At 42.0% G+C, this 72,089-nt stretch overlaps 1 protein-coding gene and 3 pseudogenes across 1 annotated transcript; all 4 read left to right on the top strand.

Annotated features, from left to right (window-relative positions):
- The first annotated feature begins 5,494 nt into the window (after nucleotides 1-5,494).
- On the top strand, nucleotides 5,495-8,458 carry LOC131518057 (immunoglobulin heavy variable 3-74-like; annotated as a pseudogene).
- Nucleotides 8,459-8,568: 110 nt separating this feature from the next.
- On the top strand, nucleotides 8,569-10,974 carry LOC131517886 (disintegrin and metalloproteinase domain-containing protein 21-like). Its single transcript, XM_058740545.1, is given in 2 exon segments — nucleotides 8,569-9,998; nucleotides 10,000-10,974. Coding segments are annotated over 2 exon segments (2,205 nt in total). The 3' UTR covers nucleotides 10,775-10,974.
- A 17,567-nt stretch (nucleotides 10,975-28,541) lies between these two features.
- On the top strand, nucleotides 28,542-29,021 carry LOC131517889 (immunoglobulin heavy variable 1-46-like; annotated as a pseudogene).
- A 28,407-nt stretch (nucleotides 29,022-57,428) lies between these two features.
- LOC131518056 (immunoglobulin heavy variable 3-74-like) lies at nucleotides 57,429-66,311 on the top strand (annotated as a pseudogene).
- Nucleotides 66,312-72,089: the final 5,778 nt, after the last annotated feature.

Below are 72,089 nucleotides of genomic sequence, written 5' to 3'. Positions count from 1 at the left end.
AAAATGGAATGTATTTAAAGACTTGATTTGGAAAGTTTTCTGGAGAAAATATGGATCCCTTCAAATATCTTTCGGACAGATAGAGTATAGTGAATTGTGATCCACTCATTTGTTCACTATCTGATCAGAAAGGTGAGGCGATCACTTGACCTGCCTCCAATACAATTCATAGACCAAGTGTTGCCTTGACCGAGGACCAACAAGCCTGCAGATCCACAAAGAGATGCCCACAGGTGGACCTGGAAAGACAAGGGGAGCCTGACTCAAGTTTTGTCCACTTATCAGGACGTGCTCCCTCCCACACAGGCAAACTTCTCAAGATCTAGAGTAAACTCCAATCTCAGGGTGTGGGAACCCACAGCTCTCTCCTCAGACAGGGCTGAAGTCCCTAAGGAAGGCAGAACTGTATTCGAGAAACAGAAGAGACTGTAGGGCCTTCCTTGTGCCTGGTGAGAGGTCCCAAAGCTGAAGGTTTCAGATGTCAGATGTGGGATGATGGGAATGGTTGTGACTGCTGGTGACTGGCCCAGGCTGAGTCTCCTTGTCCCCAGGGGTCCTGTCCCAGGTGCAGCTGCAGGGGTTGTGCCCAACTGGTGAGTGCCTTGCACACTCTGCACCTCACTAGCAGCATCTTGGGGTTCTCCATCTCAACCAGTAATTTCTGGTGGAATTGGATCCACCGACCCGAGCAGAGTGGATGCAGTGGATGGTTCACATACTATCATATATTCTATATCACATACTAGGGTCCAGACCACAAGAGCCACATGTCCATCAGTTAGGCAGTTTGTTAGCCAAGAGGAAGAGGGATAAAGCAGGTGCTGGCCACACCCTTGGAGGTTCCCTCAGGATTAACAGCCACACAATCAGAACCGCCTCTAAGGGTGAACAGGACAGGATAGGCCTAGCCACAGAGCTGGCTCAAACACCACAAAGGACTTCTGAGAGCTGAGCATCGTCCCAAAAATTGCGATTTGCCCTGAGGTTACCTAAAAGTCACAAGGGGGCATTCAGGACAGCAGAGGTAACTGAGATCTGCTGGGGTGCTCAGGTTACCAGGGGGAGCTGAGGACACCAGGGTCGCTCAGTTCTGCATGGAGCACTCAGACCTCCAGGGGGATGCTCAGGTCTCCATGGGGCGTTGAGGTCACTAGTTGCCACTCAGTTCACCTGGGGGCACTCAGGTCATCAGGAACACACAGGACACCAGGAGCCACGTAGGGAACCTGGAGGTTCACAGCTCTCCAGGGGGCACCCAAGATCTCAGAATTCATATCCGGAACCAGTGTTTCAGGGTCAGGTTTCCTGTCAAGCATCTTTCTCATCAGGCCCTACAAACTTCAACCTGACCAGTAAACAGTACACACTGTTTCCTAAACCATTTACAAACACAGATGTCTTCTAACATTTAGAGTGAACGGTCATATAGTAGTGCCGACCTTGACAGAGACCAAGCTCGGGGATAAATTAACTCTCATATGATCAGACCTGTGCCTCACAAGTACACGGGCCACCATTTAAGATACATGCAAGTGATTTTCAAACAGAGGAGACTGACTCATTCAAGTGATCTAAATTTAATATATATGATCAGGCTCTGGGCCGATGGCTCGGAGCCTGGAGCCTGTTTCCGATTCTGTGTCTCCCTCTCTCTCTGCCCCTCCCCCGTTCATGCTCTGTCTCTCTCTGTCCCAAAAATAAATAAAAAACGTTGAAAAAAAATTAAAAAAAAATAAATTTAATATATATGAGCAGCTCCTCTCTCCTTTTTTTTTTCCTTAAGGTTTTCCTTTGATGCCCATGAAGAGAGACCATGAGTAAAGACCCTTGTGGTTGTCAAAACCCCACAGCGTCTTCACCAACTCCACGACTTTCTCTCAAGGATTCTCAGTATATACACATTCCTGTGAGAGAAAAGAGTAGTTTCTACCCTTCACTCCTTTTGTTCTCCATCCAGTTCAGGAAGCCTGAGACAACCAGTGGGGAGGCACATTGAGTCAAGTCTTACAAAACGGTCAGCCAGGGGTCCGTTCTACTTAAGTAGTTAAGGAATCATCCACTGGATCCACCTGTCTCTGCACCTGCCTCTCCACAGAACATGAGGCCCAGAACTTCCTCACACTCAGCTGGACATGAAGTCAACTGTATGGGAGCAGATTAGGAACTCAGTTTAGTGGGTTATTTCACCGCAGTTTTCCACAGTAGCTACACTATGTTGCACTCCCATCAAATGAATTCTAGGATTCCCTGTTCTCCACATCCTCAGCAACACTTGAGATGTTCTCGTTGTGTTTGCCTAATTTTATAATAGCCTTGCTATCAGTTGTGAGGTGATATCTCAGTGGATCGGGGGTGGAATTCTCTGATGATTAGTGATGATGAACAGCAAGTCATATGCTGGATGGACATGTTTTCAACCTTAATAGCAAAATGGATATTTACATGTTTGACCCAAATTTTAATCAGGTGTTGTGTTTATTATTATGATTATAATTGTGATTTTGCTATTGATGTGAAGGAGTCCCTCCTGTATTTTGGATATTGATTCCTTTTCAATATTTTTAATGTAATGTCTCCCATTTCATAGACTGCCTTCTCACCCTGCTACTGTTTCATTTGCCCCCTTTCTAGTTTGATGCAGTCCCCCTTGTCTGCCATGGTTCTCTATGATTTTGCTTTTGTATCAAATAAATCATTGTCAAGAGAATGTCATGATGGTTATCCTGTGTGGTTTCTTCGAAGGCATTTTGGGTCAGCTGTTCTACTTAATCTTTAATCCATTTTGAGATTTTTTTGTGTTGACGTATATGTATGATGCAAGAATACGGCAAAATGTCATTATTTTGCACGTGTATATCAACACCATTTTTTAATGTTTCCTTTATTTTCGAGGGAGAGAGACAGATCATGATCAAGGGAGACACAGGGATAGAGGCAGACACAGAACCCAGGCTCTGAGCTGTCAGCACAGAGCCTGAGGTGGGGCTCAAACCCACAAATCATGACAACAATACGTGACTGGAAGTTGGATGCTTAACTGATTGAGCCACCCAGGCGCCCCTAGTAAAACACCATTTTAAGAGACACAATCCTTTCCCCACTGTGTATTGTTGGAAAACTCATGGAGGATTTGCTGACTGCATCTGCACAATTCTACATCTTGGCTCCGTAATGAGCTCCACTGGTCTATATGATTCATTTCATGCCAGCAGTACACTGTTGGAGCTAATGTATGTCTGCAATATATTTAGAAGGAAGAAGTGTTCTCCTTCTTTCAGGTTCTCTCCTCTTCATGATTTTTTTTTTACTTCCATGTGTTTTGTGGTTCCCTATGAAATAGTATATTTTTCACATTCCTTTAAAAAAAAGGCATTGGTATTTTCATTGAGATAAAAAATAAATATAAAATTAACATAAAAAGATACAGCAGAGAAAAAAAGACTATCACAAATACAGAAAACAAATCAACTTCATTAAAATTTGAATTTGGAAAGATAAGTGAAATTTAAAAAACATAGGTAGCCTAGGGAAATAGGTAAGATTCAAACAAAAGCAATCAGAACTGAAAAAGGAGACATAACTGAACTAAACACATGAAAAGGATCATAAAGGAAAAACTTGGATATTTATAGGTCAACAATTAGATCACCAAGAACAAATTACACATTTTCTAGCATTACATGATCCACCAATACTCCTTCATGCAAAATACAGAGGAACAAAACAAAAATTAGTAAGAAGATATCCTTAATATAAACCTTCATCCTCCAAAAAAAACAAGGCTTTATTAAAATTCTACAATATTTAAAGAATAATTAATGCCAATACTTCTCAAACTATTACAAATTGCTGATGAAAAAGACCACTCCCTGATGCACTTTATGAGGATACTTTTACTCTCACAACAAAGCCAGAGAAACACACCACAAGAAGGGAAACTACAGGCCAGTGTCTCAGATACACATACATGCAAAATTCCTTGATTAAGTCCGAGCCTACTGAATTCAACAGCACACTGAAAGGATCACACATGATAATCCAGTGTGATGCATCCCTGAGATGCAAGTTTCCTTCAACATACACAAATGCAAAAATGTGATGTCCTCCATTAACAGAGGGAATGATTGAATCAAAGCCATCCTTAATTTATTCATAAAATCATTAGACACAGTTTTTTCATGAACAAAAAACACATGTTCATCATTTAAAAATAACTCAATTAAAAAGGGAAGGAAATTACCTCCACATGATCATGGCCACTATGAAAGCCCACACCTGACAGCATATTGAACATAAAATACTAAAACCATTTCTGCCATATCAGGAGCCAGGAAATGATGCTCATCCCCAACATAAGTATTCCACATGATAACATGAAGAATAACTATGCTGCCTCAAACCATATCATCGTGTCACAGTCCTTATTTGGATGAAAGTCACGGGAGAAACAGCCAGTCCAAGGACACATAGCCCCTCCTGTGTCCCTTGACAGCAGGATATAAATCTCCCTTGGGAAAACTCCCTTCCCTGTACCAGGAGGGGAGAACCATCCTTAGCACCAGAATAAGGAACTCAGGGACAAGAAGGTTGTGCAAACAAACCTAGTTACTTGTTGACTAATTAAATACCCCAAAACCACACCTTTGCCTTGACTCTTGCCAAATCCAGTATTTCGTTGTCTGAAAGTCACAAGTGCCACCTTTGTTCATTCTCTGGGTGTCATATTATTAGCATGCCCAGGCACTTGCAAAATTAAATTTATTCTTCCCTTTAGATCAGTCTTATGTCAATTGAATCCTTATACCGGGTGAAAACCCAGAAGAAAAGAAGGGAAAGGCATTCTTCTCCTACAACTGGAAGAAGTACCCACAAACTTTGGCAATAAAAAGAAATAAAAGACATTTAAATCAGTAAGGAGGAAGGAAAATTATTTGTTTGCAGATGACATGATCTTAAACATAACAAAACCCTAGAGATACCAGAAAAAATATTAGAACCAGTTTTTTAAAATGAAGAAAAGTGCAGAATGCACAATGAGCACAATGAACAAAGAAAATAAATACAAATAAACCACCTATGATTCTACACACCAGCATGGAAATATATGCAAAACAAATAACAAAATTATACAACTGAAAATGGCACAGAATAAAGTACTTGGGATTAAACTTCATAAAGTATGTAAAATAATTGTAGAGCGAAAATGTACTTTGTTGATGAAAGACATGTAAAAATGCATGAGTTCCGCAAACATACCTGTGCTCACTGATTAGAATCATTCATATTGTCACAGCACCATCCACACAAACTAATGTAGAAGTGCATCCCTAAACCTGCCATTCATTTTTAAAGAATCAAATCTAAGTCTGCAGTGTGATATATTTGTAAGAGGACATGCAAATAGGGCCTTCTCTGTGCTGATAAAACCAGCCCAGCCCGACCGTGCAGCTGGGAGAGGAGCCCCAGCTCCAGGGGTCCCAGGTATTCCCATTCTGTGATCAGGACAGAACACAGAAACCTCACCATGGAGTATGTGCTTGGCTTGGTTTTCCTTGTTGCTTTTTGAAAAGGTAATTCATGGTGAACGAGAGACACTGAGTATGTGAGTGGATATGAGTGAGAACCAGTGGATGTGTGACACTTTCCTGACCAAGTTATCTTGCGTCTGCAGGTGTCCAGTGTGACGTGCAGCTGGGGGAGTCTGGGGGACACCTGGTGCAACCTGTGGGGTCCCTGAGACTCACCGTTGTAGCCTCTGGATTCACCTTCAGTAATTCCAGCATGAACTGGGTCCGCCAGGCTCCAGGGAAGGGGCTGCAGTGGGTCTGACGGATTGATACTGATGGAAGTGGCACATACTACGCAAATTCCGTGAAGGGCCGATTCACCATCTCCAGAGACAACGCCAAGAACACGCTGTATCTGCAGATGAACCTGAGGGCCGAAGACATGGCCACATATTACTGTGCAAGAGACTGGGTGAGGGGACATCACTGGGAGCCCACACGCAAACCTCCCTGCAGGAGGGGATCGGCACCACCAGGGGGCGCACACTATGAACAATTCTGCGTTGTGTTGCCAGGAGCAGGTGCAGTTGGAGGTTACAGGCAGGTTTCCTGTCAGGGTCTGGGGCTTCCTGTCCACACAGCAGTTTCCCCAGGGAGCCTCTCTGGACACAGGATTCTCTGCTTACCTATTAACTCTCTGAATTAGATACCTGTTGTCATAGGAAAACTGCACTAACATGCACAAAAGACACAGATGTTTCCATTGCTTACTGCTGTCCCTCAACATGAGTGAATTACAGATTTCCTGAGGCACAACAGCTGAACCATTAGAGGAGTCCCAAATGCACTCCCTGTGCAGCCAGGACCACAGGATCCCACAGCTCCCCATTAACTTCACCCAGCCCTTGTCCCAATCAAACAACGTGAGACTTCCCTCCTGGCACTTGCTACTCAGGACGTTAAATGAGCTACAGCTTTATTCAATTCCTCTAAAGAAGAGATAAATCATCTCCATGTATTAGTCTGGATTCTTCTGAGGAACAGAACCCAAAGCACATTTGTTTCCATGACTAAAGAGGTTGGGAAGTCCCATGATCTACTGTCACAAGCTGGAGACCCAGGAAAACCAGTGGTGTAATATGTCTGATTCTGAACTAGGGTCTAGTCTCAGAATGTAGAGATCTGATGATATAACTCTCATAAAAGGGCCAGAGGGGACCACTGTTCCAGTTCAAACAAGCACATGGGAAGTAAAAATGAGGGAATTCTTCCTCCCTCTGCATCAGATTGTATTCACAACCTTAATGGAATGGGTGATGCCCAGACAGAAACCATGGAAGGAAATGCCAGTCTCTTCTGGAAACACATCACAGACATCCACAGAAACAGTGGTGAATCTGGGCACCCATGACTCAGTCAAGATAACCCATAAAGTTAATCATGACAAGACAACTTCCTGTAAATGTGGAGCTCAAAGACTGAAGACTTGAATTTAAATTAAAAAATAAAACAAGAAAATTAAATACATACATATATGAACTATTGGGACTACATCAAAATAGCACGCTTCTGCACAGTGAGGGAAAAAATCAACAAAAGTAAAAGGCAACCTATGGAATGGAAGAAGATATTTGTAAATGACATATTCTCAGGGTTAGTATTCAAACTATGTAAATGCTTTTAAATTATTTTCACATTATCAGTAGAGAGTGTGTCCATGCAGTTCAGCATACTGTCATGTGAGAAGCAAAATTCGTGTCTTCCACTTTTGTTTTGTGTTAGGATCTCACTGAACATGAGACCAACATTCTTCACAACATTTGAACCATACAGTACAGTACTGTTAATTATAGGGGTAATGTTGTGGAGACCCCTCTAGAACCTAATCATCTTGCATAACAGAAAATCATAGCCCTTGAGATCTACTCCTCATTGCCCCTCCCTGCCAGACCCTGGCAACTGCCATTCCACTCTCCATTTTATTGTTATCAAATCCCAAATTCAGCTGAGTATTTCTGGAAAGGTCAATGTTCAAAGTTTTGGTTTTGGTGGGAAAAGAAGTTGAGCTTTATCTAGGAGGCCAGCCACCCGGAGCTAAGGGAGACTCTTCTCCAAAAGCCAACTCTGAGGGTTTCTGCCCAACTCAGGGGATTTTAAAGGACTAGACGGTACTTAAACAAGGGAGTTCCATGGTGGATACCATTTTCGATCATGTGCAGCCTCCATGGTGCAAGCTGCCAGGGTAACCTCAACTCCCCTGCATCTATCTCCACCTGAGGAGAGAAACTCACAGGCATGGGAGAAGACTGCCAGAGGCCAGGAAAGAACCACAATAAGGGATTAGAGGGGAAATCCCCTGGGGCTCACACATGTTCAGCAGTACCTTCTGTTCTCACCAGACGGCATAAGAAAAAACTAAAATACAACCTTGTACTTCACCAGTCATGACACAGAATACTGGGAAATGTTTCCTCAGTAAACTCAGAGGAAGCTTCAAAGCAACTACCAAAAGGATCAAATGACTTGCAAACTAATAGCCAACCAGAATAAGACATGTAAAATTACAAATCAATGTTTTTCAACACGTACAAAGGTAAAATTGACAATGTCTACCTCTATATCCCAAGGAAGTAGGAAGCAGTGGTCTCCATAATGAGGAAAAGCAGTCATCCAAAGAAAGTGACCCAGCAGTAACATAGGACATGGAATTGGTAGAGAAGTTCAGTGTGTTATAATTGCATATCCCGTATCCAAGTAGAAGGAGAAAAGATGGAATGTGTTGAATAGAACCGTGTTTCTGGGTCCAAGTCCCTACCCATGTCCATGTGAGCACTGTTGACCATGGCCCACCTGACTCTCCCACATCCACCCCAGGTGAACTAATGAGCAGGGTCACCCAATGCCACACCCTGTGACTGTTACCTAACCCCACAGGTGGCTCCGAGGTGTAGGGTTTTGTCCACCAGGTAAAGCCCTCTGTTCTGTCTGATGGTCTAGACCTGGCTTTGCTGACGATCCTCCATTTATCCATTCTCACTGGCAGATGTCCCTGAGCAGGCGCATGAGGCTGGCAGAGGACCAGGTGACCCTGAGGGCACCCCTCTTGCTGTTTGCGCTCTGGGCATTGCAGGCTCCTGTCCAAGGTTCTCAAGGTCGTTCCTCATGGCGCTACATCTCTTCTGAGGTGGTAATTCCCAAGAAGGAGTTGCACCACGGCAAAGGTGTTCAGATGCCTGGCTGGCTGTCCTATAGCCTGCATTTTGGGGGCAAGAGCCATGTTATCCACATGAGGCACAAGAAATTCTTTTGGTCCAGACATTTGCTAATGATGACTCAGGATGATCAGGGAGCCTTGCAGACGGACTACCCCTTCATCCCTCCAGACTGTTACTACCTCGGCTACCTGGAGGAGTTTCCTCTTTCCATGGTCACCATGGACACGTGCTATGGGGGCCTTGAAGGTATCATGAAGTTGGATGACCTTGCCTATGAAATCAGACCCCTCAGCAATTCCCAACGGTTTGAACACGTTGTTTCTCAGATAGTGGCAGACACCAATGCAACGGGACCTACTTATAACCTGGGATATAAGGAGGATAGGAACCCCCTGTTCTCTCAAGCAAATATCAGTGCAGCCCCCAGGATCTCTAGTAAGTTGTATTCATCCCATCATGGGATTTTGAAAGGACTTGTTCTCGGTTCCAAAACAATGTATAGTGTGTTCAACAACGTGTCAAAATGTGCCCGATTCCTCATAAGGCTTGTTAGATTGACTGACTCAATGCTTCAAGGGATTGATGTAAGGCACTATATTTCCTCCATGGTCATTTATAATCTGGAAGATCCAGTTGTCTTGAACAATTTTCAGGTGCCAGGGAGTCCGATTCATATCTACTTTCAAAGACACTTGTTTGTTGCTTTTAAACCACATACAGCTTTACTTATGAACAAAGATGCACCACATGAACTTCAGTTTCAGCCAGCCACATATGCGGTATGCGGATCAAAATCCATCATCTCACTTGCTTCTCTAGGCAGACATTTTTTATTGTTGTCTGTGTTAGTAGCCCAAAAAATTGCATTATCTATTGGTATTTTTTATGACAATCAGTTTTGTGCATGCCAGAGGAGGTCTACCTGCATTATGAATCAATACCCTATTATGACAGATTCTTTCAGTAACTGTTCCTTCATTCATATGCAGCATGTAGTGGTGAATAATTTTTGTGAGTGCATATTTGACTCAGGACTTTCCTATTTCAATAAAAGCCTGACTCACGATCGTTGTGGAAACTATGTAGTGGAGCCAGGTGAGCAGTGTGACTGTGGCTCCTTCAAGCAGTGCTACAACAATCCCTGTTGTACGACTGATTGTATTCTAAACCCTGGCAGCAAATGTAATACAGGCAGATGCTGTACAAACTGCACCCATTCCGATGCTGGGACACTCTGCAGGCCAATCCAAAATATATGTGATCTTCCAGAATACTGCCGGGGGTTCTGTGGAGTGCCCTGATGACTTCTATATGCAAGATGGAACCCCATGCACTGAAGAGGGCTACTGCTATCATGGAAACTGCACTGACCGCACTATGCACTGCCAAGAAATCTTTGGCAGAAATGCTGTGAAGGGTGAAAATGTCTGCTATACCATAAATCAAAAAGGCAGCCGATATGGACACTGCAGAAGAGACCCAGGGGTATTCAAATCTAAACCCTGTTCCCCTACAGACATGCAGTGTGGAAGGCTGCAGTGAAGTAACGTCACACATCTCCCTCAGCTGCAAGAGCATGTTGGATTTCATCAGTCTGAGATCTCAGGGTTCTGGTGTTTTGGGCTGGATTCGCATCATAGCACAGGAACAAACGATATTGGTCATGTGAGAACTGGTACCCCCTGTGCTCCTGGAAAGTTCTGTCAGGATACCTACTGCAATGGCAGTGTGGCTCAGCTGAACTATGACTGTATCCCGGAGAAATGCAGTCACAGAGGGATATGCAACAATAACAGGAACAGCCATTTCCACGTAGGCTGGGATCCTCCACGGTGCACTGAACGAGGCACTGGTGGGAGCACAGACAGTGGACCCCCTCCAAGAAGAATGCGGTCAGTCAGGCAAAGTCGTGAATCTGTGGTATATCTCAGAGTGATCTTTGGTAGAATCTATGTCTTAATTGCTGCATTCCTCTTTGCTGTTGCCGGAAATGTCAGAACTATCAACAGACAGAAAGTTACGGAAGAGACTGTTGATCAAGACAATGCATAATTCAGCCTCCAGACCCCTAAACAACTATAGACAATCCACGTGGATCATCTGTGAAAATACAGTAATGAGGCAGCACAGCTAACATCCATGTTTCCAGGGGTCTGCGGGAGACACAGGGGTCCACAGGCACATCATGGACCTGACACCAGGTCTCTGATGCGTCACTGAGCAGAACTCCGAAATAAAACTTGAAAACTGCATGCTTGTGGCCTCTATGTATTTGTGTAAGCCTGTAAGAGCCCAAACGGTGCCTAAGACTCTGTGCAGAAGACCTGAGTCAGCAGCTGTGTCTTGGGCTGAGGTTTCTGGTTCCAGAAATAAGAGAAGTTGCCACAAGCTCCTTTAGGGACAAATTCATGAATTTTCCCCAAAACTGTGCTCGTGCACTCTGAGCTTTTTCTCATTCTTCAGGTAATCTCTCATTTCCTGGTCCCAATATGGGTTCAGGGTGATGGAGGGCTCCCACCCACCCATACTGCCTGTCCCACACTGGGGTGTCTGTGGGCTGTCAGGGAAAGGGACATGGATTGGATCCCAGCCAGTGCAAGCTGTGCCTCCCTGGAGAGCAAATTTCCGAATGTGGGAGACTGAGACTATGAGGCTGAAAGTAGCCCCCAGTGAAATCAATCAGAAAGGTAGGCACAAGTGCCTATGGATGTCTCTGGCATTCTGAGGGAGCCCGATGAATATGAACCCCTTTTCTCCTTCTTTTCTCTATTTTTCAGTGAGTTCATCCTTAGATGAGGGTCTGCCTAGGATTTCCACTTTGGTTCTCCCAAGAAACTTCTAGAAATCCTGCAGAGTTGAGCCTGTGGAAAGTTAGGGACCCTTTTACTAAATATTTTTTTACTATTTTTACAGTTGTCTAGCATACATTTCAAATCATAATAGTGATATTAAAGTCTGTTTATTTTCTTCTGAATTGAAAATATACAACTTTTTAATAGTAATTCATTAGGAAATTTTCAGAACTAAACAGTAACTGTTTCAGAAATTACTTTGGAATAAGAATGTATCCCATAATTCACCAATAGATGTAAAACACATGAAGCACATAACAGGATTTTCACTTCAGTTCATACCTAGAATCCTTTTGTTGTTGCAGATAGTCTTGTAAGTTGTACCAATGTGTCCCCATGCATGCACTTTGTCTCAAAGACACATGGTTACACAAAGTATTAGACTGCCATGTGTACACATGTTCTCCATGTTCCAGGGCAACCAGGTAATCATACTTTCCCAGCACCTCCTGAAATTCCCGTGCAGCCACACTGCATGTTCCCAGCAAGAATGCATCCAGGAATGTTTGGGAAGGAGGGCCAAACAGATGCCCTGGCCACCTGCTCAGTAAACTACAGAAGGATGCTAAGTGAACTGTGGAGTAACATCAGCCCTTTTGTCTGTTTGGACACACGTGTTACAGATGCAGACCTATTCAGTTAACACCATACATGTGCTGGAAACGTGAGTTTACCTTCAGGATAAAGTAAGAATGGGTCCTGTGGAGGATCTAGCACCCACAGGCCACACCCACTAATTGATGGGAGTCTACACACCAGCACACAGCGATGTGGGCTTCAAGTATAGTGCTGGGTCTGAGCTGACAAGCAGAATGTGGCTGAACCTAGAGCCTAGAAAGGTGAAGGGGAGGAAGAAATTCTCCACCAAATGTTCTTGTGGACCAAGAACTAAGTTCACATGACCTGGATTAACAGGGGAAAGAAACCAAAGTTCATTGTGTGTGCACAGAGGTCCCCCTAGATACACATTAACTAGATCAGAGAAGTGAGGGTCCCCTAAAATTACATTAATGAGCTAAGCAAAGTGAGTGCCCCCTAGAGTAATATTAACTAGATAAGTGAACTGTAGTGTGCCCCCTAGATTTACTAACTAGATACAGTGAGTGCCCCCTCAGATATACACAAATCAGATAAGGTAAGCAGGTGCCCATTAGATTTATATTGACTAAATAAGTAAAGTGTAGCATGCCCCCTAGATTTACATTAACTAGATAAGCTAAGTGAGTGTCCCCTAAATTTACATTAACTGTATAAGCAAGGTGAGTGCCCCTTAGATTTATATTACTTAGGTAAGTGAAGTGTAGCTTGCCCCCTACATATACATTAACTCCATAAACTGAGTGCCCCCTAGATATACATTAACCAAATAAGCAAAGTGGAGTACCCCCTAGATACCCATTAACTAGACTGGCAAAGTGACTTTCCTCTAGAGGTATGTTAACAAGAGAAGCAAAGTGAGTGCCCCCTAGATGAATAACTAGACAAGTGAAGTTAGTGACCACTAGATTTACATAACTAGATAAGCAAAGTTTAACCTGCCCCCTAGATTTATATTAACTACAAAAGTGAAGTGAGTGCCACCTACATACACATTAACTCCATAAGGGAAATGAGTGCCCCCTATATATACAAGAAGGAGGTAAGTGAGGTGAGTGCCCCTAGAATTATATTAACTACAAAAGGAAGAGAGTGCCCCATAGATATACAAAAACTGGATAAGCAAAGTGAGGTTTCCCCAGATTTATATTAACTATCTAGGGGAAGTGTAGCTTGCCCCCAAGATTTGCATTTACTAGATAAGCAAAGTGAGTGCCCCCTAAACATACATTAACCAGATAATTAAAGTGAGTTCCCCCTATGTTGACATTAACTAGATAAGCAAATTGAATGCGCCCTAGATATACATTAATTAGATAAGCAAAGTGTGCTTACCTAATGTGTCCCGTAGATTTTCATTAACAAGATAAGGAAATGAGTGCCCCCTAGATTTACATTAATTAGATAACTGAAATGAGTGCCCCATAAATTCACATTAACTAGGTGAGTTAAATGAGTGCCCCCTACATAAAAATTTACTGGATAAGTGAATGATCCCTAGATTTACATTAATTGCATAAGGGAACTGAGTGCCCCCTAGATTTACATTAACTAGATAATCACAGTGAGTTCCCCTAAATTAATTTCAACTAAATCAGCGCAGTGCCCCCTAGATTTATATGAACTAGTTGCACTAGATCAAAACTAACTAAATAAGTGAACTTTAGTGTTCCCACTAGAATTACATTAACTGCATAAGGGAACTGAGTGTCCCCTAGATTTACATTAAATCGATAAGCAAAGCAAGTGCCCCCTAGGTATATATGAACTAGATAAGGGTTATGAGTGCTCCCTAGATATACTTTAACGAGATAAGGGAAGTTAGTGACTCTTGGATACACATTAACCACACAAGCAAAGCATTACCTGCTGTTTTCAGCAAAGCCAGAAAGCAGTGTTCTGCTTTGCAATGTGTTCCCTGTAATGTCCTACACCAGGACATACGTATTTGATTTCCCACATGTCTGACTTACTTCAATTATCCTGATGCCCTCAGGATCCACCCATGTTGTCTCAAAAGGCAAATTTTCATTCTTTCTTAAGGACGAATCATAGAATTCCACTGTACATACAGGCCACACTTATTTTTACTCATTCTTCTGTCTGCGGACACATAGGGTGTTTTGGTTCTTGTAAATAATGCTACAATGCACAAGGATGGGGGGAATGAAGATATCATTTAAAGTTAGAGTTTTCACTTTCTTTGGAAACTTGGACTTCCACAAAGTCTCCAGTCCATGTGTGATCAACTAAGACTGTTTCCCAGAACCTCGGAGACCACAGACAAGAAAGGTGGAGCAGGTTCAGGGGTCACTGTAGAGTCCAAAGCCACACTCAGGTATGTTCACCTATGCATGTGTAGGGAAGACTATTCAGGGGTCCATTGGCATATGGAGCTGGAACCCACAGGGCCCAAAAATGCACATTTGTTTGTGGATGGATGCCAAGTTTTGGAGGGGTGTGAGAGACAACACAGGGACATCTTAGGCTGCTATGAGGCTGACATTACCCCTCTACTACACTTCCAATTCTTTAGTGAGATTCAAAAGACAAAAGCATCAAGTGTGACTATAAATCAATGCTCATGGGTACACAATACATACAGATGTGACCTGTGACATCAGTAGACTGGGGAGTGGTGTGGAGCCGTTAAAGTGTACATGTCCATGGGATTGAATTTAAGTATTTATCAGTTGACAATAGACTCTTACGGCTTTAGAGTGTTTTGTGTAAGGGCATGGTAAACCCAAAGGATCTATCTAAAGAATGTGCACAAAAGGAACAAAGAAGCAAATGAAAATGTGTCACTGCAAAATATCATCTAAGCACAAAGGAAGCCATTCATATGGGAAATGGAGTACAAAAGCTGTGAGATGTGGAAAGAAAACACAGATCTCATGTTATGTTCCAATCACAATAAGGAAAAGTGTTCACCGCTCTTGTTTTGTTTTGTTTTGTTTTGTTTTGTTTTGTTTTGTTTTACATCCCAAATTGTCATGATCTATCCCCTGGACATAATGCCTTTAATTTTCTTCAAAAATGCTACGATCTCTACTTAGCACCGGGGTCCTAACACCTGTTGTTATGGCTGTTGTTTCTATGAGTGTACAGAATCACATGAAATTATTCCCACCAACACAGACACATGCACACTTGTATGAAATCTTCTCTGTGCATAAAACATCTTTAGGGTTAATATCACATATTGTATGATTTGCAGTCATGTCCATGCATAGTTAAATTATTACTAGCCAAATGTGTATAGGAATGTCTTCTAGGAATACCTTTTTTTTTTTTTGGCCCCAGATTTATTGAGATACAATCGACATATCACATTATGTAAGTTTAAGGTGTACAATGTGATGCCTTGATACATGTATATAATGCGAAATGTTTACCAAGTAGAAGTTAGTTAATACATTCTTCAGCTAATTATGGTAAGAACATAAAGCAACTTTCAATATACAATATGTATATTAATTATTGTCATCTTACTATACATTAGACCCATGGAAGCTTTTTGTCTATCTTCTAACTGGAAGTTTGGACACACTGAGCAATGCCCCCCCATTTTCCCTGCCCCTCAGTCCCTGGAACCCACCATTGCACACTCTGTTTCTGTGAATTTGATGTTTCTAGACTCCACATGTAAGTGTGATTTTACAGAATGTGTCTTTCTCTGACTAATTTAACTTAGCATAATGTCTTCAAGCTTCATCCATGTAGTCACAAATGGCACGATTAACTTTTATATGGATGAAATCTATCATCTATCTACCTATGTATCTATTTCTGTATCCATCCATCTATGTATCTAATCTCACATCTTATTTATTAATCCCTTGATGAGGAGTTAGGTCTCTTCAGTGTCTCAGCTGTGGAGAATGATACAGCAATGAACATGGGGTGCACATATCTCTGATGTAGTGACTTCATCCCCTGTATATATCACTCAGAAATGGGATCGCTGGGTGCAATCATACATTTGTTTCTAATTTTTTGAGAATTCTCCATACTGCTTTCAGTAGTAACCTCACCAGTTTACATTCCTAGGGACAGTGTACCAGGTTTGCTTATTTCCACATGCTCACAAGCATTTGTCATCTCTTGTCTGATGGTAACAGCCATGATAACAGGTGTGAAGTGTTATGGGATTGTGGCTTTGATTTGCATGTCTCTGGTGATGAGTGATGTTGAGCACCTTTTAATGCACTTGCTGGACGTTTGTACATGGACTTTGGAAACATGCCCTTTCAAGTCCTCTACTCCCCAATTTTTTTAAAATTGGGTTGCTTGTTATAATGTTCAGCAAAATAAGCTTTTTTAAATTTTGGATATGAACCTCATATCACACGTTTTACAATTTTTTTCCATCCCTGTAAAATGTCTTTTCCTTTGGTGAATGTGTCTTTTCCTAAGCAGAAGATTTTTAGTTTGATGTGTTCTCTCTCACTGATTTTTGTCTTCATTGACTGTGCATTTGGAGTCATATCCGAAACATCATTTCTAAGGCCAAGGTCAAGGAGATTTTTGCCCATGTAGTTTTTAGGTGTGTTATGGTATCCCTATCTGGTTTTTGTGTAAAAGGAAGGCGGGCATTTTAAAACTAGTGGGGACATTCACTCTTCCTCTCAAATTGGGCACCAGCAGACAGCCCCTTTGTGTCTCCAGCTGAGGAGGGAACCCCACATGCATAGGTGGAAACTGCCAGAATCCAGGAAAGAATCACAATAAAGGATTAGAGGGAAAAAATCCTGGAGCTCACACATGGTCACCAGTACTTTCTGTTCTCACCAGCTGCCATAGGAAAATACTAAAATACAACCTGTACTTCACCAATCATGACACAGAATACTGGGAAATGTTTCCTCAGTAAACTCAGAGGAAGCTTCAAAGTAACAAACAAAATGATCAAATGGCTTGCAAACTAATAGCCAACCAGAATAAGACACGTAAAATTACAAAGCAATGTTTTTCAACATGTACAAAGGTAAAATTGACATCTACCTCCACATCCCAAGGAAGTAGGAAGCAGTGGTCTCCATAATGAGGAAAAGTAGTCATCCATAGAAAGTGAACCAGCAGTACCACAGAACATGGAAGTGGTAGAGAAGTTCAGGGTGTTAAAATCGTATATTCTGTATTCAAGTGGCTATAGGAAAGATGGAATGTGTTGAATAGAGCCATGTCTCTGGGTCCAAGTCCCTACTATGTCCATGTGAGCATGCTTGGACAGGGACCGTCAGCCTCTGCCATGTGTGCCCCAGCTAAACTGATGTGCAGGGTCACCCAGTGCCACACCATGTGACTGTTACCTAACCCCACAGATGGCCCCCAGGTGTAGGGTGCTGACTGCCCAGCACAGCCCTCTGTTCTGTCAGATGGTCTAGATCTGGCTTTGCTGAGGATCCTCCATTTATCCATTCTCACCGGCAGATGTCCCTGAGCAGAGGCATGAGGCTGGCAGAGGGCCAGGTCACCCTAAGTGCATCCCTCTTGCTGTTTGCATTCTGGGCAGTGCTGGCTCCTGTCCAAGGTTCTCAAGGTTGTCCCTCATGGCGCTACATCTCCTCTGATGTGGTATTTCCCAAGAAGGAGCTGAACCACACCAAGGGCGTTCAGATGCCTCGCTGGCTGTCCTATAGCCTGCGTTTGCGGGGCTAGAGACAAAACTTCATTTTTACTTTCAATTTCTATTAAAAATATTCCTCTTTGGGGAGAGAGGGGAAGATGGTGGCTTAGGAGAACACCTTATCATGCTGATCACTTAGATTCCACCCACATCTGCCTCAATAACCCAGAAAACTTCTAGAAGACTAGCAGAATGGACTCTCCAGAGCCAAGCACACACAAGAAGCCTACAGAAGAGGGTAGGAAGGGCAGAGAGGCGGTGCATGCTATACAGATGGGAGGGAGGGAGCCAGGGCGGTGGAGGGGGAGACCGCCTGGCAAGGCACAGCCCCCAAAGTCTGGCTTCCAAAAGCGGAGGGGCCGGACTCTGTGAGTTCTGACAGCCAGCGGGGCTTAACATCTGGGATGCTAAAAGTCAACAGCTCTGCTCTCAGAGAGCAGGGAGAGTAAGAGGACACCTGGAGGCAGAGTTGATGAGTCCCGGAAGACAGAGCTCAGCTCGGCAGGAACAAAGGCAGTGGCCAGCGCCATCTCCCTCTCCCATCCTCCAGCTGAAACCCCAAAGGGAACCAGTTCCTGTCACAAAACTTGCTTGCATCACGCAAACACCCAACACTGTGCTTCTGTGGATCCATCCCTCTGACGGGTCTGCCTCCCTCCCGGTGCTTCAGGGCCCCTACCACAGGGGACCACTGATGGCAAAGCGAGCTAAGCCTACCCCTCCCACCACTGTGCACCTTGCGGATCCTCCCTGGTTAATATGCCAGATCCTATGGAAGCAGCACGCCAAGCCTGGAAGTGTGCAAGCAGCACAGACAGGGGTCACACCAGTCCACAGTGAATCTTGCCCCTGGGAGAGCATAAGATAAGGTACACACCAGTGTGACTGTGGCCCCAGCGGTGGGCTGGGGGCAGACAATGGGTCTGACTGCAGCCCCGCCCACCAACACAAGTGACACCAGACAGCACAGGGGAAGTGCCCTGCAATTTGGAGCTACCACAGGGACTACCAAAAATGGTGAAACAGAAGAACTAGCCTCAAAAGAAACTCCAGGAAGTAGCGACACCTAACGAATTGATCAAAAATGATTTCATCAATATAACACAACAAGAATTTAGAATAATAGTCAAAAAATTAATCACTGGGCTTTAAACAAAGCACAGAATAAAGCAGAGAATCTATTACTACAGAGATCAAGGGACTAAGAAATAGTCATGAGGAGCTAAAAAATACTATAAATGAGGTGCAAAATAAAATAGAGGTGGCCATAGCATGGACTGAAGAGGCAAGGGAGAGAATAGGTGAATTAGAGGATAAAATTATGAAAAAAGAGGAAGCTGAGAAAAAGAGAGATGAAAAAATCCAGGAGTATGAGGGGAGAATTTGAGAACTAAGTGATGCAATCATATGGAACAATATCTGTATCATAGGAATTCCAGAAGAGGAAGAGAGAGAGAAAGGGGCTGAAGGTGTACTTAAACAAATCATAGCTGAGAACTTCCCTGATCTGGGGAAGGAAAAGGGCATTGAAATCCAAGAGGCACAGAGAACTCCCTTCAGATGTAACTTGAATCGATCTTCTGCACAATGTATCATAATGAGACTGGCAAAATACAAGGATAAAGAGAAAATTCTGAAAGCAGCTAGAGCTAAACATGCTCTAACTTACAAAGTGAGATCCATAAGAGTAGTGACAGACATATCTACTGAAACTTGGCAGGCCAGAGAGGAATGGCAGGAAATCTTCAATGTGATGAACAGAAAAATGCAGCCAAGAATCCTTTATCCAGCAAGTCCGTCATTCAGAATAGGAAAGATAAAGGTCTTCCCAAACAAACAAAAATGGAAGGAAATCATCACCACGAAACCAGCCCTACAAGAGATCCTAAGGGGGATTCTGTAAGTGAAATGTTGCAAGGACCACAAGTACCAGAGACATCACTACAAACATGAAACCTACAGATATCACAATGACTCTAAACCCATAACTTTCCATAATAAGACTGAATGTAAATGGACTAAATGCTCCAACCAAAAGACCTAGGGTATCAGAATGGATAAAAAAAACAAGACCCATCTATTTGCTGTCTACAAGAGACTCATTTTAGACCTGAGGACACCTTCAGATTGAAAGTGAGGGGATGGATAGCTATCATGATACTGGAAGTCAAAGGAAAGCTGGAGTAGCCATATGTATATCAGACAAACTAGACTTTCAATTAAAGGCTGTAACAAGAGATGAAGAAGGGCATTATATAATAATTACAGGGTCTATCTATCAGGAAGAGCTAACAATTATAAATGTCTATGCACCGAATATGCTGGCACCCAATATATAAAAATAATTACAAACATAAGCAACCTTATTGATAAGAATGTGATCACTGCAGGGGACTTTAACACCCCACATACAACAATGGATAGATCATCTAGACACAGGATCAATACAGAAACAAGGGCCCTGAATGATACATTGGATCAGATGGACTTAACATATATTTAGAACTCTGCATCCCAAAGCAACAGAATATACTTTCTTCTCGAGTGCACATGGAACATTCTCCAAGATAGATCACATACTGAGTCACAAAACAGCCCTTCATAAGTATAAAAGAACTCAGATCATACCATGCACAGTTTCAGACCAAAGTGCTATGAAACTTGAAATCAACCACAGGAAAAAGTCTGGAACACATCCAAAAGAATGGAGGTTAAAGAACACCCCACCAAAGAATGAATGGGTCACCCAGACAATTAAAGAAGAAATTAAAAAATATATGGAAACAAATGAAAATGAAAATACAACACTCCAGGGGCACCTAGGTGGCTCAGTCGGTTGAGATTCCAACTTCGGCTCAGGTCACAATTTCCCAGCTTGTGAGTCCGAGCCCCACGTCCGGGTCTGTGCTGACAGCTCAGAGTCTGAATCCTGCCTTAGATTCTGTGCCTCCCTCTCTCTCTGCCCCTAACTCACTCGCATTCTGTCTCTGTCTCTCTCAAAAATAAATAAACATTAACAAAAAAGAAAATACAACAATCCAAATGTTTTGGGATGCAGCAAAGGCAGTCCTGAGAGGAAAATACATTGGATTCCAAGCCTATATCAAGAAACAAGAAAAAAATCCCAAATACAAAATCCAACAGCGCACATAAAGGAAATAGAAGCAGAAAAGCAAAGACACCCTAAACCCAGCAGAAGATGACAAATAATAAAGATCAGAGCGGAAATAAACAATATAGAATCTAAAAAACTGAAGAGCAGATCAATGAAACCAAGAGTTGTTTTTTTTTAAATATAAACAAAATTGATAAACCTCTAGCCAGCCTTCTCAAAAAGAAAAGGGAGATGACACCAATAGATAAAATCATGAATGAAAATGGAATTATTACAACCAAACCCTTAGAAATACAAGCAATTATCAGGGAATACTATGAAAATATATATGTCAATAAACTGGACAACTTGGAAGAAATGGACAAATTCCTAAGCACCCTTGCACTTCCAAAACTCAAACAGGAAGAAATAGAAAATTTGAACAGACCCATAACCAGTGAAGAAATTGAATCAGTCATTAAAAATCTCCCAACAAACAAGAGTCCAGGACCAGATGGCTTCCCTGGGGAATTCTACCAGACATTTAAAGCAGAGATAATACCTCTAGATCTCAAGCTGTTCCAAAAAAATAGAAAGGGAAGGAAAACTTCCAGACTCATTCTATGAAGCCAGCATTACTTCGATTCCTAAACCAGACAGAGACCCAGCAACAAACACAACTACAGCCCAATATTCCTGATGAATATGGATGCAAATATTCTCAATAAGATACTAGCAAATCAAATTCAACAGCATATAAAAAGAATTATTCACCATGATCAACGGGATTCATTCCTGGGCTGCAGGCCTGGCTCAACAATCGGAAATCAATCAGTGTGATACATCACATTAATAAAAGAAAAGATAAGAACCATATAATCTTGTCAATCGATGCAGAGAAAGCATTTGACAAAATTCAGCATCCTTTCTTAATAAAAACCGTCAAGACACTCGGGATAGAAGGAACACACTTGAACGTCATAAAAGCCATTTATGAAAACCCCACAGCTAATATCATCCTCAATGGGGAAAAATTAAGATATTTCACTGCTGTTGTTTAACATAGAGTTGGAAGTGCTAGAATCAGCAATCAGACAACAAAAGGAAATCAAAGGTATCAAAATTGGCAAAGATGAAGTCAGGTTTTCACTTTTTGCAGATGACATGATACTACACATGGAAAACCCAATAGACTCCACCAAGAGTCTGCTAGAACTGATACATGAAATCAGAAAAGTCGCAAGATACAAAAGCAATGTACAGAAATCAGTTGCATTCTTATACACTAACAGTGAAGCAACAGAAAGACCAATAAAGGAACTGATCCCATTCACAATTGCACCAGGATTCCTAAAATACCTAAGAATAAACCTAACCAATGATGTAAAAGATCTGTATGCTGAAAACTATAGAAAGCTTATGAAGGAAACTGAAGAAGATGCAAAGAAATGAAGAAACATTCCATGCTCATGGATTGGAAGAATAAATATTGTTAAAATGTCAATACTACCCAAATCAATCTACACAATCAAAATTGCAATCCCAATCGAAATTGCACCAGCATTCTTCTCGAAGCTAGAGCAAGAAATCCTAAAAGTTGTATGGAACCACAAAAGACCCAGAATAACCAAATATTGAAGAAGAAGACCAAAGCGGGAGGCATCACAATCCCACACTTTAGCCTCTCCTACAAAGCTGTCATCGTCAAGACAGCATGGTATTGGCACAAAAACAGACACATAGACCAATGGAATAGAATAGAGACTCCAGACTTGGACCCACAAATGTATGGCCAACTAATCTTTGACAAAGCAGGAAAGAATATCCAATGGAAAAAAGACAGTCTCTTTAACAAATGGTGCTGGGAGAACTGGACAGCAACATGCAGAAGAATGAATCTAGACCACTTTCTTACACCATTCACAAAAATAAACTCAAAACGGATAAAGGACCTGAATGTGAGACAGGAAACCATCAAAACCCTAGAGGAGAGAGCAGGAAAAAACCTCTCTGACCTCAGCCACAGCAAATTCTTACTTGACACATCTCCAGAGGCAAGGGAATTAAGAACAAAAATGAACTATTGGGACTTCATGAAGATAAAAAGCTGCACTGCAAAGGAAACAATCAGCCAAATTAAAAGGCAGCCAACGGAATGGGAAAAGATATTTGCAAATGACATATCGGACAAAGGGCTAGTATCCAAAATCTATAAAGAACTCATCAAACTCCACACCTGATACACAAATAACCCAGTGATGAAATGGGCAGAAGACATGAATAGACACTTCTCTAAAGAAGACATCCAGATGGCCAACAGGCACATGAGAAGATGCTCAACGTCACACCTCATCAGGGAAATACAAATGAAAACCACACTGAGATACCACCTCATGCCAGTCAGAGTGGCTAAAATGAACAAATCAGGAGACTATAGATGCTGGAGAGGATGTTGAGGAACGGGAGCCCTCTTGCACTGTTGGTGGGAATGCAAACTGGTGCAGCCTTTCTGGAATATAGTGTGAATGTTCCTAAAAAATTAAAAATAAGTCTACCCTATGTCCCAGCAATAGCACTGCTAGGAATTTACCCAAAGGATACAGGAGTGCTGTGCATATGGGCACTTGTACCCCAATGTTTATAGCAGCACTTTGAACAATAGCCAAATTATGGAAAGATGTCCATAACTAAATGTCCATCAACTAATGAATGGATAAAGAAATTGTGGTATTTATTCAAAATGGAATACTACCTGACATTGAGAAAAAATGAAATGTGGCCTTTAGTAGCAACGTGGATGGATCTGGAGAGTGTTGTGCTGAGTGAAATTAGTCATATGGAGAAAGACAGATACTGTACGTTTTCACTCTTATTTGGATCCTGAGAAACTTGACAGAAGACCATGGGGAAGGGGAAGGAAAAAAAAGTTAGAGAGGAAGGGAGTCAAACCATAAAGGACTCTAAAAAACTGAATAAACTGAGGGTTGATGGGGGGTGGGAGGGAGGGGAGGGTGGGTGATGGGTATTGAGGAGGACACCTGTTGGGATGAGCACTGGGTGTTGTATAGAAACCTATTTGACAATAAATTTCATATTTACAAAATAATCTTATTTAATTGTCATTACTCTGTTTTTTTTAGTTTTATGTAAATTTTTTCAAATTCCATTTTATTTCCATCATTTTACTTTAGTCTACTACAGTATATTCACTTTTTCAAACTATCAAATGATTTTTTTCTTTTCTTTATCTTTATTCTCTTTTTCATTCTTTACTTTTTTCTTAAATACAGAACAAAAAATTCATAATTTTTATTAAAAATATTTTTATTTAATTTTTCTACTATATACTATACTTTTGTCTATATTAATTTCAAATTTATTTTACTCCCATCTACCCATTTTACTCTACATCAGTGTATGCATTGTTTCAAATTCTCAAATGATTTACTTTGCCCCCTTTCTTCCCCCTAATCTGTCAAACCACTTTCAACAACTAAACAAAACACACCTAGGATCTAGCATTAACTATTAGATTTGTGTGTGTGTGTGTGTGTGTGTGTTTAATTTTTAATTTTAATATTTTTGAAACTTTGTTTTATTTCAATATTTCTACTTCATTAATTCCTTTTCTCTCTTCAAAATGACAAAACAAAGGAATTCACCCCAAAAGAAAGACCATGAAGAAACGACAGCCAGGAACTTAACCAACACAGGTACAAGCAAGATGTCTGAACCAGAATTTAGAATCACGATATTAAGAACACTAGCTGGAGTCAACAATAGATTAGAATCCCTTTCTGAAGAGATAAAATAAGTAAAAAAAAAAAAATAGCCAGAATGAAATTAAAAATGCTATACCTGAACTTCAATCACGGATGGATGCAGCTGTGGTAAGGATGGATGAGGCAGAACAGAGAATCAGCGATATAGAGGACAAACTTATAGAAAATAATGAAGCAGAAAAAAAGAGGGAGATTAAGGCAAAAGAGCATGATTTAAGAATTAGAGAAATCAGTGACTCATTAAAAAGGAACATCAGAATCATAGGGGTCCCAGAAGAGGAAGAAAGAGAAATAGGGGTAGAAGGGTTATGTGAGCCGATCATAGCAGAAAACTTTCCTAACCTGGGGAAAGACACAGACATCAAAATCCAGCAAGCACAGAGGACCCCCATTAGATTCAACAAAAACTGGCCAGCAACAAGGCATACCATAGTCAAATTCACAAAATACTCAGGCAAGGAGAGAATCATGAAAGCCGCAAGGAAAAAAGTCCCTAACATACAAGGGAAGACAGATCAGGTTTGCAGCAGACGTATCCACAGAATCTTGGCAGGCCAGAAAGGAGTGGCGGAGTCTATTCAGTGTGCTGAATCAGAGAAGTATGCAGACAAGAATTCTTTATCCAGGAAGGCTGTCATTCAAAATAGAAGGAGAGATAAAAGTTTCCCAGACAAACAAAAATTAAAAGAGTTTTTGACCACTAAACCATCCCTGCAAAAAATTTTAAAGGGGACTCTCTGAGGGGACAAAAGATGGAAAAAAAAAAAAAATATATATATATATATATATATATATATATATATATATATGTGTGTGTGTGTGTGTGTGTGTGTGTGTGTGTGTGTGTGTATCAAAAGCAAGAAAGATTAGAAAGGACCAGAGAACACCACCAGAAACTACAGCTCTACAAGCATCATCATGGCAATAAACTAATATCTTTCAGTACTCACTCTAAACCTCAGTGGACTCAATGCCCCAATCAAAAGACATAGGGTAACAGAATGGATAAGAAAACAAGATCCATCTATACGCTGTTCACAAGAGACCCACTTTAGACCTAAAGATACCTTCAGATTGAACATAAGGGGATGGAGAGCCATCTATCATGCTAATGGTCAACAAAAGAAAGCCCGAGTAGCCATACTTATATCAGACAATCTAGACTTAAAAATAATGTATCAAGAGATGCATAAGGGCATTATATCATGATCAAGGGGTCTATAGACGAAGAAGACCTAATAATCGTAAACATTTATGTGCCAAATGGGAGAGCACACAAATATATAAATCAATTAATCACAAACATAAAGAAACTCACCGATAGTAATACCATAATATTAGGAGACTTCAACACCCCACTCACAGCAATGGACAGATCATCTCAACAAAAAATTGACAAGGAAAGAATGGCTTTGAATGACACACTGGACCAGATGGACTTAACAGATATATTCAGAATATTTCATCCTAAAGCATCAGAATATGCATTCTTCTCCAGCGCACATGGAACGTTCCCCAGAATAGACCATATACTGGGACACAAATCAGCCCTAAGTAAGTACAAAAAGATTAAGATCATACTGTGCATATTTTCAGACCACAATGCTGGGAAACTCAAAATCAACCACAAGAAAAAATTTCGAAAGGTAAAAAATACTTGGAGACTAAAGAACATCCTACTAAAGAATGAATGGGCTAACCAAGCAGTTAAGAGGAAGTTAAAAAGAATATGGAAGTCAATTAAAATGATAACACCACAACCCAAAACCTCTGGGATGCAGCAAAGGTGGTCATAAGATGAAAGTATATAGCATTCCAGGCCTTCCTAAAGAAGGAAGAAAGATCTCAGATACACAACCTAACCTTACACCTTAAGGAGCTGGAAAAAGAACAGCAAATAGAACCCAAAACCAGCGAAAACAGGAAATAATAAAGACTACAAAAGAAATTAATGCTATCGAAACCAAAAAACAACAAAAACAAAAACAAAAACAGTAGACCAAATCAATGAAACCGGAAGCAGGCTCTTTGAAAGAATGAACAAAATTGATAAACCACTAGCCAGTTTGATCAAAAAGAAAAAGGAAAGGATGCAAATAAGTAAAATCAAGAATGACAGAGGAAAGATCACAACCAACACAACAGAAATAAAAACAATAATAAGAGAATATTATGAGCAATTATATGCCAATAAAATGGGCAATTGGAAGAAATGGGCAAATTCCTAGAAACATATACACTACCAAACGGAAACAGGAAGTAATATAAAAATTTGAACAGACCCATAACCAGTAAGGAAATAGTATTAGTAAACAAAAATCTGTCAAAAACAAGAATCCAGAGCCAGATGGCTTTCCAGGGGATTCTACCAAACATTTAAGGAATAGTTAACACTTATTGTCTTGAAGCTGTTCCAAAATATAGAAATGTAAGGAACACTTCCAGACTCTTTCTTAAGCCAGAATTACCTTGATTCCAAAAGCAGGCAGAGACCACACTAAAAAGGAGAACTATAGACCAATTTCCCTGATGAACATGGATGCAAAAATCCTCAACAAGATATTAGCCTACCACATACTACAATACATTAAAAAATTATTCACCACGACCAAGTGGGATTTATACCTGGGATGCAGGGCTGGTTCAATATCTGCAAAGCAATTAACGTGATTCATCACACCAATAAAAGAAAGGACAAGAACCATATGATCCTCTCCATAGATGCAGAGAAAGCATTAGACAAAATACGGCATCCTTTCTTGATAAAAACCATCAAGAAAGTAGGGATAGAAGGAGCATACCTGGAGATCATAAAAGCCATATATGAATGACCCAACACTAATATCATCCTCAATGGGGAAACAGTGAGAGCTTCAATGTGCTTAGTGTCACTACAGTAGTGAATAACTAAGGTTTCTCTGCACACCATTATGGGGCCAAAATTCCTTTTTCTGGTGCTAAGGACATTTCTCCCCTCCTGGTACAAAAAGGGTGTATTTCACATAGGAGATTTATATTTTGTTTAGGGAACAAAGGATGGTCAGTGCGTCTCTGCACTGGCTGTTTCTCAAGCATGTTTCATTACAGTGGCATATTTGGGGTGGCACATTCTGCTCCCCTCCACCATGTAATGCTGGAGTAGAGACACGGGAATAAATGTCCTGTGAGTCTTGACAGGAACCTCCCTGCAGAGACGGGCCTAGACTGCAGGGACCTTTCAGTACTACCCAGCACCAGGCTGCTACCCCATGTGAGTAGGTTCACAACGGGTGAGGAAGGCTTTCCTGTCAGAAGCCAGTGTTTCCTTTTCCAGAAAGCAATCTAAAATATGAGTAGATGAGGGATGCTAAAGGGTGTTTAAATATCCTGTTCCATCAGAGCATTTAATGAACTCAGGCAGTGAGAAGACACTTGAAGACGCTGCTAGTCCAGGGCTTGTAGATATCTTCATCTAAGAGATGGAAACCAGGATGCATTTATTACCCCATTTTGTGCAGCAGTTTGGAGACACGCTTATCCAGGAATAAGATGTTCAGATATCAGAGCCAACAACAGGTTCAGGTGGTCTCTGCCTCATTCAATACTGGTCCACAGTGGAGAGAATTTTCTGTAAGGTCTTATCACTCAGTGGCAGGAGCTCAGTCTGCACACAGTTCAGGAACCTGGCCAAGGACCCATGTCCTCAAACAAGGATTAGACTGGTGCTCTCTGAGTCCCAATGTACACGGTCTCTGGGACCGTCTCCAGATGGTTCTGGTCCTGTGTATGAAATACTCTGTCTCATGACTATGCAAATAGTCCTCAGAGCACTAAGTTAAGTACGGGTGTGTCTGTGCCCTGAGAGCATCACTGTAAAACGCCATCCTCTACCGGAGACCCTGAGACACATCCCCTCACAATGGACTGGACCTGGAGAATCCTCTACCTGGTGGCAATGGCTACAGGTAAGGGTCAGCCAAGTCCCTGGACACAGGAGAGGACCAGGACCAGTCAACATTGATTTCATCCACTCTTGTCCCCTCTCTACAGGTGTGCACTCCCAGGTTTTGCTGGTGCAGTCTGGGACTGAAGTGAGGCGACTGGGGAATCAGTGAAGATCTTCTCCAAAGCATCTGGACACAGCTTCACTGATTACTATGTGCACTGGGTGCGACAGGCTCCTGCACAAGGGTTTGAGTGGATGGGAAGTATTGACCCTGAAGATGGTTCTACAAGCTATGCACAGAAGTTCCAGGGCAGACTCACCCTGACAGCAGACACATCCACAAACACAGCCTACATGGAGCTAAGCAGTCTGAGGTCTGCAGACACGGCCATGGATTACTGTGCAAGCACACAGTGAGTGGTTGTCAGTGTGAGCCCAGAGACAAAGTGCCCTGTAGAAGAAGATCAGGACCGACAGGGGGTGCAGACTATGAACCATTCTGTTTGTGTTCCCAGGAGCAGGTGCAGGTAGGGGTTGCTGGAAGGTTTTATGCCATGGCCTGGGGCTTCCTCTCCATGCAGCAATTTCCCCCAGGAAGCCTCTCTGGACACATGATTCTGTGCTTACCTACTTGGGTCTGGTTTACAAAGTCTGTTTTACCAGGAAAACTATACTTACATGAACAAGAGATAGAGTCTCTTACAATTGCTTACCCTTGTACTAAATATCAGTGGTTTACACGTATCCTGATGCACATCAACTGAACATTTACAGGAGTCCCAGGTGCACTCACTTTGCATCTAGGACCACAGGATCCCATAGCTCCTCGTTATCCTCACCCTGCTCTTGTCCCAGTCAAACACCATGACACTTCATTCATGTCACTTTGCTTCTCAGAACTTTATATGTGTTACAGTTTTCTTCAAATATATGAAACCACAAGAGAAAAAGCATCTACATGTATTAGTCAAGATAATCCTGAGGAACAGAACACATAGCACATTGGCTTACATGACTAAATAGGCTGAGAAGTCCCATGATATACTATCACATGTTGGATATCCAGTAAAGTCAATGGTGTAATTCTCATCTGATTCCAAACTGGTGTCAAGTCTGAGAACGTGGGGACCTGAGGGTTTAACTTTCACTCCAAGGGCAAGAGGAAGCCAATGTTACAGCTCAAGCAGGCACACAAGAAGCAAAAATGAGAGAACTTGCTTCACTTTTATTTTTATTCTATTCATAACCGTAATGGATTGAGTGATGCCCACTTCCCAAGGCACCAAAAAGCAAGAACACAGTGCACACAGCACTCACCACAAACACTTCCTGAAGCGCCAGTCTCCGTACAGCATATGAACTCTTCTTAATGTAGCCATTACTTTCAGAAGCAGAAAACATAACAGGTTTTCTAAAACACAGAAGAAGACAGAGACCTAGACAATATGAGAATATGGAGGAATTCATACCCAAAGAGAGAACAAGAAAGGACCATATCCAGGGATCTAATCAAAATAGATATAAGGAATAGGCCTAAAACAGAACTGAAAACAACAATAGTAAGTATAATGGATGGGCTTGAGAACAGCATAGAAGACATCAAGGATATGCATACCACAGAGATAAAAGACATAAAAACTGGTCAACGGTGAAATTTAAAAATGCTATGAAAGAGACATGATGCTTACTGCACATAATAATGGGTGGAAGCAGCAGAGGAATGACTAAGTGATATAGAAGATAAAATTATGGAAAATAAGGAATCAGAAAAGAGAGGGTAAACTAACTTCTTGGGTTATGGATGTAGACTTAGAGAACTCAGCCACTCTGTACAGTGTAGTAAAATTCCTTTCATAGGAGTCCCAAAAGAAGAGAGGGAAAAAGGGACAGAAGGTTTATTTGCGCAAATTGTAGCTGAAAGTTGCCCTAACCCAAGGAAGAAAATGAACATCCAAGTCCAGAAGGCACAGAGAACTCCTGTCAAAATCAACAAAAGTAGGTCATTACCAAGAGAAATCATAGAAAATTGACATAATATAGAGATAAAGGAAAAATCCTAAAAGCAGCAAGAGAAAAGAAGTCTCTAAGAAGGGAAGGCAAATAAGGTTAGTTCCATTCACAGAAACTTACCAAGAGAGAAGGGAGTGTCATCATACATTCAATGTGCTGAATGGGAAAAAAATGGGCAGGGAAGAATACTTTATCCAGGAAGTTTGTCATTGAGGAGAAGGAGAGATAAAGAGATTCCCAGACAAACAAAATCTAAAAGAGTCTGTGACCCCTAATCCAACCCTGCAAGAAATACTAAAGGGGACTCTTTGAGTGGAAAAGAAAGACCAAAAGCAACAAACACTAGAAAGGAACAGAGAAAATCTCTAGAAAAAAAATTACTTTACAGAAACATTGTGATAACACAATTACACTAATATCACATCTTTCAGTAATCACTGTGAATGTAAATGAACTAAAAAGTCCAATCAAAAGACACAGGGTATCAGAATGGATTAAAAAACAAGATCCAGGTATATTCTGCCTGTAAAAGACTCCTTTGAGACCTAGAGATACCTGTTGATTGAAAGTGAGGGTTGCAGAACAATTTATCATGCTACTGGACATAAAAAGAAAGCTGTAGTACCATATTCATATCAGGCAGCCTAGATTTAAATACAAAGACTGCAAAAAGAGATGAAGAAGGGCATTATATCCTAAAGTGGTCTATCCAACAAGAAGCACTAACAACTGTAAATATTTATGACCACAAATTGGGGCACTGAAATATGTAAAGCAATTAATGACATAAAAAAACTCATGGATAATAATATACTAGTAGTAGGGGACTTTCACACCCCACTTACAACAAGGAATAGATCGTGTAAGAAGAAAATCAAGAAGGAAACAATGGCTTTGAATGACACAGGTGCAGATGGACTTAACAGATATATTCAAAACATTCCATCTTAAAGCAGCAGAATACATTCTTGTCGAGTGCACATGGAACATTCTCCAGAATAGATCACACACTGGGTCATAAATCAGCCCCTACAAGTACAAAAAGATTGAGACTATGGCATGCATATTTTCAGATCAGAACACTATGAAACTTGGAGTCAACCACAAGGAAAAATTTGGACACACCACTAATAGTTGGAGTAAAACAAAATCGCACTGAAGAATAAAGTGGTTGACCAGGAAACTAAAGAAGAAATAAAAATACATGGAAGCAAATGAAAATGTTAGCGTTGACAGTCCGAATCCTGTGGGATGCAGCAAATTCAGATTTAAGATGGAAGTATATAGCAGTAAAGGCCTAACACGATAAAAATAAAATTTTAAACACACATCCACTTTACACCTAAAGAAGCTAGAAAAGGAAGAGCAAATGAAGCCTAAGTTCAGACAAGGAGGGTAAAAAATCATAGAGTACCTATAAATGGCATAGAAAGAAACAAAAACAGTAGAACAGATCAACAAAATTTTTAGGTTGCTTTCTGAAAGAATGAATAAAATTGAACTTCCTGGACCAGATTATTCAAACAGAAAAGAAAAAGGACCCAAAGAGACAAAATCCTGAATTTCATGGGAAAGATCACAACCAACACCAGAAATACAATCAATTATAACAGAATATTATGAAAAACTATATACCAAACAATTAGGCCATTTGGAAGAAATGACTAAATTCCTAGAAACATGTAAACTACCAAAATTTCAACAGGAAGAATTAGAAAAGAATTACAGACCAATTGCCCAAGTGAACATGGATGCAAAAAATATCAACAACATACTTACAACTTGACTCCAACAGTACATTAAAAGAATCATTTACCAGGATGAAGTCGGATTTATTTCTAGGGTGCAAGGATGGATCAATATTAACAATCAATCAAAGTTATACACCATACCAATAATAGGATAAGACTCAAATGATCCTTTCAATAAATGCAGAGAAGCATTTGATAAACTACACTATCTTTTCTTGATAAAAACCATCAAGCAAGTAAAGATAGATGGAAAATTCTTCAACAACATAAAGGCCATATACAAAACACGCACTGTTAACATCATCCTCAATGGGGAAACACTGAGTGCTCTCCACCCATGGTCAGGAACATGACAGGGATATCCACTGTCACTAATTTTGTTCAACGTAGTACTAGAACGCTTAGCCTCTGCAATCAAACAATGAAAAAAAATAAAAGGCATAGACATTTGAAATGAGTAAGTCAAACTTTCACTCTTTGCAGATTACATGATACTCTATGTGGAAAATCCAAAAGATTCCACCAAAAGACTTCTAGGACGGAGACAAAACTCAGAAAAGTTGTAGGATACAAAGACAACATCAAGTTATTGGCACTATATACATACACCAAAATGGAAGCAGAAAACAGAGGCATTAAGGAATAAGACCCATTTACAATTGCACCAAAAATCATAACATACCTAGGAATAAACCTAACCAAAGATGTTAGAGATCTGTATGCTAAAAACTATAGAAAGCATATGAAGCAAATTACACAAGACACAAAGGAAGAGCATTCCATGGTCATGGATTGGGAAACAAATATTGGTAAAATATCAATACTACCCAAAGCAATCTACACATTCAATGTGATCCTTACCAAAATAACACCAACATTCTTCACAGAAAAAGAACAAAGAATTTTAAAATTTGTATAAAACCAGAAAACACCGAATAGGCAGAGAAACGTTGAAAAAGAAATCCAAAGCTGGAGGCACCACAATTCTAGACTTCAAGCTGTATTACGAAGCTGTAATCATCAAGAAAGTATGGTACTGGCACAAAAATAGACACATACATGAATGGGACAGAATACAGAACCAGATTTGCTGAACAGTCTGTTCAGCAAATGGTGCTGGGAAAACTGGATAGTAACATGCAGAAGAATGAATCTCACACTCTTTCCTACAGCAAACACAAAAATATATTCAAAATGGATGAAAAACCTAAATGTAAGACCAAAAAGCATGAACATCTATAAGAGAAAACAGGCAGAAACCTCTTTGACCTCGACCTCGGCAACTTCTTAATAGACACGCCTCTAGAGGCAAGGAAAACAAAAGCAAAAAATGAACTATTGGGACCTCATCAAGATAAAAAGCTTCTGCACAGTGGAGGAAACAGTCAACAACACTAAGTGGCAACTGACAGAGGAGTGAAGATATTTGAAAATGACATACATGGTAAGAGTTAGTTTCCAAAATCTATAAGAACTTAACAAACACAGAAGAACAAATATCCAGTGAACGGTCAAAAGACATGAGCAGACACTTTTCCAAAGAAAACATCTGGATGGCTAAGAGACACATGAAAAGATGCTCAATATCACTCATCATTGGGGAAAATCAATTCAAAATCATGATAAGATACCACCTCACACCTGTCAGAATGGCTAAAATGAACAATTCAGGAAACAACAGATATGGGCAAGGATGTGGAGACAGAGGAACCTTCCTATACTCTTGGTGGAAATGCAAAGTGGTTTGAACACACTGGAGAAGAGTTTGAAAAGTTAAAATAGAATTACTTTATGTCCCACCAATTTCTCTACAAGGTAGTTACACAAAGGACACAAAAATTCTGATTCAAATAGCTAAACGGGTGACGGAGATTATGTAGGTCACTTGTGATGCACACTGGGTGTTAATGTATGTGATGAATCACTAAATTTTATTCCCAAAACTAAAACTACACTACATGTTAACTAACAAAGATGTAAATAAATAAAATCTTCAGATATTAAAAAACAGGGGAAAAAAAGGAAGGAGACAAATGTTGTTACAAATGGTCATAACCAATGGGATCTAGGGCAGTGAGTCTAACAACTTGCATTTACCCATTTTATCCCTAACTGGTAGTGGACATTAATTAACAAACATACTCAGGATTCCCAATGTTGGTGCCACGTGAGTGGGAATTCAAACCCCAGCTGCCCTTCCCTGCTTCTCTGTGACCACATCTCATGGGCAGTCTGTCTAGACAGCTGGCATCTATGTATTGCCTGTGTGTAGACGTCCTTGCTCCTGGACCAGGCTCATTCACCCAGGTCTGCTGGGTACTCAGAAAGCACAGACTAGTGTCACCTGGCATTCCTTGTACTTCCCATCCCTCACTGGGGAACAAGCCCAGCCATGAGGATGCATGATTACATGTGCTGTTCCACTGGTCTACACCACCTGACACCACCCATGTATTCCACTACTTACTTCTGAAGGGAATTTCCAAGCAGATGACAATTTCACTAGTGATTTACACCAAAAAATAATTGGATCCAAGTGAGGGCACAATATTGGATTTTAGCTGCATGTTAAGGGGAACTTTGCTTTCATTCTTAGAAGACAGAGAAGAGGTTTATACCAGAGACAAGGTCACAAGGATGGATCCTCCCACAACCAGCAGTGGACCATCGCCTTACTGAGAGAGGGTACATTTCACATACAATAGAAGCTGTGAATGTATAACATCTGGAGGGTGTGACCTCAGAGGGTGGAGGGGCCACAGGGTGGCCAGAACATCTCTTTACCGTCAGGTGAGGGACCTCCCGAGTCATGTCACTTGTCCACAATACAGTCAGCTTAGGGTGGCTATGGTTCTGGTCTTATATCCCAGAGCCCAGTTTGTAGGGCTGCCCCCGACCTCCACTAGTTAGTGTCCATCATTGTCCAATCAAGGCTGCAGAAAACAGGATGCATGTCATCCCCAGAAGTCCTCTCTCAATGGCAATAACTCCTTTATGTGTCTTACCTTGTTGTTATCTGCCTTTCTTCATGTTTCTTTCCTTACCGTTTCTCTTCACCTCAGAGCATTTTGGGGACATCCATGCATATCCACCTGGGTTCAGTTAGACACTCAGATCCAGAGGGAGACTTGAACTTCATGCAAGAAAGTGTCTGTGCCTGGTGATGTGGGGTTTCATCCCACAATTCTCAAGGTATTCCCTCCCACAGATGTGCTGTCTTCAGGACCTACTCATCTTCAGTTCAGAGATGGACATTTGGTGACTGCCCTTCTGTGTCCTGAACTCCATCCCCAGACTCATACACATGGCAGTAATATCAATGTGTCAAAATTAATCTCATGTGACAAGTCTCTTTGGCCACATAAGTTATTCTACACAGGTTCAAGAATGACATAGATGACCACAGTCCACACTGATGTCAGGAAAAGTTCACCTCCATCCCACACGACACTCACATTACCACACCCCCAAATCCTTCAACATGTCAAATCATTAAATATTAAGTCAAGTCCAAAACGTACCTAAATTTCACTACCTCTAAAACCCCAAATCTAACCATGTAGCTTGGGTAGGGTGAGACTGTGGTACCATCCATCCTGGGATGAAACTCTCTCCATCAGCTGACCTGCATTTCTAGAAAACCATTTTTGTTTTCTGAATGCTTCTGCATGGTAACCATAACATAACAGGTACTGACATTCCTATGCCAGAAGAAATACAGTGTAATTTAGAAGTGCATCACCAAAAAGAAACAATTTGATTATCAATCTGGGGAAACCCATTAGGTTCAAAGACAGAATGCTCTGAATCTCAGACTCCAACTTGTCTCTGGGATTGACACTTCCTTTTTTCTTGAAGGTGGTACATGTCTGAAGCTGAGCACATTTATCCCAGTTTCATGAAAGTAGAATTTCTGAGCCCAAAAATATTTCTTTTGTTCTCTCGATTATCAAATGAAAAGTTCTTCTGACTCTTGCCAGCTGATAAGGATAACTATTCAAGATTGTTGCTCCCCAATAATTAAAGGAAATATAACTGTATATTTGTATGCAAGAAGCAGAGTGAAGGGTTCAAAGATGGAAAATATGTAGGAGGAGATATCCTGTGAACAGAAGGGTCTGCAGTGCTCATTCTGACATGAACACAGCAAAGAGTTTGTAAAAGCTGTGGAAACACACAAGTGTCCTCCCTGTTTAAATAAACCATGATAATGGGAATACACAAATTTTCCCAGGGTCAGACACTGGGATAAATACATCTTTGATCATTCTCACATTAACAAGAGTTTAGAAGAATAATGTTCTCCATTTCATAGATGAAGAAATATTTTTAATTAACATCATCCTTCCTGATCTCAGGTGTTTTGCCTTCAACATTTTTTTTTATAAAATTCAACCATTTTAACGTTATTGAACCTTTCTTTTTTTAATGTTTATTTATTTTTAAGAGGGAGAGAGGCAGAGTACATGCAGTGGAGAGGAAGAGAGAGAGAGGAGACACAGTATCAGAATATGAAGCAGTCTCCAGGCTCTGAGCTGTCAGCACAGAGCCCGACACAAGGCTCAGACTCATAAACTGTGAGATCATGACCTGAGTCAAAATCGGACACTTAACCAACTGAGCCACTCAGAGGCCCATTATTGAGGGTTTCCATTGATGTCCACATAGAGTTCATGTGTAAATGACCCCTTGTGTTTTTAGAAAGCCCCTAGCATCTCCATTAGCTCTGTGAGTCTGTGTTGAGGATTCTCACTTTCTCCAATATCTGTGACAGAATAGAACTGGCTTCCACCCATCACTCTCCTGGGACTTCTAGAAAGTCAGGAACCTGCAAACCTCACGGGGATGTCCAGCCTTGTCCTGCATGTGGTTCAGGAGGCAGGTGGGTCCTCCGATGGGGAGCACAGGTCCAGATACTGGGACTACTCTCACCTCATACGTGATCTTGGACACGCACACAATCCATCTCTGCTGCAGTGTATCTGTTAACCTGTACAATGGTGGTATACTGAGTCTTACCTCAAGTGTTTGGGCTCATTTGTGAAAATAAGGATTATCATGGGTACTTATAATCACTGCAGCAAAATCACAAATTAATAAATCACAATGTCCTGAAAGATACTGTGACACCAAACACTGCCCCACCCTTACACCTGCCAAAGGTCACTGGCTTCTTGAGGATTCTGTTGCAAAATTTACTATATTGTCAAAGTACATCTGTATGCTGATTAAACCCTCCCATCCCTGAAACTGTAGCTGGGAGAAGAGCCCCAGCCCCTAAGTGTTCACATTCAGTGATCAGAACAGAACACAGACATCTCACCATGGAGTTTGGGTTCACTTTGGTTTTCCGTGGTTCTATTTTAAACAGTAATTCATGACGAACAAGAAACACTGACTATGTTAGTGGATATGAGTGAGAGAAACAGTGGATGTGTGACATTTTCCTGACTTGTATCCGTAGATGTCTTGTGTGACGTAGAGCTGTTGGAGTCAGGGGGAGACCTGATGATGCCTGGCAGGGGAGGGGGTCCCTGAGACTCTCCTGTGCAGTCTCTAGATTCACCTTCAGTAGCTAATTGATGAGGTGGGTCTGCCAGACTCCAGGGAAGGGGCTGAATGGGGGTCTACATATCTGTATGGTATAAGATAAGGACCAAATGTCATTATTTTACTCACTGGAATTCAAAACCATTTGTGAAAGAGGCCATTTTTTCCCTAATTTTAATTCTATGAAATCTCATGGAGGATATGCTGACTGCATCCAGACACAGTTCATTCTGGTCTCTGTAACCTGCTCCACTGGTCTGTGTGTCTGACTCTGTGCCAGCAGCACAGTGTTATAGACAATGTACCTATGCAATATACTTAGAAAGAAGGACGTGTGCTGTCTCCAGGTTTGTTCTTCTTTCTCAGGATTGTTTGCTCACTTCCGTGTGCTTTGTGGTACCATATAAATAAGAATTTCCCAGATACATTCATTGGCATTTTTATTAACTCAACTAACATTAGAAATTATTAGAACAGATAAAAGGAATAAGGAGTGTAATAATACAAAAAATTAACAAATCGAAATTGATATCTGGAAAGCTAAATGCAATTGAAAAAGCATCTCTACTAGGAAATAAGTAAAACTCAAACAGATACAATCAGAATTAAGGAGGGGACATAACTGATACCAAAGAAGTGAAGAACAATAACAGAAAATGCCTAGATAATTATAGACCCATTATTAGATAACTAAGGGGCAACTAGGCAGTTTCTAGAGTTATACAACCCAGAAGACTGTACATGAAGAAATAGAAAATTAACAGAATTAAAGCAAGTAAGATTGAATCTATAATCTAATCATATCCCGCCCCTAAAGAAAAAAAAATTCAGCTTGGTAACAGAGGACTTTATCTATGAATTGTATCAAAATATAAAGGATATTTAATGCCAATACCTCTCAGACTCTTACAAAAACTGAAAAGAAAGGAATATGCCCCAACTTATCTACAAGACCAACCTTACTATGCTGCAAAATCGAAAGACACCATAAGAAGAGAAACTAAAGGCCAATATCTCAGATGGACATACATGCAAAACTCCTAGCATAGTGAATGCAACAGCACAATGAAAGGGTCATATGTGACAATGCAGTCACATCTGTTGATCATCTATATCATCATCTATTGATACATATAAAACTAGACAAAATTCAACAAATTGTCATTATTAAAAAATCTCAGCAACTGAGGGAAAGAAAGAAATTACCTCCACAAAATTGTGGCCGTAGATGAAAAGCCCACACCTGACAGCATATTTAACACCGAAAAACTGATGCTTTTCCTGTCATATTAGGAGCCGGGCAAGGATTCTCATTCCCTACATAGGTATTCCGCATGGTAACATGAAGACCAGTAAAATATGGCACCGAATGTATGTCATCTTGTCACATTGCTTATTTGGAGGAAAGTCACTTGAGTAACAGCTAGTATAAGGAAACTGTGACCCTACTTTTTCCCCTTGAGAGCAGGAAATAAATCTCTCCTGGGAAACTTCCTTTCCCTCTACCGGAATGGAAGAACCATCCTTACACCAGAAATGGGAACTTTAGCACCAAGAAGGCTGTGCAAACAAACCTTGTTAATTCCTCACTAATTGACTTGCCCAAATCGAAATCTCTGTCTTGTTAACTCTTCACAAATCCATTGTTTTTTTATTCTAAAAGGCACAAGTGCCACCTACTTTCTTCATTCTCTGGGTGTCATATTATTAGGAAGCTTGTGCACATGCAAAATGAAATTTATTCTCTTCTGTAGATCTGTCTTATGTCAGTTGAATCCTTAGACCAGACAAAGAACACAGAAGCAAAGAAGGAAAAACCTTTCTGGTCCTACAAGTTGCAGATGTACCCATAAAAATTAGGTAAGAAAATGAAATAACGACATGCAAATCAGTAAGAAGAAAATTATTTGTTTGAGAATCACATGAACTTATAGTGAAATCTTAGAAACTCCATAAAAAAAGTATTAGAACTAATAAACTCAGGAAAAGTTCAGGGTACAAATCAACATACAAAAAAATGTTGTATTTCCACACACCTAAAACATAGTATATGAAAAAAATAACAAAATCACACAATTGAAAATGGCACAAAATGGAGCATCTGTGTGGCTCAAGCCGTTAAGTGCCTACTGTTGATTTTGGCTCAGGTCATGATCTCATGGTTCCTGAGTTTAATTCTAAGGCAGGGTCTGCAATGATTGTGCAGAACCTGCTTGGGATTCTCTGTCCCCTTCTCTCTCTCTGATCTCTCTCTCCTTCCCTCTATCTGTCACGCAAAAATAAACACACATTAAAATATATGGCACAAAATAAAGTATTTAGGATTAAATTTCACTAAAAAGTAAAATAGTATACCAAACATGATGTGCTGGGAGAAAGACATGTAAAATGGCAAACACAGATGAAAAGATCACTGTGTTCGCAGATTAGAATTATTTATACTGTCACAGTCCCTTCTGCAAGAAGTGATCTAGAAGTGCCTCTCAAACACTGGTTTTAAATTTGAAATAAATCTAAGTCTGGAGCCTGATATATAGTCAGAGGATATGCAAATAGGGCCCTCCCTGTGCTGATTAAACCAGTCCAGCTCCAACCCTGCAGCTGGGAGAGGAGCCCCAGCCCCGGGAGTCCCAGGTGTTCCCATTCTGTGATCAGCACAGAACACACACACCTCACCATGGAGTTTGTGCTGGACTGGGTGTTCCTGGTTGCTCTTTTAAAAGGTAATTCATGGTGAACGAGGGACACTGAGTCTGTGAGTGGATATGAGTGAGACAGTGGATGTGTGACAGTTTGCTGACCAACATGTCTTGTGTCCGCAGGTGTCCTGTGTGACGAGCAGCTGGTGGAGTCTGGAGGAGACCTGGTGAAGCCGGGGGGTTCCCTGAGACTCACGTGGTGTAGCCTCTGGATTCACCTTCAGTAGCTACCACATGAGCTGGGTCCGCCAGGCTCCAGGAAAGGGGCTGCAGTTGGTTGCATATATTAGTAATAGTGGAGGTAGCACATACTACGTAGACTCCGTGAAGGGCCGATTCACCATATCCAGAGACAACGCCAAGAACACGCTATATCTGCAGATGAACAGCCTGAAGACCGAGGACACGGCCTCATATTACTGTGCAAGAGACACAGTGAGGGGACCTCACTGGGAGCCCAGACACAAACCTCCCTGCAGGTAGGGGATCAGCACCACCAGGGGGCGCACACTATGCACAATTTTGCTTTGTGTTCCCAGGAGCAGGTGCAGTTGGAGGATACAGGCAGGTTTCCTGTCAGGGTCTGGGGTTTCCTCTCAACACAGCAGTTCCTGGACACAGGATTCTGTGCTTACCTATTAACTTTCTGAATTAGCAACTGTGTTGTCATAGGAAAACTGCACTAACATGCACAAAGACACAGTTGTTTGCATTGCTTACTCCTGTCCCTCAACATGAGTGAATTACAGATTTCCTGAGGCACAACAGCTGAACCTTAAAGCAGTCCCAGATGCACTCCCTGTGCAGCCAGGACCACAGGATCCCACAGCTCCCCATTATCTTCACCCAGCCCTTGTCCCAATCAAACAACGTGACTCTTCCCTCCTGGCATTTGCTACTCAGGACTTTAAATGAGCTACAGCTTTATTCAATTCCTCTAAACAAGAGATGAATCATCTCCATGTATTAGTCAGGATTCCCTTGAACAAGAGAATCCAAAGCACATTGGTTTCCATGACAAAATATGTTGAGAAGTCCCATGATCTACTGTCACAAGTTGGGGACCCAGGAAAACCAATGGTGTAATTCTCGCCTGATTATGAAATAGTCTAGTCTCAGAACCTGCAGAGCTGATGATGTAGCTCTCAGAACAAGGGCAAGAGGAGACCAATGTCCAGTTCAAACAAGCACATGGGAAGTAAAAATGAGGGAATTCTTCCTCCCTCTGCATTGGGTTCTACTCAGAACTATAATGGAATGGGTGATGCCTAGGCAGAAAGAAAACATGGATGGAAATGCCAATCTCTTCTGCAAACACATATCAGACATACTCAGAAGGAGTGGTTAATCTGGGCACGCATGACGCAGTCAAGATTAAAATAAGGTAATCATGAAGTCAACCTTCTGTAAATGTGGAGTTCAAAGACTAAAGATTTAGAAGTCCATGCTGTCACGGGGGTGGAGCCTGGTGGGCATGGCAGTGCTCCTGTGAAGTAGGAGAGCAGAGACCAATGGGGGGGCACTGTGATCTGAGGGTCCCCTGGCTGGCATAGGGAGAGACAGTCCCTTCTTGGAGTGCATTTGGGAGAGGGGGCATTGCCTCTCATGGGACACGAGAGCTGACAGGCACATTGCACTGCCCTGGTCATTAGCATTGGAGCCTCTGCTAAGAGCACCTAACTGGACGCTGCCTTCCTGATGTTCTTTACCATGAACTCCAAGCCCCTAATGTTCATGCAACTGCCCTTCTGGGATAACCAGCTCCAGCCACAGCACAGAAAAACCCTCTCCCAGAGGATCAGTGGGGTCCCTATAATACTGAGTTCATACAGTTTGGACTTTTGAAACCCAGCTAGAGCTCCTGATATAAAATATAAGAGCTCTGTGCCATCAGGTGGGCCAATGGCTTGGACACAGACAGGGTGAAGGCAGGGTTCTGACTGGGACCAACGAGCACAGATTTTTCTCTCTGTGTGAGGGCTTCCTGAACAGGGGCGGCTGGGAACTCCAACTGCAGGGACTAGAGGGGTTGCTGATGCCAATATTTCCCCCCGCCAATCAGCATGGACAGAGTTCAGTGAGCAGCACAGCACCCCCCAGTAGAAGCTGAGCCACTGACATCAAGATCCACCCCCCTTGTCTTACTCAGATGCTTCCTTACTAGGAAAAGACTGCCTGGAACCCAGACCAGCACAACGCCCCTCCCTTCAAAGACCACCTTATACCCCCACAGGCACCAAGTCTACTGACCATATAGTGAGGCAAAGCTTCACTTCTAGGGGAGATAGGAATTAGCCTCTTTTAACAGTCAGAACAAACTCAATTAGTTAAAACACAACACTGGACAAAGTTGAAAAACTCCCTACTGGAGGCAAGGAGAAACCTGCAGAGGACTGACTTGAGGGACACAGCAGCCAATACATGACAGCACAGTGCACACAGCACATGCAAGAAATGCTTCCAGAATATCAGGTCCTCAACAGTATGTAAACACTTGTCATGAAGACACTACTCTAGAAGCAGAAAACATAACAGGATTTTCCGAAAAACATAAGAAAGCAGAGACAGACATACAGACTGATGGAGGAATGCATTCCAAAAGAATAAATGATAAAAGGTCATTGTAAGAGATATAATTAAAACACATATAACAAATATGCCTCAAAAAGAATTTTTAAAAACTATAATAAGTAAAAAGAATTTTTAAAAACTATCGTAAGACACTAGCTGTGTTTCAAGAAAGCAAACAAGACAGGAGGATACCCTGTCTACATATAGAAAAGACCTAAAAACTTGTCAGTCTGAAACGTTACAAATGTTATAAACGGGATGTGAAAATGATTGTATATAATGACCTCAGGTGGAAAGAAGCAGATGAGTGAGTAAGTGACATAGAAGATAAAATTATGGGGAAAATGAAGCAGGAAAGAAGAGGAACACTAAATATTGCATCTCAAACGTATACTTCGGGAACTCAGCAACTCCAAAGGTGAAATAAAATTCTTTTCAAAGGAGTCCCTGAGAAATTGTGGTTTATATACACAAAGGAGTATTACGTGGCAATGAGAAAGAATGAAATATGGCCTTTTGTAGCAACATGGATGGAACTGGAGAGTGTTATGCTAAGTGAAATAAGCCATACAGAAAAAGACAGATACCATATGTTTCACTCTTATGTGGGTCCTGAAAAACTTAACAGAAACCCATGGGGGAGGGGAAGGAAAAAAAAGGAGGTGAGAGTGGGAGAGAGCCAAAGTGTAAGAGACTCTTAAAAACAGAACACACTGAGGGTTGATGGGGGGTGGGATGGAGGGGAGGGTGGGTGATGGGTATTGAGGAGGGCACCTTTTGGGATGAGCACTGGGTGTTGTATGGAAACCAATTTGACAGTAAATTTCATATATTAAAAAATAATTAAATAAATTAATTAATTAAAAAAGAAATAAAGGAGTGAAACAGTAAAAAAAAAAAAAAGAATGCAACTGATTTCTGTACACTGATTTTGTATCCTGAGATTTTACTGAACTCATGTATCAGTTCTAGCAGAGTCTTGGTGGAGTCATCAGGTTTTCCATATATAATATCATGTCATCTGCAAAATGTGAAACCTTAACTCCATCTTTGCCAATTTTGATGCCTTGATTTTCTTTTCTTGTCTGGTTGCTGATGCTAGAACTTCCAACACTATGTTAAACAACAGCGGTGAGAGTGGACATCCCTGTCGTGTTGCTGATCTCAGGGAGAAAGCTCTGTTTTTCCCCATTGAGGATGATATCAGCTGTGGGATTTTCATAAATGCCTTTTATGATGCTTAAGTAGGTTCCTTCTATCCCAAGTGTCTTGAGGGTTTTTTTTAAGAAACAATGTTGAATTTTGTCAAATGCTCTTTCTACATCGATTGACAGGATCATATGGTTCTTATCTTTTCTTTTATTAATGTGATGTATCACATTGATTGATTTGCGAATGTTGAACCAGCACTGCAGCCCAGTGATGATTCCCACTTGATCATGGAAAATAATTATTTTTATATGCTGTTGAATTCGATTTGCGAGTATCTTATTGAGAACATTTGCATCCATATTCATCAGGGATATTGGCCTGTACTCTTTTTTTCCTGGGTCTCTGTCTGGTTTAGGAATCAAAGTAATGCTGATTTCATAGAATGAGTCTGGAAGTTTTCCTTCCCTTTCTATTTTTTGGAATAGATTGAGAAGGATAGGTATTATCTCTGCTTTAATGTCTGGTAGAATTCCTCTGGGAAGCCATCTGGTCCTGAACACATATTTGTTGGGAGATTTTTGATAACTGATTCAGTTTCTTCGCTGGTTTTGGGTCTGTTCAAGCTTTCTATTTTTTCCTGTTTGAGTTTTGGAAGCGTGTGGCTGCTTAGGAATTTGTCCATTTCTTCCAGGTTGTCCAGTTTGTTGGCATATAATTTTTCATAGTATTCCCTGATAATTGCTTGTGTTTCTGAGGGAGTGGTTGTAATAATTCCATTTTCATTCATGATTTTATCTATTTGGGTCATCTCCCTTTCTTTTAGAGAAGACTGGCTCCAGGTGTATCAATTTTCTTTATTTTTTCAAAAAAACCCAACTCTTGGTTTCATTGATTAGCTCTACAGTTTTTTTTAGATTCTGTATTGTTTATTTCTGCTCTGATCTTTATTATTTCTCTCCTTCTGCTGGGTTTGGGGTGTCTTTGCTGTTCTGCTTCTTTTCCTTTAGATGTGCTGTTAGATTTTGTATTTGGGATTTTTCTTGTTTCTTGAGATGGGCCTGGATTGCAATGTATTTTCCTCTCAGGACTGCCCTTGCTGCATCCCAAAGCGTTTGGTTTGTTGAATTTTCATTTTCATTTGTTTCCATATATTTTTAAATTTCTTCTCTAATTGCCTGGTTGATCCATTCATTCTTTAGTAGGGTTTTCTTTAACCTCTATGCTTTTGGAGGCTTTCCAGACTTTTTCTTGTGGTTGATTTCAAGTCTCATCACATTGTGGTCTGAAAGTATGCATGGTATGATCTCAATTCTTGTATACTTATGAAGGGATCTTTTATGACCCAGTATATGGTCTATCTTGGAGAAGGTTCCATGTGCACTCAAGAAGAAGGTATATTCCGTTGCTTTGGGGTGCAGAGTTCTACATATATGTGTCAAGTCCTTCTGATCCAGTGTATCATTCAGGACCCTTGTTTCTTTATTGATCCTGTGTCTAGATGATCTATGCTCTGTTGTAAGTGGAGTATTAAAGTCCCCTGCAATTACCACATTCTTATCAATAAGGTTGCTTATGTTTGTGATTGTTTTATATATTTGGGGGCTCCCGTATTTGGTTCATAGACATTTATAATTGTTAGCTCTTCCTGATGGATAGACCCTGTAATTATTATATAATGCCCTTCTTCATCTCTTGTTACAGCCGTTAAAGTCTAGTTTGTCTGTTATAAGTATGGCTACTCCATCTTTCTTTTGACTTCCAATAGCATGATAGTTGGTTCTCTATCCCCTCACTTTCAATCTGAAGGCATCCTCAGGTATAAAATGAGTCTACTGTAGACAGCAAATAGATGGGTCTTGCTTTTTTATCCATTCTGATACCCTATGTCTTTTGGTTGGAGCATTTAGTCCATTTACATTCAGTGTTATTATAGAAAGATATAGGTTTAGAGTCATTGTGATATCTGTAGGTTTCATACTTGTAGTGATGTCTCTGGTACTTTGTCTCACATAATCCCCCCTAGGATCTCTTTAGAGCTGGTTTAGTGGTGATGAATTCCTTCAGTTTTTCTTTGTTTGGGAAGACCTCTTTCTCTTCTTCTATTCTACATGACAGGCTTGCTGGATAAAGGATTCTCAGCTGCATTATTTTTCTGTTCATCACACTGAAGATTTCTTGCCATTCCTTTCTGGCCTGCCACGATTCAGTAGAGAGATCCATCACTAGTCTTTTGGTCTCCCTTTATATGTTAGAGCATGTTTATCTCTAGCTGCTTTCAGAATTCTCTCTTTATCCTTGTATTCTGCCAGTTTCACTATGATATGTCATGAAGAAGATCGATTCAAGTTACATCTGAAGGGAGTTCTCTGTGCCTCTTGGATTTCAATGCCTTTTTCCTTCCCCACATAAAGAAAGTTCTCAGCTATAATTCCTTCAAGTACACCTTCAGCACCTTTGCCTCTTCCTCCTCTAGAATCCCAATTATGCATGTATTATTTCATTTAATTATGTCACATAGTTCTCTAAGTCTCCCCTCATACTCCTGGATTTTTTTATCTCTCTTTCTCAGCTTCTTCTTTGTCTATAATTTTATCTTCTAATTCACCTATTCTCTCCTCTGCCTCTTCAATCTGAGCTGTGGTCGCCTCCATTTTGTTTTGCAGCTCATTTATAGCATTTTTTACTCCTGCTGACTGTTTCTTAGTCCCTTGATCTCTGTATTAGTAGATTCTCTGCTGTCCTCTATACTTTTTTCAAGACCAGCGATATTAATTTTATGACTATTATTTTAAATTCATTTTCTACTATACTGCTTAAATTGTTTTTGGTCAGTTCATTAGTTGTCGCTATTTCCTGTAGTTTCTTATGGGTAGAATTCTTCTGATTCATCATTTTGGAGAGTCCCTGGAGTGGCGCGGAACTGCAGGGTTCTTCCCCTGTGCTGTCTGGAGTAACTTCCATTGGTGGGTGGGGCTGCAGTCAGACCGGATATCTGCCCCCAGCCCACCGCTGGGGCCACAGACTACTGTGTACCTTATATTCCCCTTTCCCAGGGGCAGGACTCACTGTGGAGTGGTGTGGCCTCTGGGATACTTGCACACTTCCAGGCTTGGGCGCTGCTTTGATGGGATCTGACATATTAGCCTGGATGGAACCACAAGATGCACAGGGGCGGGAGGGGCAGGTTCAGCTCGCTTTTCCTTTGGTGGTCCACTTCAGGAGGAGCCCTGTGGCACTGGGAGGGAGGCAGACCCATTGGAAGGATGGATCCGCAGAAGCACAGTGTTGGGTATTTGTGCGGTGCAAGCAAGTTCGTGCCAGGAACTGGTTCTCTTTGGGATTTTGGCTGGGGGATGGGCAAGGGAAATGGCTCTTCCCTGTGCCTTTGTTCCCCGCCAAGCTGAGCTCTATCTTGTGGGGCTCAACAACTCTCTCTCCCATTGTCCTTTAGCCCTCCCGCTCTCTGAGCAGTGCGGTTGAATTATAACATTCCAGATGTTAATTCCCACTGGCTGTCAGAACACACTCCATCCAGCCCCTATGCTTTTGCAAGCCAGATTCGGGGGCTCTGCCTTGCTGGGTGGGCTGGCTGCACCTCCACTGCCTTTTTCCCCTCCACCCAGTCCATGTAGCGTGGACCGCCTCTCCAACCATCCTATCCACTTCTGTGAGCCTCTCGTCTATGCTTGGCTCCAGAGAGTCCATTCTGCTAGTCTTCTGGTGGTTTCCTGGGTAAATTAGGCAGATGTGAGTGGAATCTAAGTGATCAGCAGGACCCAGTGAGCCCAACGTCCTCCTACACTGCCATCTTCCTCCAGGACTAAGTAAATATAATCACAAATTTGAGAGGAGAGATCACAACTAACACCAGAGAAATACAATTATAAAAAAATATTTTGGAATTTATATGCCAAAAAATTGGTCAATCTGAAAGACATGGATAAATTACCAGAATGATATAAACTAACTAAACTTAAATGTGGAGAAATAGGAAACCTGAACAGACTGAAAGGAGAAAATAAATTGAATCAGTAATCAAAAACCTACTGACACACAAAGTCGAGGGCTTCATGGCTTCACAGGTGAATTCTACCGGATAATTAGAGTGTAAATATTCTATTTAAGTAGAATAGAATATTCTAGTCTTCTCAAACTATTCCAAATAATAGAAACGGAAAGAAAACTGCCAAACTCATTCTATAAGGTCAGTATGACCATGGTTCCAAACAAGATTAAACCCCACTAAAAACGAGACTTACAGGCCATTAGCCCTAATGAGCATGGATGCAACAATTCTCAAGAAAATACTTTCCAATCGAATCCAACAATACATTAAAATATCACTTACCATGATAGGGTGGGATTTACTCCTTGGCTGTAAGGGTGGTTCAATATTCACAAATAAATCACTGTAATACATCACAGTAATAAGAGAAAGGATAACAACTACATGATCCTCTCAATCGAGGCAAAAATAATAACTTTTGACAAAGTAAAACATCCTTTCTTGATAAAAACCCTCAACAAGGGATAGAGGAAAAATACCTCGACACCATAAAGTCCATATATGAAAACCCCACAGCTAATATCCTCACTGGGAAAACAAATTTCCTCTAATGTCACGAACACAAGAATGCCCACTCTCATAATTCTACCTAACATATTCCTGGAAGCTTTATCCACACAAACAGACAACAAAAAGAAACAAGGACATTCAAATTGGAAAGGAAGAAGTCAAACTTCCACTCTTCACAGATGACATGACACTCTACATAGAATACCCAAGACTCCACCAAAACATTGCAAGAACTGATACACCAATTCAGCAAAGTCACAAGATAAAAAATCAACATACAGAATTCTATTGCATTTCTATACAGCAATCATGAAGAAACAGAAAGACAAATCAAAGGAAAAAAAAAAGAAATCCATCCCGTTTACTATTGTATGAAAAATAATAGGACACCTAAAGAGTTCAAAGATCTATTCTCTGAAAACTATATAACATGATGAAAGAAACTGAGGATGACAGAAAGAAATGGAAACACAGTCAATGTTAAGGATTGAAGGAGCAAATATTATTGACATGTCTATGCTACAGAAAGAAACAGGAGACTTCGTGATTGAAGACTTCATGCTATATTACAAAGCTGTAGTCATCAAGACAGTATGCTACAAGCACAAAAGAGACACACAGGTCAACAGAACAGAAAGGTAAACCCAGATATGGACTCACAAATGTATGGTCCTCTCATCTTGGCTGAAACAGGAAAGAGTATGTAATGGAACAAAGACAATTTTGTCAACAAATGGTGCTGGACACACCAGACCAGAAGATGCAGAAGAATGAAACCGAGTCACTTTCTTACCCCATACACAAAAATAAATTCAAAATGGGTGAAAGACCTAAATGTGAGACAAGAGACCATCAAAATCCTAGAGGAGAACTCAGGCAGCAAATTCTTTGACACTGGACATCGCCACTTCTTAGTAGGCGCATCTCAGAAGGCAAAGGAAACAATAGCAAACATTAAAAACTGGGCTCCATCAAAATAAAAAGCTTCTGCGCTAAAGAAACAAACAACTATACTAAAAGGCAACCTACAGAATTGAAAAAGGTATTTGCAAATGACAAATCTCATAAAGGCTTACTATCCAAAATCTATAAATAATGTATCAAACTCAACACCAAAAATACAACTAATCCAGTGAAGAAATGGGCAGAAGACATGACTAGATACTTTTCCAAACAAAGCATCCAGGTGGCTAACCAACACAAAAAAAGATGCTCAACATCACTCATCATCAGGGAAATACAAATGAAAACCACAATGAGAAACAACCTCAAACTGTCAGAAAGTCTAAAACTAACAACTAGGAAACAAGACATATTGATGAGGCTGAGGAGAAAAGAAAACACTTTTATACTCTTGGTGAAAATGCATAGTGTGGCCATTCCAGAAAACAGTACAAAATCTTAAAAATGAAACGACCTTACACTCCAGCAATTGATCTATGAGGTATTCACCCAAAGAATACAAAACTTCTGATTTGAGGAGGTACATGCGCCCCAATGTTTACAGCAGCATTACCAATGAGAGCCAAAGTGAGGAAAGAGACCAAAAGTCCACCGAGTGATGAATGTGCTATATGTATAGACTAGAGTGTTACTCAGAAATGAGAATGAAATCTTGCCATTTGCAAGGATGTTAATGTAGCTAGATGGTATCATGCTAAGCAAAGTAAGTCAGTCAAAGAAAGACAAACATCATATGATTTCCTCATATGGGGATTTAAAGAAACACAACGGAGGAACATAGGCGAAGGGAAAAAAGAGCAAGAAAAACATAAAAGACTCTAATGTTAGAGAAAAAACTAAGGGTTGCTAGAGGCCAGGTGTGTGGGGGATGGGATAATGGGTGAGGGGGTTTAAGTAGGCTATGCGTTGTGATGGGTACTGGGTGTTAATGTAAGTGATGAATCAGTAAATTCTGCTAATGAAATTAATATCAACCAATATGTTAACTAACCAAAATTTAAACACAAATTTAATAATTAAAGTAGTAAAAAAAAAAAAAAGGAAGGGAGAAATGTTGTCACAAATTTTCATGAACATGGAGTCTAAGGTAGTGAGCCTAACGTCCTGAATTTACCCATTTTATCCCTAACTGGTCGTGGACATAAGTTAACCTATGCATGAATTTTCACAGCAGTGCCAGGCGGGCTGGAACTCAAACTTCAGCAACGCTTTCCAAATCCTATGTGCCCATATCTCATGGGCCGCTTGTCCAGACACCTGCACAAGAACCCAAGTTGGGCTTCAGCAGGGACCCACATCTGCCGAAATGGAAAGTCTGGAGAGATGACCCTTCCTGCCAGCCTGTAGGTTTCTTTCCCCAACTTTGTGTCTCAGCTCCCTTGTCTTCCTTTGCCTTTTCTTTTAAAAAGTACCATGTCCGGGGCGCCTGGGTGGCGCAGTCGGTTAAGCGTCCGACTTCAGCCAGGTCACGATCTCGCGGTCCGTGAGTTCGAGCCCCGCGTCAGCCTCTGGGCTGATGGCTCGGCTCGGAGCCTGGAGCCTGTTTCTGATTCTGTGTCTCCCTCTCTCTCTGCCCCTCCCCCGTTCATGCTCTGTCTCTCTCTGTCCCAAAAATAAATAAAAAACGTTGAAAAAAAAAATTAAAAAGGACCATGTCCCCTGTTAGTGGTGTATGAAAGTGAGGGGCTATCTTTTCTATAAACATTCAATATGACAGATCACTTACATGGGAACCGAACAAAAAAAAAAAAAAAAAACAAAAAACAAAAACCCAGCTATATGGTTCAGCCTGTCTTACACTCCTATCACCGAATGTGGCAGAGTACAAATAAACCTAAATATGCACTTCGTGAAACACTGTACAGCATGTTGGAAAAGCATTAGGGGATGAGGAGGCTGGAAGAATTCCACAAATGCAGATATGAACTCCCCTTTGAAGGAGAAAGAAAAATCATACCCCCAAACATGCAAGAGTAAAATAATTTTAGGAAATAGTTTCAGGAAATGATATAACATTGCAGTGTGTTCTATTCATGAAGTGTCTGACAGTGACAATGCATAATATGAATTTTCAGGGTTTTACATAGAATTGTGAAGGGAAAATCCTGTGTCAAGAACTAGGTTGTGTGCACAGAGCTCAATGGCTCCTGCGACATAGAGAAAGCCCAACAACTGGAAAGGTAAACGCGTTTTTTGACCCCAGGAGCACATCTATCATATGTGATGAGCAATCTGTCCAAAGAGACACACACAGAATCTCTTATGAAATTTGAAGTTCAATTACAGCATGACAACAGAATTGACCATATAGTTATCAAAAAACCATGCCATGAAACTGAGTTACTGGAGTCCATAAACTTAAACAACAAAACACTAAGTCACCAGAGACCACTTAGGGAACAATTCAACATTGAGAGAAACCAGAAAAAAAGACTTTTATTTACATTGTAAATCAGGAAATAAGTCGGGTGCCTGGGTGATTCAGTCGCTGTAAGCATCTACTTCAGCTCAGGTCGTGATGTCACAGTTCAAGAGTTTGAGCATCCTGTCAGGCTCTGTGCTGACAGCTCAGAGCCTGGAGCCTGCTTCAGATTCTGTGTCTCCCCTCTGTCTGCCTCTCCACCACTCACATTCTGTCTCTCTCTCAAGTATAAACATTACAAAATAGATATTAGTCACAATTAATCATCCTGAAAACCAAAATTAAAGCTCAGAACACAAGACCCATAAGAAGAAATGGTATAATTACATTTTGTGAAAATCGGATGTTTTTTTCTGCCAATGAGGAAATAGCAGTAAGACAAGTTACATAGGAAGAGACAATATTCACAAATTGCATAACCACCAAGGACCTGCATCGTGAATATGCTAAGAACCCTCAACAGTCAATAGGAAGAAAGGAAACAACCCTTTATAAAACAAGCACAGCCTTGCGTAGTAAACATCCCATCCTAGAGGTTGTAGACACATTAGTAAGGACAGGAAAAGTCTCTTCACACCATCGATTGGCAAGGAAATTCAAATCAAGAATGCAATAGATGCCTTATGCACACACCCTGAGGGCTCAGGTATGAAGGGAACACTGGCAACACCATCCAGGTGAGCATGCAGCACTCTGGGGGCCTCCAACACTGCAGGTAGGAATAAAAAATGAACACCAGATCTGGAAAATCATTGGCTGTTACTCATGAAATTATACATGGATGACTTAACATGTAACCTGGAAATACCACTCCCGAGAATTTTCTCCAGAATGATATCCCATGCTCTGAAAATAAATGGTGTGTACATATGTATAGTATCTTTCTTAGTGTTAGAAGCTAAGAATAAGTCAAAAGTCGTTCTAAATATAAAGGAATAAACCAAGTATAAAACTTCCATCAATGGGATGCTTTTACACAGAAATGTGACACTATTAATGCAGACTTGAAACTAGGATAAGCTCAAAGACATGATGTGAGGGAATGAAAGTAGTCTCAAAGACTACAGAGGTGGTATGGCCTGAGACATTCACACAGCCAGCCTAGATGTGACAGCCTAGGCGACAGTGTTTGGTTAGACTTTATCACTTTCTGACCCACCCCCACATGATAAGTTCCTCTGCTGCATGTTGAATGTTGTCCTATGTTCAACAATGCTCTGATGTATGGAGTCTCCACAGACAGAACCTCACCACCTCGGACTCCTCTGAATGGAGAGTTGCTGAGAACAGAATCTCAAATGTGTTCTGACAGCAGCTGTTCCCTCCACTGTCCCTGGCTCTTGCTCTCTCCTGCTGGTGAGCAGGAGTAGGTTAGGAATCCTCCACTGAAGCCATTTGTCTCCTACACCTGCCTCTCCCACAACATGAGGCCCAGACCTTCCTCACACTCAGCTGGAAATGAACTCGGTTGTACCAGAACAGATTTTCACCTTGGTTTAGTGGATTGCTCCAGGTCCCCCCTGCCCTGAGCAAAACTCTGAAGCTGCAGGTGGGGACAAAAGGAGGGATCAGTTTAGGGGTGGGTGGCACCTTCATTTCCTTGTGGCTTGCTTGTCCTGGTGGCATGAGACTCCTGCCATATAAGTCAGGTCTGGGGCGACCAGGCTCCCAGCATCCCTAGTGGACTGTGCCCAGGGCAAAGCCTCCATCCTGGAAGTGGGGCTGCATACAATGAGTCCCACATCTCGGTGGCACCTGCAGGGGCTTGGCGTCAACAGCAAACAGCTTGGGGTCACTGACATTCTGTCCCTCTGGAAAAGAGTCCTCTGAACAGAGCTGGGCACCGGGAACCTTGTGTATTGGCTACAACAATCTGGCGTGGGGTTGCAGCCAGACTCAGTGGCACACGCCTATAGTCCCAGGTACTTGCACTGGATACTCCATTTGCTGAGGTGGGGTGGGGAAGGAAAGGAACATACCTTAGCTCAAAATTCTAGCTGTTCTTTTTGTCAGTATATTTTTTGGAATAAATGATTCCTAGTGGGCTGTATGCCAACAAGGCCATTTGTAGACACTTAACATACATTGATTTTTTTATTCAAATTCAAGTTAGTTAACACGCAATGCAATATTAGATTCATGTGTAACATATGGTGATTCAAAATTCCCATACAACACCCAGTGCTCATTATGAGTACACCCCTTCATCCCCATCACCTACTTCCCCAAACCCTCCATTCACCTTCCCTCTGGTAACCATCAGTTTGTTCTCTATACTTAAGAGTATAATTGGTGTGCTTACATGCTCCATGGGTTAAAGCCATGACTCTTGATTTGGGCACATGTCTTGAACTCATGGTTCCTGAGATCGAGCCACACATTGGTTCCTGTACTGACACCACAGAAAATGCTTGGGATTCTACTTCCCTCTTCCTCTGCCCCTCCTCCCATTTTCTCTCAGAAAAAAACATTGTTAAAATGTTTATACTACCCAAAGCAATCTAGACATTCAATGCAAGTAATTCAAAGCAAATATCCCTCTCAACTAATCCCAGAAATTTTCACAGAGCTAGAACCAATAATTCTAAACTTATACTGGTTGAGGCCCCTGGGTGGCTCAGTTGGTTAAGCGTCTGACTTCGGCTCAGGTCATGATCTCACAGCCCGTGAGTTCGAGCTCCACATTGGGCTCTGTGCTGACAGCTCAGAGCCTGGAGTCTGCTTCAGATTCTGTGTCTCCCTCTCTCTCTGTCCCTCCCATGCTCATGCTCTCTCTCTCTCAAAAATAAATAAAAACATTTCAAAAATAAAATTATCATGGAACCACAAAAGACCCTGAATCCGCAAAGCAATCATGAAAAAGAAAAAAAACTGGAGGCATCACAATTCTGGATTTCAAGCTATATTACAATGCTATAGTCAGAAAGACAGTATAGTACCTGCATAAAAATACACACATAGATTAACGTAACAGATTGTAAAACCCAGAAACCGACCCATAACTATATGGTCAACTAATCTTCGACAAAGCAAGAAAGAGTATCAAATGGAAAAATGAGAGTCCCTTCAACAAGTGGTGTTGAGAAAACTGGACAGCAACATGGAATTGTAATGAAACTGGACCACTTTGTACAATACACACAAAAATAAATTTAAAATGGATGAAAGACCTAAATGTGAGACAGGAAACCATAAAAATCCTAGAGGAGGACACAAGCACCGTCTTTGACCTTGACCAGAGCAACTTCTTACTAAACATTGTCCCCAGAGGCACGGGAAACAACAGCAAAAATGAACTATTGGGATCTCATCAAGATAAACAGGTTCTACACAGCAAGGAAATAATCAACAAAACTAAGGCAACTGACAAATGGGGGAAGATATTTGAAAATGACATATCAGATAAAGAGTTAGTATTCAAAATATATAAAGAACTTATCAAACTCAACACTCAAAAAAAAAACAAAAAAAAATCCATCATGGATAAAGAAGATGTGGTATATCAATACAATGGAGTATGACTCGGCAATCAAAATGAATGAAATCTTGCCATTTGCAACTATGTGGATGGAATGGGAGGGTATCATGCTAAGTGAAATGAGTCAGTCAGAGAAAGACAAAATCATATGACTTTACTCATATAAGGTCTTTAAGAGACAAAACAGATGAACATAAGGGAAGGAAAACAAAAATAATATAAAAACAGGGAGGGGGACAAAACAGAAGGGACTCATAAATATGGAGAACAAATTGAGGGTTGCTGGAGAGGTTGTGGGAGGAGGAATGGGCTAAATGGGTAAGGGGCACTAAGGAATCAACTCCTGAAATCATTGTTGCACTATTTGCTAACTAATTTGGATATAAATTTTAAAAAATAAAAAAACAAACATGTTAATGAAAGAAAAAAAAAGAAGTAAATTACCTCCAAATGATCATGTCCACTATGAAAGCCGACATCTGACAGCATATTGAACAGAAAAATATGAAAACCATTCCTTCTACATCAAGATCAGACAATGATGATCACCCCCAACATAAGTATTCAACATGATAACTTGAAGAATAAACATGCTGCCTCAAACCATATCAACGTGTCACATTGATGATTTGGATGAAAGTCACGTGAGAAACAGCCAGTCCAAGGACACTCAGACCATCCTTTGTCCCTTGACAGCACGAAATAAATCTCCCTTGGGAAAACTCCCTTACCTGTTCCAGGAGGGAAGAACTATCCTTAGCACCACAATAAGGAACACAGGGACAAGAAGGCTGCGAAAACAAACCTAGTTGTTGACTAATTAAATACCCCCAAACCCACACCTTTGTTAACTCTTGCCAAATCAAATGTTTTGTTGTCTGAAAGTCATAAGTGCCACCTGCTTTGTACATTCTCTGGGTGTCATATCATTAGGAAGGCCATGCACTTGCAAAATGAAATGTATCCTCCCCTTTAGATCAGTCTTATGGCAATTGAATCCTTACACCAGCTGAAACCCCAGAAGAAGGGAAAAGCATTCTTCTCCTACAACTGGAAGAAGTACTCACAAACTTTGGTAATAAAAAGAAATAAAAGACATTTAAAACAGTGAGAAGGAAGAAAAATTGCCTGTTTGTAGATGACATGATCTTAAACATAACAAAAGCCTAGAGATACCACAAAAAATATTAGAACCAGTTTTTAAAAATGAGGAGAAGTGCAGGATACATAATGAACAAAAATAAATAAAAAATAAACCACCTGTGATTCTACACACCAGCGTGGAAATATATGCAAAACAAATAACAAAATTATAGAAGTGAAAATTTCACAGAAAAAAGTATTTGGGATTAATATCAAAAAGGATGTAAAATAATTGTAGAGCGAAAATGACCAATGTTGATGAAAGACATGTAAAACTGCACACGTGCCTGCAAATATACCTGTGCTCACTAATTAAAATTATTCATATTTTCACAGCACCATCCACACAAACTAATGTAGAAATGCGTCCCCAACCCTGTCGTTCACTTTTACAGAATCAAATCTAAGTCTGAATCTTGATATATATGTCAGAGGACATGCAAATACTGCCCTCTCTGTAGCCCTCTGTAGTGCCCTCGGCCGCCTGCAGCTGGGAGAGGAGCCCCAGCCCCAGGAGTCCCAGGTGTTCCCATTCTGTGATCAGCACAGAACACAGAAACCTCACCATGGAGTTTGTGCTTGGCTGGATTTTCCTTGTTGCTCTTTTGAAAGGTAATTCATGGTGAATTAGAGACACTGAGTATGTGAGTGGGTATGAGTGAGAACCAGTGGATGTGTGACAGTTTCCTGACCAAGATGTCTGGTGTCTGCAGGTGTCCAGTGTGACGTGAAGCTGGTGGATTCTGGGGGAGACCTGGTGAAGCCTGGAGGGTCCCTGAGACTCACCTGTGTAGCCTCTGGATTCACCTTCAGTAGCAACAGCAAGGACTGAGTCTGCCAGGCTCCAGGGAAGGGGCTGCAGTGGGTCGCATATATTAGATATGACGGAAGGAGCACAAGCTATGCAGACTCCATGAAGGGCCGATTCACCATCTCCAGAGACAATGCCAAGGACACGCTATATCTGCAGATGAACAACCTCAAGACCGAGGACATGGCCACATATTACTGTGCAAGAGACACAGAGGGGGGACCCCAATGGAAGCCCAGACACAAACCTCCCTGCAGGAGGGGATCAGCAAAACCAGGGGGGCACACACAATGCACAATTCTGGTTTGTGTTTCCAGAGGCAGGTGCAGATGGAGGTTACAGGCAGGTTTCCTGTCAGGGTCAGGGCCTTCCTCTCCACACAGCAGTTTCCCCAGGGAGGCTCTCTGGGCACAGGATTCTGTGCTTACCAATTAACTGTCTAAATTAGATACTTGTTGTCATAGGAAAACTACACTAACGTGCACAAAAGACACAGTTCTTTGCATTGCTTACTCCTGTCCCTCAATATGAGTGAATTGCAGATATCCTGAGGCACAACAGCTGAACATTTACAGGAGTCCCAGATGCATTCCCAGTGCAGCCAGGACCACAGGATCCCACAGCTCCTCCTTATCCTCACCCAGCCATTGTCCCAATAAAACAACATGACACTTCCCACCTAGCTGTTGCTACTCAGGACTTTAAGTGAGCTACAGCTTTATGCCATTCCTCTAAAGAAGAGATAATTCATCTCCATTTATTAGGATTCTTCCGAGGCACAGGGCCCAAAGCACATTGGTTTACATGATTGAATACACTGATAAGCCCCACCTTCCACTCTCACATGCTGGAGACCCAGGAAAACCAGAGGTGTAATTCTCATCTAATTCTGAACTACTCTCTAGTCTCACAACGTGGAAAGCTGATGATGTAACTCTCAGAACAAGGGCCAGAGGATACCACTGTTCCAGTTCAAACAAGCACATGGGAAGTAAAAATGAGGGAATTCTTCCTCCCTCTGCATCAGATTTTCTTCAGAACCTTAATAGATTGGGTGATGCTGAGGCAGACAGAAACCATGGGTGGAAATGCCAGTCTCTTCTGGAATAGTTAAGAGACATCCACAGAAACAGTGGAGAAACTGGGCACCCATGACGCAGTCAAGATGACACATAAAGGTAATCAAGACAAGTCAACCTTCTGTAAATGTGCAGTTCAAAGACTGAAGGTTTAGAAGTCCATGCCATCATTGGGGTGGAGTCTGGTGGGCGTAGCAGTGCTCCAGGGGAGAAGCAGCCCCGTGGCCCACAGGGAGTGCTACAGTTTGAGGATCCCTGAGTCACATCGGGTGAGACAGTTACCTTCTTGGAGTGCATTTTCATGGGGCAGGAGAGCTGACAGGCACCGTTGCACTGCCCTGGTCATTAGCATAGGAGCCTCTGCTGAGAGCAGCTAAACGGACGCTGCTTCTTGTTGTTCTTCACCATGAACTCCAAGCCCTAGTGTTCATGCAACTGCCCTTGTGGGATAACCAGCTCCAACCACAGCATAGCGAGATGCTCTCCCAGAGGATCAGTGAGATCACTGTCATACTGAGTTCATACAATCTGGTGTATTCAAACCCAGCTAGAGCTCCTGAGATAAAACATAACAGCCCTGAGATGCCAGGTGGGCCAATTGTTTCAAACAGACAGGATGAAGGCAGGGTTGTGGGGTGTCCTTGGCGTACCCTGATGACTTCCATATGCAAGATGGAACCCCATGCACTGAAGAGGGATGCTGCTATCATGGGAACTTCACTGAACGCACTATGCGCTGCTAGGAAATCTTTGCAAAATTCTGGAAAGGTGAAGATGTCTGCTATGCCATAAATCAAAAAAGCAGCCGATATGGACACTGCAGAAGACCCTGGGGAATTCAACGCTGAACCCTGTTCCCACACAGACGAGCCGTGTGGAAGGCTGCAGTGTAGGATTGTCACACATCTCCCTCAGCTGCAAGAGCATGTTGGATTCCATCCATCTGAGATATCAGGGTTCTGGTGTTTGCGGCTGAATTCACATAGTAGCACAGGAACAACCGAGATTGGTCATGTGAGAACTGGTACCCCCTATGCTTCTGGAAAGCTCTGTCAGGACACCTACTGCACTGGCAGTGTGGCTCAGCTGAACTATGACTGTATCCCGGAGAAATGCAGTCACAGAGGGTCGTGCGACAATAACAGGAACTGCCATTGCCACATAAGCTGGGATCCTCCATGGTGCACTGGATGAGGCACTGGTGGGAGCACAGGCAGTGCACCCCTCCAAGAAGAAGGCGGCCAGTGAGGCAAAGTGATGAATCCCTGTTATATCTCAGAGCGGTTTTTGGTCCCATTTAAGCCATAATGGCTGCATTCCCTGTGGTGTCACCACAAATGTCAAATTATCAACCCCGAGAAAGTTAAGGGACTGATTGTTGCTGACGACAATCCATAATTAGCCTCCTGACTGCTGAACAACTATAGACAATCCAACTGGCACATGTGTGAAAATACAGTAATGAGGCTGCAGAGCTGACATCCACATTTCGGGGGTCTGCAGGAGACACAGGGGTCCACAGGCACATCACAGCTCTGACACACATCTCTCATGGCTCACTGACCACAACGCTGATATAAAACTTAAACACTGCATGCTTGTGGCCTCTACGTATATATCTAAGCTTCCAAGAGCCCAAACTGAGCCCGAGATTATGGCAGAGGGCCTGAGTCAGCATCTGGGTCTTGAACTGAGGTATATGCTTCCAGAATTAAGAGAGGTTCACACAAGCTCTTTAAGGGACAAATTCATAAGTTGTCTCCAAAACTGTGCGGTTGCACACTGAACATTTTCTCATTCTCCAGGTAATCTGTCTTCCCCCAGTCCCAATGTGGATTCTGGGTAATGGAGGGCTACCACCCACCCACACTGCCTGTTCCACACTGGGGTGTCTGTGGGCTGTGAGGGAAGGGGACTGGCATTAGGTTCCACCTAGCACAAGCTGTGCCTCCATGGAGACAAAATTTCCAAATGTGGGAGACTGAGACTGTGAGACTGAATGGAGCACCCAATTAAATAAATCAGAAAGGCAGGCAAAGTGCCTATGGATGATCTGGCATCCAGTTGGAGCCCGATAAATGTGAATCCCTGCTCTCTTTCTCTTGCCTACTTTTCAGTGAGTTTAACCTTAGATAAGGATCTGCCTAGGATTCCCACTGGTTTTCTGAGAGACTTCTCGAATAACCACACAGAGGTGAGCCTGTGAAAAGTTAGGGACTTCAGCCCCATGCATTCTCAAGTTATCAGGTACTTGCTACCCTGTTTTCTGTGCCCTGATCACTGGGACTGTGTGAAGGAGGCCTGCCCTTCCCAAGATCCTTGTGTACGCTTGCTTCTGAGCCCTGTGAGTCATAAATCCTGTGCCTCCATTTCCTTTGTTGGGGGTGCACGGAAACCCCAGCTTGAGTCAGGAGGGCCCCATGCATCTCATGTATCCAAAGCCAGAGCTCAGATGCCTAGGGAGCTGCCTATCCACCCCCTGAGCAATGGCTCTTCCCTATTCCTTCATCACGATACAGTCTACATGTTCTTAATTTTGTACAACAGCTGGGGTCCCCAACACATTTGTCCCCAGGGATGGGATTGGGGGCCTAGGTGGTGCCCTCCAACAATGTTTTAGCACTGAAAATGGCTCACTCGTTTCTTACCCCCACATCTCAGCTGCTCTGGGAAGGAGCTGGAGCTTGCTGGTGGTCTGTAGCTTTGCTTTGGGCTGATGCAAGGTGTTGCCAGAAACCCCTACCCTAAGTTACCAGTGCCATAAAAGGTCAGACTCCCTGCAGAGACCAACAATCAGGCACCGTCCTGGGGTTCCAGAGGTGTGTATTTCATACTCAGTGAGATATTGCTGGACACCGAAGACCATATGCCTAGATTAGTGTCGAAGAAGACGCCAGCTGCTGGGTCCACTGTGTTGCAGCCAGTACCCTGGTGTTGTGTTTGCTTAGCCATGCCTACCTAGTGACAGAGGCAACTCTACCAGGAGCATCATGTCTCCCTGGGTGGAGGACACGACCAAGGCAACCTCCCCCTACTGGCTGTATTCGTCCCTGCTGTTGACAATGGCTCCCTATGTGACAGGTGTTGAGGGGGACACTGCAGCGTGGGAGGCCTAATCACACGTGTCTGGGAAGAGTTAACTTCTATCCCAGGTCTTCACTACACCAACATATCCACGGACCAGTGTGAAAGAGAAATGGTGACAGGCACTACACCATCATGAAAATGCAAGGTTTCCTGGAATCATTTATCCAAAGGGAGGGAGACAAGGACATTGATTGGCTCTAGTGGGTCTTCACAATTGGCTTCAAGCTGTTCCTTTAAGCACTTGACATACTACAGCTGTCTGGATTAGTCCAAGTGCCCCAGATTCATAAATCACTGAAAAGCTCAAGGTATCAGCGGCCTGTTTACTTAGAGACAACCTACGGAGCTTCCAGTCTTTTCACTGTATCAAAAGGCTATGACAATCACCCCAAGGCACATGGCAAGAGACACACATGAAGGAAAAAGGGGAGGGCTCTGAGGAAGAGGCTCCCTAGGTCCCCAGAGCCCACAGAGGTAGGAAGAAAGAAGCTCTGATTCTCCGGACTTGGATTTTTATGGCACGACAGCACAGGCCCACTGGGAGAGGTCAAGCCCAGGTGATGCAATCCAACTCTAAGATAGAATGGGGACAATTCAATGGGTGTGGGGTTTTTTTTTTTTGCCTTATGTCATGCGCCCATGAGCCCTTGTCCATTTCAACCTGGAGGAGAGGCACTTGACAACAGAATCTAAGGAGTTCTTGAAGGACCACTCTGATCTTAAGCCTTGTGCCAATACAGTTCACGGAAATACCAGCTGTAGTGTAGCAGGCATTAGCATGCATGCCATAGTCAGATGTGAAAAGGAGAATTTTCAAGAAGCCCAAGACTTTTTTGCTGCAAATGCTGACGGGATCACCACCTCCATAGATAGGAGCCCACAGGAGGGTCCCAGCAGTGCCCCATTCAAGGGGTGGAACTTCAACCCAGATATCTTGCTCTAGAGATGATGCCCACACTTCTCTTTATGCACAGCTCTGAGAAGAGGGGTCCCTAATGACTTAATCTCAGGACAGCCTGAACACAAGTCGGAAACTTTGATCAGACTCTTTGGGATATTCGAGAGAATGCTGTAGTTACCCCTTGGGTGGGTGCCATCACTTCTCTGGGCATGACAGCCCTGGTAGTGGGGAGCTGGGATCCCAGTGGGTGGGGAGATGCCAAGGCCCCTGCCTAGGGACCTGGAGGTTTGTGGAGTATGTCCTTCCTCCTGGGACAACTGCCTCTACACTTCTGTAATTACCGTGTAGGACACAGACACAGACAACACTTTATTTCTCTCATTGACCCTGAAGCAGAGGTACAGTGCTTCCCAGGAACCCCTCCAAATATAAGTGTGGTGCCCTTTAGCTTACTAGGTATAAAGGGAGGGATAGTAGAAGGGTCTCAACATCGCTTTGATGTCACTATTGGAAGAATCTTTACTGAATCTCTTTTAGCAACTGTGGCCCCTTTGACCGTGCATTGTCTTGTTAATGATGTGGATGCCCTCACATGCCATCAAGGCCAGTGGGAACAAACCCAGTGCCTGGCTTTCCTGGGGGGAGCTATATATCAGGAGTCTGTAGGACTGCAAAATGCACCACCACCCCACATCCAATTAAAACAGTATATGCACATCAATATTGTGCGCAATAGAGGACTGAGTAATTGCAACCCATAATTCAAGATTTACTGAAGAAGGGGGGACATTAAACACACCATTTCTCCTTTCAGTCTGCCCACTTGATGGGCATTAAAGCCCCCTCCTAACAGGTGGCGCTTTACACTTGACTACTGAAATGTAAATGCACAGCTGTCCATAAGATGGCTCACATTCCCAAGACTGTCTAGGCAGTTGAGGGTATCTAAAGGGCCAGAGGGGAGACTCTGTCATGACTGAGCTAGCCAGTATGTCCCATTCAGCATCGATTACCAAGGAGTCCCAGCCACAGTCTGCTCTCAACCTGTACATCTCTATCCTGCTGCCTTGGGAATTCCTAACAGGCCAAAGAGTGCCAAGATGTTAGGCTGACCAGCTCATGTACAGCCTGTCATGAGTTCCCACTGGTCTGGGCAATTGAGGGTCACTGTCACTGGTCAATTATCATGCATTCCTGAAAGTTTGTGAGACACGGGAGGCCTGCAGCCCTTCAGCAGCTATAAGGTGGGTTTTGTCACCTGACTGAGCTACTCCAGATTTTTGGTCTACTCTCATATGACTTGTGCTGTTAGGCAGCCTTACCTGGAAGTGGCTGAGCTATGTCACTTGATGCACAGGTAGTCTGAGTGCCAATGAAACATTTTGTGATCTGGACAGTGTTTGTGCCATGGGGGTTATGCTGGAGCACCTAGTGACCATCTGGCACCAGATTGCCTTGCTATGTCACCGAGAGAGAGAACCTAGCACCATGACTGTCTTCATACAAAGGGAAATATTCTCTCCCAATACTTCACCTGAGCAAAGGACCATCCTGAAGCTTCCATCAAAGTTGTGGTCCCAATCAATGCAGTGGAAGGAAAGGCAGAGTGACATTGTCGTTCTGGTTGTGGATACCACACCCTTCCATTTGTCCATCCACATGGTGCGTTCACCTGCTTGCATTGGCAGGAAATAACACTACTTTGGGGCTTACCTGCTATCCTGATGTCAAAACAATTGACAATCAGACTGATTATTTACTGTAGACGGGACTTGGAAAACTGCTGTAAGGGTCTGTGTCTGACCTGCTGAGATAACTACACAGGTGAATGGGGCAGATGCAGTCTGAAGACAGACAGTCATAGAGGTTCAGAGGGAGAGCAGAAAATGTAGTCAGTCTTTAAATAGTGGGGGAAGGGGTAGGCTCCATTTTAAAAAGTTTTTTTTCCCCTGACAGGAAAGAGCCGAAAAATGAAACTAGGTGGAAATGCAGTTTTTTGATCCATGACCTACTATGTGATGCCATGTGTTTCTGGAGCCTGGGAATTGGCTCTGGGAATCCTTACCTATGGTCGTTGTGGGGATGGCCATCCAGGATCTTGACGATGGCATTTTCTGGAACTATTTTGTGCAGCTGGCATGAATCCAGAAAAATCTTTCCTTAATTCTGTTGGCAGTGTAGTCGGTTAGCAGTTCGTCATAAGGTCCTTCTCAGCGAGGTGGCACTGGGTGCTCTCTGAAGACCTGATGAGCGTCCCATATTCTGTAGAAAGGGTTGCATGGCTAGGCAGTGGCAGAGGCCATGTTCTTATTGTCTATGGATGACATAACCCAAGTGCACCTGTTACTTCTTGGACATGGCTATGCATGGCATCAACTTGGTCATATAAGTTATCATAAATTTCACTCAATCAGGGAAGAAAGGGTTAAGGACTCCTTTCTAAAATACTGTTGCAAAGGGGGTCAGTCCCTGCCTGCTATTTGGAGCATTCCAAATATCATTAAGGGCCAAGGACAATGATTCTGGATGTTCCAGGCCAGTTTCCAGGTGGATTTTTCCTGAAGGAATTTTGTGTCTAGTTTTTCATGTTCCATATCTGTTCCCCTAATCCACATATCCTCATTGTCCGCTTCTGTGATGATTAAGGATGATGTGGGGTATAAAATTCTAATTATCACCCCCAAGTCTTTGCAAGTACGTAGTTTGTCTAAGTGCTGAAGTGAGTTCCTTGGTCTGGCTAAATCCATAATGGAATGGCAAATCCAGGAACCATTTCAGGCATTACATTCTTTACCACAGTCGTGGCAATGGCATGTCCAGTCAGTCAGCATCAGTCCATCCACCAAACAAGCAGCCATTTACCAATGAGGAAGCCAATTTGTCAAATCCATCTGGAGAGCCCCAGTGGGCAGGGAGGGGCTACCCGCCCATAGACTTCCTTCTAGCTCTGCAAATATTTGCTTGCCCCTTTTCTAGTATGGTGTAGTCCCCCCTGCATGCTTTGTTCTCTGTGCCTTTGCTTTTATATCAAATCAATCATTCTCAAGTGAATGTCATCATATTTATCTTTCATGTTTTCTTTGAAGGCATTTAGGTTCAAGTTTTCTTCTTAATCCTTCATCCATTTTGAGATTTTTTTTTGTCGACGTATATGTATGAAGAAAGATTATGGCCAAATGTTATTATTTTGCATGTATATATCAATACTATTTTTTAATTTTTACTTTGTTTTTGAGGGAGAGAGACAGATCATGAGTAGGGAGGCACAGAGATAGAGGCAGAAACAGAATCCAGGCCCTGAGCTGTCAGCAGGAGCCTGATGTGAGGCTTGAACCCACAAACCGTGAGATCATGACCTGAGTGGAAGTGGGATGCTTAACCTACCAAGCCACACAGGTGCCCCTAGTCAACACCATGTTTAAGAGACAGTATCCTCCCCCCACTGTGCATTGTTGGAAATCTCGTGGAGGATTTGCTGAGTGCATCTGCAAACTTCTACTTCTGGGCTCCGTAATGAGCTCCACTGGTCTAAATATCTCATTTGAAGCCAGAAGCACACTGTTGTGGTTAATGTACCTCTGCAATATATTTAGAAAGAGAGAAGTGTGATGTCTCCAGGTTCTCTCGACGTCATGATTGTTTTGTGGCTTCCATGTGTTGTGTGCTTTCATATGAATTGTATATTTTTCAGGTTCCTTAAAAAACTCATTGGCATTTTTATTGACATAAAAAGATAAACATAAAAATAACATAAAAAGATAAAGCAGACAGGAAATAGAGACTATCACAAATACAGAAAACAAATAAATTACATAAAAATTTGTATTTGGCAAAGTAAGTAAAATTTGAAACAAATAGGCAGCCGGGGAAATAGGGAAGACTCAAACAAATGCAATCAGAATTGAAAGAGGAGACATAACTGAACTAAAGACATGGAAACAATCATTAAAGAAAAACTTGGGTATTTATAGGCCAACAATTAGATCACCAGGAACAAATTACACATTTTATGCCATAATGTAGGCCACCAAGACTGCTTCATGGAAAAATACAAAAGGAACAAAAGAAAAATTAATAAGATTTCTCTATCTAAATCCTCACCCTCCAAAAAATCTGCCTAGGAGTCCATGGCTTTATTAAAACATCTACTAAGTATTTAAAGAGGAATTAATGCCAATATTTCTCAAGCTATTACAAACCACTGATAAAAAAACAGCACTCCCAAATTAAATTTGTGAGGACAGCATTGTTTTCACACGAAAACCAAAGAAAGACACCACAAGAAGGGAAACTACAGGTCACTATCTAAAATGAACATACATGCAAAATTCCTTCACAAAACCTGAGCATACTGAATTCAAGAGAACATTGAGAGGGTCATACAACATAATCCAGTGTGATTCACTCCAGGGATGCAAGGATCCTTCAACATACACAGATGCATAAATGTGATGTCCTCCATTAACAGAGGGAATGACTGAATCAAAGCCATCATTAATTGATTCAAAAAAACATTAGACAAGGTAGAGAGAGGGAAGATGGCGGCGTAGGAGGACGCTGGGCTCACCGCGCCTCCTGCTGATCACTTAGATACCACCTACACCTGCCTAAAGGACCCAGAAAACCTCCAGAGGATTAGCAGAACGGAGTCTCCGGAGCCAAGCGTAGACGAGAGGCCCACGGAAGAGGGTAGGAAGGGCGGCGAGGCAGTGCGCGCTCCACGGAAGGCGGGAGGGAGCTGGGGTGGAGGGGCGGCTCAGTGGCCAAGCAGAGCCCCATCGAGTCTGGCTGGCAAAAGCAGAGGGGCCTAACGGACTGTGTTCTGACAGCAAGCGCGACTTAGCGTCTGGGAGGTCATAAGTTAACAGCTCTGCTCAGAAAGCGGGAAGGCTGGAGGACAAAGGGAGGGAGAGCTGCTGAGCCCCTGGACGGCAGAGCTCAGCTTGGCGGGGAACAAAGGCGCTCGCCAGCGCCATCTCCCTAGCCCATCCCCCAGCCAAAATCCCAAAGAGAACCAGTTCCTGCCAGGGAACTTGCTAGGTCCGAGCAAACACCCAACTCTGTGCTTCTGCAGAGCCAAACCTCCAGCAGGGAATCTGACTCCCTCCCACTGCCACAGGGGCCCTCCTGAAGTGGATCACCTAAGGAGAAGCGAGCTAAGCCTGCCCCTCCTGCCCCCGTGCAACTTGCCTACCCACCCCAGCTAATACGCCAGATCCCAAGCACCACAAGCCTGGCAGTGTGCAAGTAGCCCAGACCGGCCACGCCACCCGACAGTGAATCCCGCCCCTAGGAGAGGGGAAGAGAAGGCACACACCAGTCTGACTGTGGCCCCAGTGGTGGGCTGGGGGCAGACATCAGGTCAAACTGTGGCCCCGCCCACCAACTCCAGTTATACACCACAGCACAGGGGAAGTGCCCTGCAGGTCCTCACCACTCCAGGGACTATCCAAAATGACCAAATGGAAGAATTCCCCTTAGAAGAATCTCCAGGAAATAACAATAGCTAATGAACTGATCAAAAAGGATTTAAATAATATAACAGAAAGTGAATTTAGAATAATAGTCATAAAATTAATCGCTGGGCTTGAAAACAGTATACAGGACAGCAGAGAATCTCTTGCCACAGAGATCAAGGGACTAAGGAACAGTCACGAGGAGCTGAAAAGCGCTTTAAACGAAATGCAAAATAAAATGGAAATGACGACAGCTCGGATTGAAGAGGCAGAAGAGAGAATAGGTGAACTAGAAGATAAAGTTATGGAAAAAGAGGAAGCTGAGAGAAAGAGAGATAAAAAAAATCCAGGAGTATGAGGGAAAAATTAGAGAACTAAGTGATACACTAAAAAGAAATAATATACACATAATTGGTATCCCAGAGGAGGAAGAGAGATGGAAAGGTGCTGAAGGGGTACTTGAAGAAATAATAGCTGAGAACTTCCCTGAACTGGGGAAGGAAAAAGGCATTGAAATCCAAGAGGCACAGAGAACTCCCTTCAGACGTAACTTGAATCGATCTTCTGCACGACATATCATAGTGAAACTGGCAAAATACAAGGATAAAGAGAAAATTCTGAAAGCAGCAAGGGATAAACCTTCCCTCAAATATAAAGGGAGACCTATAAGACTCGTGACTGATCTCTCCTTTGAAACGTGGCAGGCCAGAAAGGCTTGGCACGATATCTTCAGTGTGCTAAACAGAAAAAATATGCAGCCAAGAATCCTTTATCCAGCAAGTCTATCATTTAGAATAGAAGGAGAGAGGGGCGCCTGGGTGGCGCAGTCGGTTAAGCGTCCGACTTCAGCCAGGTCACGATCTCGCGGTCCGGTCCGTGAGTTCGAGCCCCGCGTCAGGCTCTGGGCTGATGGCTCGGAGCCTGGAGCCTGTTTCCGATTCTGGGTCTCCCCCCTCTCTGTCCCTCCCCCGTTCATGCTCTGTCTCTCTCTGTCCCAAAAATAAAAAATAAAAAACGTTGAAAAAAAAATTAAAAAAAAAAAAAAAGAATAGAAGGAGAGATAAAGGTCTTCCCAAACAAACAAAAATGGAAGGAATTTGTCACCACGAAACCAGCCCTACAAGAGATCCTAAGGGGGATCCTGTGAGACAAAGTACCAGAGACATCGCTACAAGCATAAAACATACAGACATCACAACGACTCTAAACCCGTATCTTTCTATAATAACACTGAATGTAAATGGATTAAATGTGCCAACCAAAAGACATAGGGTATCAGAATGGATAAAAAAAAACAAGACCCATCTATTTGCTGTCTACAAGAGACTCATTTTAGATCTGAGGACACCTTTCGATTGAGAGTGAGGGGATGGAGAACTATTTATCATGCTACTGGAAGCCAAAAGAAAGCTGGAGTAGCCATACTTATATCAGACAAACTAGACTTTCAATTAAAGGCTGTAATAAGAGATGAAGAAGGGCATTATATAATAATTACAGGGTCTATCCATCAGGAAGAGCTAACAATTATAAATGTCTATGCGCCGAATACCAGAGCCCCCAGATATATAAAACAATTACTCATAAACATAAGCAACCTTATTGATAAGAATGTGGTCATTGCAGGGGACTTTAACACCCCACTTACAGAAATGGATAGACCATCTAGACACACAGTCAATAAAGAAACAAGGGCCCTGAATGATACATTGGATCAGATGGACTTGACAGATATATTTAGAACTCTGCATCCCAAAGCAACAGAATATACTTTCTTCTCGAGTGCACATGGAACATTCTCCAAGATAGATCATATACTGGGTCACAAAACAGCCCTTCATAAGTTTACAAGAATTGAAATTATACCATGCATACTTTCAGACCACAATGCTATGAAGTTTGAAATCAACCACAGGAAAAAGTCTGGAAAACCTCCAAAAGCATGGAGGTTAAAGAACACCCTACTCAAGAATGAGTGGGTCAACCAGGCAATTAGAGAAGAAATTAAAAAATATATGGAAACAAACAAAAATGAAAATACAACAATCCAAACGCTTTGGGACGCAGCGAAGGCAGTCCTGAGAGGAAAATACATTGCAATCCAGGCCTATCTCAAGAAACAAGAAAAATCCCAAATACAAAATCTAACAGCACACCTAAAGGAAATAGAGGCAGAACAGCAAAGGCAGCCTAAACCCAGCAGAAGAAGAGAAATCATAAAGATCAGAGAAGAAATAAACAATATAGAATCTAAAAAAACTGTAGAGCAGATCAACGAAACCAAGAGTTGGTTTTTTGAAAAAATAAACAAAATTGACAAACCTCTAGCCAGGCTTCTCAAAAAGAAAAGGGAGATGACCCAAATAGATAAAATCATGAATGAAAATGGAATTATTACAACCAATCCCTCAGAGATACAAACAATTATCAGGGAATACTATGAAAAATTATATGCCAACAAGTTGGACAACCTGGAAGAAATGGACAAATTCCTAAACACCCACACTCTTCCAAAACTCAATCAGGAGGAAATAGAAAGCTTGAACAGACCCATAACCAGCGAAGAAATTGAATCCGTTATCAAAAATCTCCCAACAAATAAGAGTCCAGGACCAGATGGCTTCCCAGGGGAGTTCTACCAGACGTTTAAAGCAGAGATAATACCTATCCTTCTCAAGCTATTCCAAGAAATAGAAAGGGAAGGGAAACTTCCAGACTCATTCTATGAAGCCAGTATTACTTTGATTCCTAAACCAGACAGAGACCCAGTAAAAAAAGAGAACTACAGGCCAATATCTCTGATGAATATGGATGCAAAAATTCTCAATAAGATACTAGCAAAACGAATTCAACAGCATATAAAAAGAATTATTCACCATGATCAAGTGGGATTCATTCCTGGAATGCAGGGCTGGTTCAACATTCGCAAATCGATCAACGTGATACATCACATTAACAAAAAAATGAGAAGAACCATATGATCCTGTCAATTGATGCAGAAAAGGCCTTTGACAAAATCCAGCACCTTTCTTTTTTTTTTTTTTTTTTAATTTTTTTTTCAACGTTTTTTATTTATTTTGGGACAGAGAGAGACAGAGCATGAACGGGGGAGGGGCAGAGAGAGAGGGACACACAGAATCGGAAACAGGCTCCAGGCTCCGAGCCATCAGCCCAGAGCCTGACGCGGGGCTCGAACTCACGGACCGCGAGATCGTGACCTGGCTGAAGTCGGACGCTTAACCGACTGCGCCACCCAGGCTCCCCACAGCACCTTTCTTAATAAAAAACCTTGAGAAAGTCGGGATAGAAGGAACATACTTAAAGATCATAAAAGCCATTTATGAAAAGCCCACAGCTAACATCATCCTCAACGGGGAAAAACTGAGAGCTTTTTCCCTGAGATCGGGAACACGACAGGGATGCCCACTCTCACCGCTGTTGTTTAACATAGTGCTGGAAGTTCTAGCATCATCAATGAGACAACAAAAGGAAATCAAAGGCATCAAAATTGGCAAAGATGAAGTCAAGCTTTCGCTTTTTGCAGATGACATGATATTATACATGGAAAATCCGATAGACTCCACCAAAAGTCTGCTAGAACTGATACATGAATTCAGCAAAGTTGCCGGATACAAAATCAATGTACAGAAATCAGTTGCATTCTTATACACTAACAATGAAGCAACAGAAATACAAATAAAGAAACTGATCCCATTCACAATTGCACCAAAAAGCATAAAATACCTAGGAATAAATCTAACCAAAGATGTAAAAGATCTGTATGCTGAAAACTATAGAAAGCTTCTGCAGGTAATTGAAGAAGTTATAAAGAAATG

This window comes from Neofelis nebulosa, chromosome 7, assembly GCF_028018385.1.
Source record: "Neofelis nebulosa isolate mNeoNeb1 chromosome 7, mNeoNeb1.pri, whole genome shotgun sequence".
NCBI lineage: Eukaryota > Metazoa > Chordata > Mammalia > Carnivora > Felidae > Neofelis > Neofelis nebulosa.
This window is presented reverse-complemented; position numbering and strand designations above follow the sequence as displayed.